Source organism: Humulus lupulus, chromosome X, assembly GCF_963169125.1.
Source record: "Humulus lupulus chromosome X, drHumLupu1.1, whole genome shotgun sequence".
In the NCBI taxonomy this organism is placed as follows: Eukaryota; Viridiplantae; Streptophyta; class Magnoliopsida; order Rosales; family Cannabaceae; genus Humulus; species Humulus lupulus.
Window position 1 is genome coordinate 56,963,102 of NC_084802.1, and position 72,089 is coordinate 57,035,190.

The window sequence follows — 72,089 nt, forward strand, 5'->3', positions numbered from 1 at the left end:
TTAAAATTTATTAGCGACGGATAATGACCTGTATTACAAGCGGACTATCCGCTGCTAGTAGTATTAGTGGCGGGTAATCACCTTTATTAGAGGCGGGCTACCCGCTGCTAATAATATTATTGGCGGCGGGAGAAACTAATAGCGGTGGGTCCCGCCGCTAATGCTTATGCATAGGTTACAAATTGGCACCGCACCTTTCCTCTTCGCGTCTGTTCTCCTTTCTTCTTCATGTCTTCTCCGTCTTCTCTTCGACTGGTAGACGATTACACAGCAAAATTCCACATGTTTGTTTTGGAATTTTGATTTCTTATTTTCTGAGTCTGGTAGACGATTACAAAAATGCTTTGTGGCCTACACTTCCTTTTATTTTTGTAACTGTGCTATTCCCTTTGCTACAGAGAGTAGATTCTAAAATCGTTTCTGAGAATGTCTTGTTCAATGTGTATAAACATGGTTTTTGAGTTTTTTTAATTTCATTGTTTCACGACATACTCTTTTGGATGATTTGGTTTGCTTGCTTTATTTGTTGAAATACTCTCACTAAGAAGAGGTCCCGCTGTGTATTCTGTGTAATACTGTTATGATGATCAATAGTCAACAGAGGTAGTAACTGTGGGAATGGAATTACTACGACATGGATGGATATATGGTTAACCCTATTTCACTGTTAAATGAGTCATGTTCACACAGATGTATCCACTTTGGTGTAAAGAATGAATTAAATCTTGTTATACTCCCTAGAAAGTCTTGGTGAATGGCAAAATCATACAAACAGTAATAAATGAATGGAAAATTCTGATTTCTTATTTTCTTCAAAGATGTCTAGTTTTCTATTGCTTGCCGAGTATATATTATTATTATTATTATTATTATTATTATTATTATTATATATTTAATTCTATTTATTAAGGTAGTGAAAACTGAAAACTAGTAGGCAATTATAATTCTTCATGCATTATAAATATATTGTGCTTATACTGAAATAAGAAATCAGTGACATATATAACTTTGGTTTTGGCAGTGACTCTTTTGTGATTGGTCTTGGTGGCTGTCATTTTCGGATTACATTTGGTGGCTTTAGGAATTTCAGACTATTGGCTTGGTGGCTCAGAGGTATTTTTTTATGATTTATGTTAATATCAATAGTTCGGACTACTGTCATTGATTGTTGATGTATTTTGATTTTAGATTTTATATTTGGTACTTTGTTGCTGAATTGTTGTTACTTGTTAGTATTTTTTAATGATGAATCTGTCATTCTTACACTATGTGGACAATTCTCTGTTTTAGCTTTGTGTTCCTAGTCTATGTTTATTTGGAATAGTTTTTTTAATGCTGATAATGCTCTCTATTTGTTTGGATTTATTGAAAATTTAGAAGGCTTCTTTACATAAACAATGTCACATATTTCTAAAACATTGTCTTTTTAAAATTTGGTATTTTATTTACCACATTTTAAAATCGAAAAAAAAAATTATATCACATTTCTTGTGGTTAATGTTTAAAGTCCATCATCATTTAAAAAAAAAACTTTTCGCTTTTGAAATAAAAACTTTAGCAAAAAGACTAATATTTGAGAGGATTGACACAAAGATTTTAGATTTTGTCCCCACTCCCTAAAAAAAAAACTCTTGCATTGAACATATTTCACAAAAATAGAACAATAATTAATTTGTAAAATTATTATAATTATAATTTGTAAAAATAGAACAAAAAAATTAATTAGTAGTTATTTAGAAGTTAATTTATTTTCTCTGTCCCAGTATGCTTATGATTGATGGTTGTTGACTACAATCATTAATTACAGGGATATCGGCATAGAAATTATAAGTTTAAAATATTATTAATAAAATAATGAATGATAAAGATTAATAAAAGTTATCTAATTATTTTAAAAAATAATTTAGTCTAAAAGTCAAATAATAATTCATTTGTAAAATTATTATTATTATTATTATTACAAATTAAAAAATTATGAATAAATAATTAAATAATAAAAGTTTGATATAATATTATCTAATTAAATAATTTAATTTAATTTGTTTATTGAATAACATTATTTAATATTAAATAGTTATAAATTACATGAATATAGAAATTGTTAATTATATTTAATAAAAGTTTAAAAAACTAAGAATAAATAATAAATTAGTTTAGGAAAAAATATTAATTTGTTTATAAATAACATTATCTAATAAAACATCATAAAATAGCATAAGATATTATAATATTGCATAAGATTTCAAAAATGATAACAAATTTCCTTTGTTATCCATTCCTATTCACATTACTAAAACTCACACTCTTATAACACTTTAGATGGCGATTGACAAGACTTGGACAACATTGAGAAATCGTGGTTGTCAAGAATATTGGAATGGCCTGCAAGCTTTTTTGAGGATGGCGTCGGAACATAAAGATTCTGATGGAAGAATTAGGTGCCCGTGTGTGAGATGCAATAATAATAGATTTGAATCTTTGGATGTAGTTCGGGCACACGTATTCAATAAGGGTTTTCATCAAGCTTATGATAAGTGGATTTTTCATGGTGAGGTGGAAGAAATTGTTACTGATGAGGTGGTTGATGAGAATGAAGACGATGAGATGATTCACGTTGTGGAAGACTTCCTTTTACCGACAACCGAGGAAGTAGAAAGGGATCCCGGTGGGAGTCAGTATTATAACGAGTTATTTGAGGAGATTGAAGTGGAGTTGTATCCTGGATGTGATTGGATTTCATCCCTAAACTTTTTAGCAAAGTTATTGCATCTAAAAGTTAGAGGGAAGGTGTCTAACAACATATTTGATGAATTGTTGAAGTTGTTAAAGGTTGCATTTCCTAAGGAAAACAAAATCCCTGGATCGTACTACGAGGCGAAAAAGAGATTGAAAAAATTAGGGTTGGGATACGAGTCCATTCATGTGTGTCAGTATGATTGCTGCTTATTTTACAATGAGCATGCATCTAAAGAGACATGCCCAATATGCGGAAGTAGTAGATGGATTACTTCCGAAATGACGAAAGGAAAAAAAGTGCCACACAAGGTGATGCGTTACTTTCCTTTGACACCTTGGTTGAAAAGATTATACAGTTCAAGGATTACAGTGAAACACATGATATGGCATCACGCCGGGAAATCAAAAGATGAAGGGGTGATGCGACACCCGGTGGACGGCTTTGCATGGAAGGACTTTGATGCCAAGCATCCTGATTTTTCAAGGGATCCCAGAAATGTTCGTCTGGGCTTAGCTGCTGATGAATTTAATCCATTTGGCAACATGAACCTTGCATACAGCATGTGGCCTGTGGTGTTGGCAAACTATAATCTTCCACCTTGGTTGTGTATGAAAGACAATTATTTCATGTTGACCCGCCTTATTCCTGGGCTAAAATCACCAGGTAAGGACATGGATGTATTTCTGAGACCATTGGTGGATGAGTTGAAGGATCTGTGGGTTAATGTAGTTAATACAAGAGATAGTACGACCAACAGGATGTTCAAGATGCGGGCAACCCTTTTGTGGACAGTGAACGATTTTCCAGCTCGCAGTAGTTTGTCTGGATAGAGTGGTAAGGGATACAAAGCTTGTCCTACGTGTAATGAAGACACAACTTCCATCCGAGTGATAGGTAAGACTTCTTATGTTGGTCACAGAAGATTCTTGCCAAGTACTCATCGAATGAGAAGAGACACTGAGTTCGATGGAGAAGTTGAGAGAAGACGTCCTCCGAGACTGTTTACTTGTGAAGATATACTAGAACAAGTTAATGCTCTTGCAGCGCAAGTTCCAGGAAACACATGTCCAGTTTGGGGGTGTGAAATGTAAAAGAGGTGTAAATGAAGGTAATTGGAGGAAAAAAAGTATCTTTTACAAGCTTGAGTATTGGTGTACAAATAAATTAAAACACAAAATAGATGTCATGCATGTTGAGAAAACTATGTGTGATAGTCTCCTTGGCACCATCTTAGACAATGATAAATCTAAGGACACCACTAATGCAAGACATGATTTGAAAAAGATGGGTGTGAGAGAATCATTGTGGATTTATGAATATGAGAACGGGAAGTTGATGAAGTCACACGCTCCTTATGTGTTAACTCTGGCGTAGAGGCAACAGTTTTGTCAATTTATAAAAGGAGTTAGATTTCCAGATGGCTTTTGTTCAAATTTAAAGAAGAAAGTGTCCGAGAATGATACAAATATTCTTGGGTTGAAGTCACACGATTGTCATGTGATAATACAATGATTACTTTCTCTCGGTGTTCGAAAGTTTCTTCCAAAATCTATATCGACCACTATTACAGAATTGTGCAATTTCTTCAGGCAAATATGTTCGAGGACTTTAAATGTCAAAGATATGGAGGAAGCAGAAAATGATCTTATTCAAATATTGTGCAAGATGGAGTTGATTTTTTCTCCAGCTTTTTTTGACATAATGATTCATTTGCCAGAAGAAGCTATATTGGGTGGCCCGGTATTTATGAGGTGGATGTATCATTTTGAAAGGTACATGAAAAAATTGAAGAATTCATGGGAAATAAAGCTCGCCCTAAAGGGTCGATCGCCAAAGGCTATGTTGTAGATGAGGCTTTGACCTTTTGTTCAATGTATTTCAAAGACATTGAAACAAGATTTAACCGTCTTGATCGAAATGAAGATGGAACTTATATCCCACGAAACCTTACAGTTTTCCAATCTCAATGTCGTCCACTCACAAAGGGAACTTTGAAGCCTCTCAATCATGACACTCGTGAAATAGCTGAGTGGTTCATATTTGAGAATTCTCTTGAAATTAAGCCTTATTTAGAGTAAGTTTATTTCCTTTTAAATTAGAACATGTGTGGTTATTATAAGTTTTTTGTTATCAAGAATCGTAACACTATTCTAATTAACAGCGAACACCTACAAGAGATTGGACAAAAATACCCAGATGGTGATCATGATCGTTTGCATAGGAAAAAAATTCGTTCATGGTTTCATAAGAAGGTAGCTTTGAACTTTGAACTTTCATTTTATTAATGATATATTTTGTGAATCTAATACCGTTTTATGTATTTAGATATATGACTTGCACAAGCTTGGGTCTTTGGAAAATGGTGATGAATTGCTAGCTTTAGCATCTGGGTCAGATCATTTGACAACCTATTACCAAGGTTGTATAGTCAATGGTGTTCGATTTGTTGCACACGACCGAGATAAAAAGTGCACCACACAGAATAGTGGAGTGTCTGTTGCCGGAACAGAAGGGTTTAATTATTACGGCACGCTTGAAGAAGTAGTGACACTATCTTTCACTGGTGCATATTTGTAATGCCCTGAATTCTCCGATGTGTTTAACGGCGTGAATAGTAGGTCGGGAGGGCCATACTTGCTTAATTATGTTATTAATTGATAAAATGAATGTATACATTGATTATATTATAATATGATGTGAAATGCATGCATGTGAGTCCATATTTCTAATTACAGGGATGTGATGGTAATTTGGCCCGTTGAGGGTAAATTGTTTATTTGGATGCATGTTGGTGATATATTTTGAGACCACATTATGATGTGGGTTTGTTCGAGCCATTCGGCATGAGACGATCATGGTATGTTAATTATCGGTTTGGTCATAACAGGCTTAAGCTCAGGGCTCGGAGTGAGTCTCAGGGTGTTTTAATGATTAGAGTGTTACCGGGGATTATAGGGTAATGAGATTGGAATTATTGGTGTTTGAGGATATTGAGATTAGCGGGAATTGGGAAGCGTTAATTATGATTAACGGGATAAGTGGAAAGTACCAATTCTACCCTTGAAATGACTTTAGAGGCTTTAAATGACTTAGGGGTATTTTAGTCATTTGGTTGGATATATATGACATAGGAGGGCTGTAGAAAGAACAGAGCAAAATAGGGACATTCTTCTTCCTTCCCGTACATCACCCTTCTCCATTTCCTTCATTGGGGTTTTGAGTTCTAAGCGGGGTTTCAAGCTAGGGAATTCAAGGGCTGAGGTTGTGGACTTGGTTCAACCATTGAGGAAGGTTCAAATCTGATTTTGAGGTGAGTTTTAGTCTTGAGTTTCTGGTTATACCCTGTTTTCGTTTTGAGTTTTCAGCTTTTGATTTCTTGATGAAAGTGTGGATTTGAAGAGGTTTTGATTGAAGATAAGTTTGGGTTTTGATGAGGGTGAGTTATGGGTGGTGTTTAGAGATTAAAATGGGTGTTTGGAGGAGGTTTTGAGTTGGTTTGAAGGGCTAGTTTGAGAGGAAAAACACAGGGGAGAATTTCTGGTGCGTGCAGCCCTTATGGCTGGTCTGGGCGCCGCACCGCGCCGCGGCTATGGTGCGCCGCGGCCCTTGGCATCTGGAAGGGAAGGCCCTCTCTGTCTAGAGGGTGCGGCGCGGTGCAGCAGGGGAGGGCCGCGACCCTTAAGGTCATTTTGGTTAGATTAGTGTTTTTAGCTTGGGGATTCAAGCCTAAGGCCTCGAGGTTGAACCTACTACCCGGTTGAGTAGTGTTTGATGTCTCGGAGGTTAGGTTTTGGTTTGGGAACCTTTTATTATTCATTTTATTGATGGAATCCCATAATTGGTTATGACCAGGTAACCGCTAAAAGACCAAAAGGTTGATCGTTCTCAGGGGTCGTTCTTTTATTCACTCTAGCTCGAACCAGAGGTAAGAAAACTGCACCCCAAGTGTGACATGCATGGATATTCATGAGGCATGCTGGTTGTGTAAATATGGACTTGGATTGGATATAGAATGCTTAGCATATATTGCTCACTTGTGCATGGTACTGACTCATTAGTCAGATTTGGCAAAGGTGCTAGTATTAACTGTGAAGCTGTGACTTATTAGTCAGGTTCGGCAGTGGTACTGGGCATTGGTCACGTTGCGCTGACTCATTAGTCAGGACGGCCTTAGCGTGTTAACGCGAGCCAACAAAGATTAGATCTAATCGACTATCAGCATTGAATGACTCAAAGAACGTTAATGCCAGACTGACCTTGAGGGTCGATGAATGAAATAAGCGCTTGGAGGCTAGTGGCTTACCTAGCAGCCACTCTCCCACTTGAAACAGTGACATGTTTGTCAGTCACTCAGTATGGTTTACCAGAACCTGTTGAAGGCTAGTGGCTTACCTAGCAGCCACTCTTCCATTTGAGTTAGTGACTTGTTTGTCAGTCACTCAATATGGTTTACCAGAACCTGTTGAAGGCTAGTGGCTTACCTAGCAGCCACTCTTCCATTTGAGTTAGTGACTTGCTTGTCAGTCACTCAGTATGGTTTATCAGGACTTCATGTGATGTTCACTCATTTGTTTGAAAGCTTTATGCTCAGTGTGATTATAATAATGATCATTTGATGATGCTTATGTACAGTGTTATGTTTTCTTGCTGGGCTTCGGCTCATGGGTGCTATGTGGTGCAGGTAAAGGAAAAGAAAAGCTCACCTAGCCTTGAGTGGAGAGCTTAGGTGGTGATGTGTACATACGCGGCCGTTTGACCACCACGGCCAAGGAGTTCTCAGAGGAACTAGGGGGTTTACCCTACTTTTGCCGCTTAGGTCGACGGGATTGTAAATTTAAAACAGTAATGACCATTTTGTACTGAGAACAACTTGTAAACGTTTTGATTAGCTCTGCAAAGCAGTTTGTAATGAAAACATCCATTTCCCTTTTTATTGGTTTTATACCTTAACCTGTTAATTACACCTAGATCACGTTTTTGACCAAAGGACTCGGGTAGCGAGTCAAATTTCCGGTCCACCGTTCACCGTAACTGTTCTGGGGTAACCAGGGCGTTACAATATTCAGTGGCATTATTTCGGTGCAAATGGTTTAATACAAATCCAAGAAGGAAGAAAACAATCATTGAAAATAATATCACCAGTATAAACGTCAATGGTGAATGGTACAAAGATGAGCCGTATATACTTGCTAGTCAAACTAAGCAAGTTTTCTGTCTTGATGATCTACTTAGAGGTCGTGATTGGAAAGTTGTAGAAGATGTGAATCATCGACAATTTTGGGACATTAAGGACTATTCTGATGAGGTTAATGATGTTATTGATGTTGTACATGAAACAAGTTCATCAAATTTTGTGTTGACTGTGGACCTTGGAGAGTTGATTATGCAATCTGATCAACCTGCTGCATATGTTGGGGCTGATGAAGAGGGTGACGACGAAGTTGATATGTCAGAACATGAGGAAGTTGCAGATGCAGATGATGAATTGTTAGTTGACCTTTGTGAAGATGAAAATGTGTCTCCGATTACTGATGGAAATGATAGTGATTACTCTATTTAGTTTTTCAATTTGTGTAATAGAACTATATATTGAAATATAATAAAGTTTTTTTGTAATTATTATTAATATGAATTGAACGTGATATACTTCTAATTTAATTTAATGCTAATTACAAACTAATAAAAATTTAAATGAAGTATAATGTCAGCTAATATAGCAACCTATCATGGTGGAGATGGTGGGGGTCGAGACCCGCCAGATCCTTCTAGGGTACCATCATCTTATGAGTCAGGTTAAATATTTCATATCAAAATTATTTTTAGAAATTATATTGTTAGAGAAATATAACAACAATACTAATATTGGTTATTGTTAATAAATTTTAAAGCCCCACCGACGAGAAGAAAAGGTCGTTGCCTTGCTAGTAATAATGTTCTTGAAGAATGAAGGAAAAAAGTCAAGAAACCATTGGATCTAGAGCTTGATCCTATGACGAACAAAGTGGTTGGGCAAGAGGGTTAAGCTTTTATTCGCATGTTGGGCACTCTAGTTACCATTTTGTGTCTGAGACATTACTTGGATTTTGTTGATTTACCTCAACAGTTTAAGGATCAAGTGCTTGATCGTATGAGGGTCAAAAAATTACAAATCTTGTACTTTTCATTATTTACAAAGTCATCTAATTTTTGTTTCTTAATGCAGTATTACTATAATATAGACGATCATCCATAACGTGATTCTGTTCTGGCAACTGTCTATAAGGAGATGGGTGAAAGATATCGTGAGAGAAAGAACAATAGACATAAACACTTCAAAAATCATTATGCTGGACCAGAAGATTGGGAGAATATCCTCTCTAATCCACCTGACCATTGCACTAAGGAGACTTGGAAGAATATTTGTGAATTGTTTTTTAACGAAAGATTTTTGGCTCGTTCTGCTAAAAATCAAGCAAATAGAAAAAAATGAAGTATGTAACAACACAAGGCACAAATTCGTTGGCAGCTAAGCGTCACGAATATGTAAGTGAAGACGTTAATTTAATTTTATAAAATAACACATTCTAAAACATTTTGTTTACATTTGTATAGGAGAACCCAGATGCGCATGTTGTTGATACTTGGAGGGATGCTCATATGAAAAAATCGACAAAATCTTTTGTCAATGAGACAGCTCAACAAGATTATGTAAGTGAATAGTATTGTTTTTTTTTGTTTATAATATTTCTAATGTTTCTATTTTTTTTTTTATAATGTTATCTTTATACAGGAAAAAATGGCGGCAGAGGTTCAGAGGCCACAGCTTGAGAGGCAGAGTCAACAACAGAGTGAGGGATCTCTTAATGTATCTGGCGTTGATTCCTCCCCAGTCGATCAATACGAGATACTAAGTAAAGTACTCGGGGAAAGATCTGACTACCAAAGAGGAGTGGGTTATAGGGTGAAAGGGAAGGCAAGAAAGACAACCTCCAGCTCTACAGATCAAAGTCAGTCCCAAGCAAATACTGCTGCTACGCCTAATGAAGATATGATTACTATGGCTCTGATGATGAAGGCAATGCGTGAGACGATTCAGAAGGTGGTACCTGAGCAACCCAGTAATCTGTATGACCCACAGTTTGACAGTTTTCTGCAGAGGTATTTGCCACCAGAATCTGAAGGTGGTTCGTCTTCTCAAAGTAACACCGCCCATCCTGACCTTCATACACCGCCACAGAAGCAGTACCAGCCTCCTCCACCGTATCCGCCACGTGTGTCATCGCAACAACCTCCTCAATATCAAAACCAATACATTTTTGGACGCTCTTCCCAGTCTCCTCCACTATATTTTAGCTTTACCGATTTTCAAGGAGGATCGATGCAGTATCCACTACCTAATGTTAGGTATGGGAAGGTTGGAGGTTCGTCGCAGCAACCATATGTTAGATATGGTGAGTTTGGGGGCGGGTCCCACCCACAGCCTCGAGATCAGTTTGGGGACCTCACGCTCAGGTGATCTTCACAGTAGTCTTATATTCCTTCATCGCCACAGCCGTCGCCCTCACCGCCACCGCCACAGCCCTCACAGCCACACCAAAATGTTGAAGATGAGGATAATTTCAATATTAATCTTAATGATTTTATTTAGTTATTAGTTTATGTATTTTGATTAAATTAATACTGTATTTATTTTTAATGACAATAGTGATATTAGCTAGTTTGATAAATATTAAAACTATTCACATTAATTTTAATGTTAGTTATGTTTAAATTAATTAAATGGTTATTTTGTTAAATTTTATTATGAATTATTTTTAAAAATAATTAAATTTAATAAATATTAATTTATTTCAAATTATTTTTAATTTATATTATAAAAACATTATTAGCGGCGGACCTTGCGACTAATAATAATGCATCTGACACATGTATTAGCAGCGGGCTCCGCCGCTAATATCTGCCGCTAACAATATGCTATCAGCGGCGGGTGTGTCAGTCCGCCGCTAATAATCATTAATAGCGACAACTAATTTGAGGCGGGTAATACGTATTAGCGGCGAATATCACACTTATTAGCGGCGGAGGACCCCGCCGCTAATGGCCTTAATTAATTCTTGTAGTGAAAGTCCAACTAGTAGCGTAAGAGCTTCTATTTTATTTGAAGGCCGATAAGACATCTGTATCACAAACCAAAAAAGATAAATAACTTCTTAAAAATTAAAGTTAACAAAGAAAATATTTTGGAATAAGGAGTATCCAACCAAAGGGCTTCTATTTTGGTTTGAGTAATTTTGAAACTTCAATATTTTGTGATCTTTTAATAGTATTTGTTTAAGCTTTATAATACATAATTAGGTTATGTTAGATTATATATAGTTATATGAATGTTATTCATAAGACTAATAAGTGAATTCAGATGTTAAATTTAATGTATTTGACGTAATTATATATTAATAGAAATTTTATTTTTATTTAATACATTTATTATTATTATTATTATTATTAAAATTAATAATTTTTTAAAAAAAATAAATGCCTATAGCAACAATATTGTCATCATATTAGGTGACGTATATTGCTGCAACCCGCAATAAGTTCAAGGTGTTGAGACGACAACAATGTTATCGTAATAGCCATCGCTACCGTGACAATCATATTGCTACAACGTTTTGGCCTCTTGCGTCATCACAAACCCTCTTTTTTGTAGTAAAAATTAACAAAAAAATAGATATTTTCATCTTAATTAATTTTTAATTTAAAATCATGAAACTAATTAAATTAATTCTATGTTATTTACCCAACTTAAAAAGTATATACTATTACACTACTTAGTCATAATCAATATCTAGCTAGCTTCAATCGTGAGTTTAATTATCTTAGTTAACAATTATAAGCTATAACTTGGCTCTGATACCACGTTGCAGAATGAATAAAGTTGTAAGCTTTTGGAGAAAAATAAAAATATATTAATTGTGAATGAGTAACTGTACAAGCAAACTAAGGCCCTTATATAGGCATTAGTGGAGGAATATAATGCTCAAGAAGTGCAGCAGAGGATGTAATAACGAACATAATAACCAAGACCTAATCTACCTAATATCTAACACCCTGACAGAAAAACAGAAAAACAAAAAAGCACTATACAAGGCTGGGCAAATCTGTACAAAGCAGGGAAAATGAAAAATAATTAAAGCCTAAGCCTAAATTCTTAATTCTTAATATAATTATCTCAGTTAACAACTAGGATTGATCAACTATCACTTAATTATTATTTTGTTATAAGAATGTATCATGTAAGGTATAATTTAGTATTTAAACACTATACGTGTGTTTATATTTACATTATAGTAGTAATAGTATTCGAAAAAAATTGTACCTATATAACTCCCCTAATGTAACCCTATTTGTACTATCCTATTTGTGTATTGATGTCTGTGATTGGGTCCTATATTTTGGAAATAATTTAAAACTAAATGCGCCCAAGGGTTACAAATACTTAATTAATACAAACTAGACGGAATAATGACGAACATAATATTATAATTAAGACGTAAGGTTGTGTGCATAAAAATTAAAATAGACATAACTTTCTAACCATTGAATAATATACTACAACTAAAGATAGAATGAGCCTTTCCCAACACGTCTTGATCTTTTTGAGCCTTTTCTTAATAATATCCTTATCATATTAGTGTATATATACACACAAAAAGAGAACATTAAATAATAATAACCTTTAAAAATATATGTACTAAACTATTATAAATGTTGTTACTATCAATATATGTATATATTTATTTATATATAACACTGAATATGATATGAGACACTCTCTGCAAATTGCTGAACGCACTAAACATTGCGTAACCATAGAAAGAGATCGAAGGTACTTATAAACAAAACGACACTAGAGGGGGGGGGTCTGGTGGGAGTCATCTGGATTTAAGTTTTCTTTTTTGATGAGGAAAACATAGGAGAGGTACACCAATGATTACCTATTAGACAAAGACAGCTTGGGTTTGTCTGACGTGGCATGCACGTGTCAGAAGCTTACAGGATCCAAATGGCAAAGGGCGGCGCACCAACCAGACAATAGGGAGCTGGATTGTGGGAAGAGCTATAGAGAGTTGGAGTTAATATTGTGATGTTTTCAGTAATAAGCCACATATATATATATATTATTATTATTTTATAAACTTTATCTGATAAGGTTTTTTGTTTTTAATGTAAAAAAAAGGGTCACATTTGATATAAAAATAAAAATAAAATAAAAATTGAAATGAAATGTAATTTTTGTGATGGATCTAGTTAGGAAGGAGTGGAAAAATGTAAATTAGGACACAAAATATATAGAATAGATAGAGCAGTGGAGAGAGATGAAGGGGGGTGGCGTGAAAACTTGTTGTCACGCCGTCCAAACAAACCTTTGAACCCAATCTGCCACCCCACGCGCAATCACTAAGTACAACTCTCTCATTCACTTTCTCTCTCTTCTTTTCTACTTGATTTGTACATATATAAATACATTTATGAAACCTTCTTCTCTTAAGTCTTAGACAACAATACATCAACAAAACACGACAAACCAGTTCCTTTCTCTATAGCTAATATACCTCCATCCATTTCTCTCCTTATTTTTCGTTTTTGTTAAAACCTCTCTCTCTCTCTCTCTCTCTCTCTCTAATATTCCCTTGATCTAGCTACTACTTTGATCTCACTTATAATAACCTAGCTATATCCCTGTATATTGAGATCACCGCGATCGTTTAATTTGGTCACCACTTGATCGAGAAACTGATCATCGGATCTCTGAAGACTGAATTATTCCTGTGAGTATTTTCGATCGACACCTCGGTGATGAAGCAATAATATCTCATCTTCTTCATCATCATTATTGTTGTTCTCTTGCATGATTTTGTATATACACAAATACTCGTTTAAGTCTTGTTATTTTTATTTTCAAAATGAAATATTGAATCTTGAAGATGTTTTTCCAAGATTTATTATTTGATATAAAATCTCCATGATTTTTTATTTATTTATTAAAAAGTAGTTCTGTTGGGATATTTATATATATATATATTGATAATAATCCAGTAATATTCTTCCAAATGCATGTTTTGTTTTTGTCTTTCTATGTCGTTGACAGTTATATCAGCAACTAGAGCACCCGTGTGTGTATATGTACGGCACAAAAACTTTTTTTGTTTTTTGTTTTTTGTTTTAATTGTTCTAGTTTAGTAGTATGAATGTGTTTTCATGTCTGACTCTGTCTTTAATAGAATAATTTCGGATAATATAATTATAATATGTGAAATAATTAAAGTCTTATTTCACCATTTATTTTTTAAATAATAAATAAGAAAAAGAATTATATATATATTTATATTTATAATTGTCTAGCGTGGTGGGCGTGAAAATTCTGTTCTCCACCAACACATGAGAACTGGGGAGGAGTAGGACAGAGTGCACTGCACTCAAAGAAATGTAGTAGTGAACATGCTTTTGCCAGCAAAGTCAAGCTTTTCGGCCAAAATAATTCTCTCTTAATAAGTTGGTACATGCAACTAAACCCAAACAATATATCACACTACTACTCTCTCTACTACTACCTCTACTAGCTAATTTTTGTTTGGTGGGTTCCATTACTAATGGTCTGCCATAATTTTTTCTTTGTTTTTCTTTTTTCCTTTTTCGTGGGTGAGATTATACACTCATAATGAGTCTCTCAAGCTCAAAATATTATAAACGTGATGCAGGGACCGTTGTTATATATATATGTATAGGACGGTCCCAGTACTGAATATGATGGAAATCATCATGATCATTATCTTCATCTCAGTATATTGAGTACCCTATATATTCATGTATATACTCATTGAGCTTTTGAATTATAGTTAGGTTTCGGAATAAGTAGTCATATAGCTATAATCGCTTGTAGGCCAGCATGCATGCGTGTGGATAAATATTACTTCCGGATTTTTTCTTCTTCTTTCTCTTTTCCTTTTATGCAAATGAAAAATATTAATTTATACACATTTTGCAATGTATATTATTATAATAATCACCCCTCTAGCTTTTGCTTCACTAAAATTAAGTTAGTTTGTATGAAATTATTATGTGAAAATGCCAATAAACAATGATCATTAATGTGGATTTCTAATACATGTCGATCTCTCTCTCTTTGACTTGTCTTTATCGCAGAGGAGAATATAATCTTTAAAGCTATATATGGAAATGGAATCTTGTGTCCCACCAGGTTTTAGGTTTCATCCCACAGAAGAAGAACTTGTCGGTTACTACCTCAAAAGAAAGATTAACGCGCTCAAAATTGATCTTGATGTCATTATTGACATTGATCTCTACAAAATTGAGCCATGGGATATCCAAGGTATACTGTACTAGTCAAACAAAGTTTATATTGGACTTTTAAAATTAAAATTAATGGCGCAATTATTTCAATGCTTATAAACCGAATTAGAAATTAAATCTCTGATTTTCTTCAGTATGAGCATGACAACTACTTTTACATGTGATGATGCTACATGCCTATATATGCGTAGTTAAGCTCTAGACATAGCTAGGATTTGACTTTTCTGAAGCTAGAAAAGCAGAAAAGAAAAACAAAAAAAAGGCACTTTTTCACTAGGAAGAAACTGAAAACGCAAACATAAACATCACTCCTTTATATTTAGTCAACATTTGTCTAATAAATGGGTAGTTTTTATTTAAAAAAATAAAAATAAAAATAAATAATCGAACATGTTAGTGTACTTATATAATTTATTCAATCAATGAATTAAACAGTAACATTATATATATGTATGTATGTATATATGGTGCCCTGGTTTTCATATATATAACTAACAAAACAAACAAGAGAATTACTGTTATAAGAACAAAAATAAAGATATACAGAGATAAGATAATGAGAGAAAGACATATATATATATATGGTATGTATATAGCTAGGTTTTGTGATGATACGTACGTAGCCTAATATTAATTAATGGATTTACGTACAGCGAGATGCAATCTAGGGTACGATGAACAAAATGAATGGTACTTCTTTAGTCACAAAGACAAGAAGTACCCTACTGGAACGAGGACTAACAGAGCAACGGCAGCTGGGTTTTGGAAGGCAACAGGAAGAGACAAAGCTGTGTTTTCAAAGAACAGAATGATTGGGATGAGGAAGACCCTTGTCTTCTACAAGGGACGCGCTCCCAATGGCCGCAAATCTGACTGGATCATGCATGAATATCGCCTCCAAACATCTGAGCATGCACCACCCCAGGCAAGTTTATTTATTATATCCATATATATATATATATCTATATCTAATCAATTAATATTAAAGTTTTGCTATTTGGCACGCACATGAGCTAACATTGGTCGGGATATCCCATTATACTTATTAAATTTAAATAATTGAGACCCATTATTAAATTACACCAATAATAATATATAACATATTTGTGATATTTACACTAGTGCCTTAGCAATTCTCTTAATATTAATTCAAGGCTTTTAATTAGTCACAAAAAAACAAACAAAAAAATTATTTAATTAATTACATGAAATTATTATAAGGTTATATATTTAATTAGTCGTTGATTAATTTTCGTTATTGTTCCACTTCAAAATGTTTTATATTAGTGACTAATTAATATACATAATAATTATTTCTTTTGGAAACCAATGACTAAACTGTTTAAATGTTGAAAAGTTTTCTCAGCTAATGATAGCAAGTGCGCGGGCTAGCTAAAGAGCATGTATATGTATAGTCCATGCATAACATCAATGTAATTTTCATTTATTAAAGTTTAGTGATATCCCTAATTAATTGGTAAATCTTGAAAAGACTAGCTAATTAAACAAACTAAAAAACTACTGGCTATCATTATTACATGTGTTTACAAGGAAACTTTGACTTAATAATTATATTTATATTTTTCCAAAGTCGAATTAGCGTATATATATTTATATATTAAAGTTTGACTAATTAATGGATGGGTTGTCTCTGCATGCGTAATTTTCATTTCTAAAATTTTTGTTCCAATTAAGTTCTCACCATAATAAAGATATGACAAAATAAATTTAACGATCAAATATTTGTCATCTGCCAACACTTTTTATTATTGATTATTAATTATGTTTTATATATATTTTTTAAACCAAGCTAGCTAGCTATATAAATGTAACTAACTATGACTGTGAAGAGAAAATTAATTTAATATTTTATTGTTGCATGTGATATATATATATATAATGCAGGAAGAAGGATGGGTTGTATGTCGAGCATTCAGGAAGCCAAGTCCTAGTCATCATCAAAGGCAAGGTTGTGAAATGTGGAACCATGCTAATTACTACGTAAGAGAAAATAGCAACAACATGAGGCAGCTTCCTTATTGTTCTTCTGCGGATTTTGTGGAAGAAAAACATAATAACATGCAGGCTAATCATCCAAATCTAGCCGCAACTGCTTTCCACAACTGCTTTCCTCCTTCAGCACATGAAGAACTCGTAGTCTCCACTACTAATCATAGCCTTGTAGACCATATCCAACTCACTCATGAGCTCCTCCCTCAGCTCGATAGCCCCTCCATCTCGGCAAATTTGGCCACCAATGATCAGAGTTTCCAGCATAACAGCACTACTAATATTCTCAACGATCATGACAACTATGACAATAACGAAATAAGGAGCAACATTAGTAGCACTAGTACTGGTACTAGTGCTAGTCAATATATTGACTGGAAAAACTTGGACAGTTTTCTTTCATCCCAACTGAGTACTGATCCAATTACATCCTTTGTGGCTTCTGATAATTTGCCTCCTTTGGTCCCCCAAAATTATAGGCAAGAAAATCTGAACCACCATTATTTTGGGTGTTTCCCTGATCAGTTGTGACAAACTAATATACATTGATCAAGTATATATATATACATATATACGTATTGATCAAGTATATATATATATGTGTACGTACGTATTATGTCGACCATTTATGGTCACATTTTGTTTGTGCATGGGATTAGAAGAAGGTGGACGAAGAAGAAAAAGAAAAAGAAAGATATATATATATATATATCTATAGCATGCATGCTGACAATTATATCGAATTTATTACAATAAATAACACAGTCCATGCCTAAAGACTAGTAGGAACAGGATATTAAGCTATGCTTTAGATTTGTTTTCTCCTTTACTTAATCAAACATTTATAATAATATATATAATGTATATCACTGCTTCGCATGCGCATTCTTAATTAGAGAAAAAGAATGATTGTATTTGGAAAAAAAAAAGGCTCCTTAAAAAGTGAGTGAGTCACGTTTGAGAGTGCAATTTAGAGAAAGTTTTTAATTCAGTCTTTTACATTCTTTATATACTTTTTTATTTTCAATGTAAATGTAATGTTGTGCTTCAGTACTACATGCATATATGCAGCTTGGATTTTCGTTTTCAATAATAATAGTCAAGATTATTACAGCACTCTACAATCCCCTAATTAGCGGTAACTTTCTATTAATTTAAAAATTCATAGAATGAGAGAAGTACACTGAATCCAGCCACTTGATGATTAGGAATTTTGCTTGTATAATTTATTATCAAATTAATTGTACGTATTTAGCGTACGAAGGACTTTAGTAGTTAAGCGTAGAATTGTGAGTTTTAAATTCATGATGATTATTAAAAAAAACTTTAAAATGATCTAAGCCAATAAAATTTTATTTCAGTTTATAACCAAAAAATAAAATAAAAAATAGTATAAAAAAATGGAATCAGACAAATAAAATTTAACGTATATGAAATTACTATGGTTTAAAATAATTTGTCACTTCCCAAAATTTACAGGTCAAAATAATATAAATTGATTTATGTCATCCATGGATATAACAATTTCATGAATCAAACAATACTTTGTAAAGTAATGCTTCTTCATTTATGTGAGCTGTGTTCGTAATTGTTTTTTTTTTCATAAATATATAGAAAAATTATTGGGCAGTGATTATTTTTAATAACTATTTATAGATGCTTTAAGTATTTTTTTGGTATAGGAATAAGTTGGAACTCTATTTTTTTATATATATACTACAAAACAAAAAGCGATATTTGCAGCGCAAGAATTTGCCGCAAATAGTCTTTTGCTGTGAAAATTCATCACAAATAAGGCGTTGCAATAACATCATCATTAATTTTCACTAAAAAAAGTTTCGTCGCAAATATATTTGAAGCAAAATCATCGCTGCAAATTTTCACTAACCCGTCGCAAATTAAAAATTTGTACTAATGGTGGTTTTTTATCCTCATTTGGGGCGGATTTTTAAATAAATCACCGCAAATAGTGCATTATAAATAAAAAATAATTAATTAAAAATTAATATATAATAAAATTCAAAATGCATAATAGTCTCAATTGATTACATAATAGTTGTTAAAATATAAAATTAGTAACTGTCTTCATTAATTGATTACATAGTAGTTTATTAAAATCCAAACTTAATTAGACAACCCTAATCTATCCTAACTAGGTATCATCATCATCATCATCATCACACTACTACAAAATACACTTTATAGGTTACCATTTTAGAACACACATTTAAATGTAAGTTCTTAAAAATGTCTGTAGATTTATTGAGGCACTCATTGAAAGACCTTAAAATATACATTTTAAGATGCGAAATGAGTGTCCAAATTATTCCTGCGGGTCCTAAAACAATTGAGGAAATTACGTGAAATATGAGATTTTTTTTAAAACTTTGATAAATATGGCATTTTTTCCCTTAAGTTTTGTATGGCATAATTTATTTATTTACATTTTTATGGGATTTTTTTCCCATATTTTTGTAATTTTATTAAAATATACCATATAATTTCAATATTGATTTTTTTTAATTACGGGATATTTTTATTACTATATTTTTTAATCATATTTAAGTTAATAATATATATACACATATATATATACAATTAATCGTATACATAAAATCATATAATTTTTTTCCATTATATATATACATATATTATTGCTATTATTATTTTTATATGTATATACATATATATAAGATTATAAAACAGTACACATTTATATATATATGGATGTATTATTATAGTTATCATATTAATTTTATATATACATTCAAATATGAGGTGATGAGAATGACTTCACTAATTGTGATGATGATGATGTCTGGGTTATGTCATTATACATATGTATGTTTTGGATTATTGTTGGAGATGTATATATGTCATTTAATTTCATTTTAAATAATAACTGATTACCATTGTAAAAATAAATTTAGATTTTTTAGTAATGTGACAGTAACCGGTTACTACTATCAATTTTAACTGTCATGGCAAGTACTTGAGTAAATTGTAACTGGTTACTAACAGATTTGGAAGAAAAAAAAAACAGATCAGAATACACCTAGTAAAGAAGAAGAAGAAGGTAATCGGTTACCCCTATTAAAATAACTGATTGATAACTAGTTATCGAGCCAAACCTAGAAAATAAAACTTAGAAAATAAAAAATTAATCTGAGAAGTAGTAGTAGAAGAAGAAGAAGGTGGTAACTGGTTACCCATATCAAAATAACAATTAATTAGTAATTAGTTACTTAGCCAAATCTTTAAAAAAAAAAAAACTACATCTGAAAAATAAAATCAGATATGAAAATAACTAAGAAGAAGAAGATCGAAGAATGTAACTGGTTACTTAGGTAGTTTTATAAAGAAAACCAAATCTGAAAAATAAAATCAGATTTAAAAATAACACATGAAGAAGGAGATAAATAAGGTAATGGTTACAACTAGGTCCACAAAAAAACTCAGATCTGAAAAATAAAATAAAATTGTGACAGTAACTGGTTACTTAGGTGGTTTTATAAAGAAAACCAGATCTAAAATACAAAATCAGATTTAAAAACAACCATGAAGAAGGAAATTAAATAAGGTAACTGGTTACAGCTAAGTCTACAAAAAACTCAGATCTGAAAACAAAACAGAATCATGACAGTAACTGGTTACTTAGACAGATTTAGAAAAAAAAAATCAGATTTGTAAAAGAAAACCAATTCTGAAAAGAAAAGAAAAACAGATCTGAAACAATAAACAAGACGCAGAAGAACGTAAAAAAGAAGAAGAAGAAGAAGAACGTGAAAACGAAGACGAAGAAGAAGAAGAAGAAGAATACGAATCGGAGATGGCGTCGGCAGTGACCGGAGATATATCGTCCATTTGCTGGTGTGAGAGAGCTCTTATTGTTGTAAGAGAAAATGGTTGGCTGCCATTGTTGTGAGAAAATGGAGAGAGCAAGTGAAGAATACGTGAGAGATGGAGAGAAAGAGGAAAGTAAGAAAGAGAGTGTGTGTATTTTTTTTATGGTATTTTGTGGGATTCCCATATTTTAAACATTTTTTTCTAGAATTACCATATTTTGTGGCATAACTTTAATGCCCATAAATATAGAAAGTGATTTATTTTTTCCCATATTTTTGTAAAGTTCTCAAAACAATTAGAGGCCAGCCCAATTTGTTTTCTTAAAAAAAATAAAAAAGCCCAGTCATATCTAATATTAAGAGCACTTCCAATGGATGAGCTAAAATGTGTTATTCTTTGTAATATAGAGAAAAAACAGTTAAGTAGTCTTCTAATGGGTGATGTAAAGTTATATTTTTTTACCTAAATGAATAGTATTTCTCTATATGTAGTAAAATACTATTCATCAAGCTATAAATATTTTATTATTTTTTTTATAAACTTTTGTATATATATATATATATATGAGTATGATACTATTATATTTAATTATTTTATTTCTTAAAATGAATAAAATATTTTTAAAAATATAATATATAAATGATGTAGAGAAAAAATAGAGAAGCAGATGTATGGTATAATGTAAAAGTTTGAAGTAAATTATAAAAATGTATGTTTTGGTGATATATTTTGTAATGCACTTTCTCTATAATATTTAGCTAAAACTCATAAAAACATATTCCATCAGCTCATTTATACATATATTTATTATAGCTATACACAAACTCTAATTAATCCATATCTACATTTACATAACATTTACATATCCATTGTATAACATTTTAATATTATTATTTTTCTTTATAAGCTATCTCTTCATTAGTATATATTTATTATTTCCTTTTTATTTTTCAATTATTTTATTTTACTTTAAGTAATATAATAGAGCACGTGGTCTAACCCTATCTGCACACATCTCTAACTCTCTCCCTCTTTTTCCACGTTCAGTCGGCAACCCCCTTTCCTCACAAGGTTTTGAGCTAAATAACCTTAAAAAGTTTTTACCTTAGCTATGTAACCTTCATTTTTCAAAATTTAGTTACACTAACCTCCTCCTTTAATGAAACTTTTATATTCCAATAATGTCCTTTTATTTTTATATTTTTTTTTAATTAAAATAATAAAAAATCAGATTTGAAAAAAAAAATTAAAAAACAAAAACATATTCAACCCCCCATCATTCCTCCATCCACCATTTTTTCTTCATAATCTCTTCAAATCCTATCAAATCTCTCCAAATGTATAGAAAGATTATTTTGTGACACACTTACATACTGATTTCAGTGACATTGTTGGAAAAAAGTGATTACATTAAGGTAAGTAAATGAGAAACCCTAATTTTTTAATTTTTGATTTGAATGTAAAAACAAAGAAAGTTGTATTTTGTTTGCTTAGATGTTTATTTTTTCATATATATGTGGTAAACATAACAATAAAAGTACCTTGTTAGCCATATTATAACCATTTTGTGGTTTTTGAGTTGAAAATGGCGTTTTTCGAAATGAAACTCGTGAAGAAGATGAAACGCAGATCTCGACTGTGTACAGTTGAGCTCGACTGTGTTCAGTCGAGAAGATAGTTATAGTAGAGCTCGACCAAACATGGTTGAGATAATAGTAGAGCTCAACTGTTGCTCAATTATTGCTGGTTTAGATAGTAGTTGAGGTTAATTGGATTTGATCAAGATTAGTATTTTAAATTTTGAATCTTTCTTGATTTGAATGTTAGAACTAAATATTTGCATTTTGTTTGCTTACAAGTTTGTTTCTTCATAAATATGTAGTAAAAATAATAATTAAATTATAATGCTACTCATATCATTACCATTTTGTGGGTTTTGAGTTAAAAATAGTGATTTTGCAAAGTGAAACCCGTGAAAAAGATGATATTGCTTAGTTCTTGCCTTGGTACAATCGAGCTCAACTAGGTAGAGATGTTCGAGATAATGGTAGAGCTCAACTATTGTTTTACTGTAGCTAGTTGAGATACTAGTAGAGCTCAACTGATCTTGGTTGATATTTATATTTGTAATCTATAAAATTGTTTCATCAACATTTTTGTCAAAAAGAGAGATTACATTCTTTGTAAAAAAAATATTAAATTCAATCTATATGTTAATTCTAGTAGTAGAGCTCAACTGTTGCCCAATTATAGTTGGTTGAGATACTAGTAGACTCAACTATAATTGATTGAGTTATTAGTAGAGCTCAATTTTTGCTCAACTATAGTGGGTTGAGATACTAGTAGAGCCTAACTAGACTTGGTTGAGATTCGTATTTTTAATTTTAAACTTATTAATTATAATTTTAACATTAAATTTATTTTCTAATGTTAATAATATATTCTCGTTACAGGAATGACTCAAGTGGTAATTTATGCTCAATATGATGGGGAATGGAAGGAAGAGCAAGGGTTGTATAAATGGTCACCAAAGAATAAGGAAGTTATATCTATCATTGTTGACGACTCCAATATTACTTTTGAGGTGTTATTGGAGAAATTGTATAAGAAGATTGGGGTGAATCAAAATGATATCGAATTGAAAATAAGTTACTTACCTATCATTGCGGGAGAAAATATGCCACCACTCATTTTACGAGGGGATGAATGTCTTGCAGCTTATCTTTAGGATTGTGGAGAGAACAATCGTAGAGTTTCACTACGTGTGGAGCTCATTAAGAGAGAAGATATATGTGACATGGAAGTTGAACGCAACATGAAAGAAAATGAACAAAGTTTAGTAGATGATTACTTTGACCGTGAATTCTACTTTGAAAATAATATTTGTGATGCTGCTTCTGCACCAGTCGAAAGTGGTGTTAATCTAGGTTGTGAACCTGTGGACCTTCTTAACAAAAGGACAACATCATCATCTCCAACTCCAAATCACACTGACCCACTGAACTACTATGATTCGCTGGACCACCATGATGAACAAAATCAAGTCCCTAGTGAAGACACATTTAGTTTCCTAGATGGGTCAGATTTGGCAATTGGTCAAGAATTCAAGAACAAAGATGAGGTAAAAACTAAGTTGAATGATATTGCAATAAAGGCTTGCTTTGAGATGGAAATTAATAAATCTACCAAGTCATTATATGTGACAAAATGCATTGACAAGTCATGCAATTGGGCAGTGCGTGCAGCAAAAGTTACCAACTCAGAGCGTTTCTCAATACGAACTTATTGTAACACTCACACTTGTTCCCTTATTAGCCGGAAAAGAAAGCATCGTCAAGCAAGTGTTGCAGTAGTTGCTAATGTCGTGAGGTCAAGTTTCAATGGTCAAAAAGAGACACCGAAGCCAAAAGCAATAATGACGATTGTGCAGAACAATCACATGCCAATAACATATTGGAAAGCTTGGAAGGGGAAAAAACTTGCAAACAACCTTCTTAGAGGTTCACTTGAATTAAGTTTTCAAAATCTTCCAGCTTACTTATACATGGTTCGAAAGATGAATCCAGGTACGATCACACATTTGGAGGTGGATGAAGATTCTAAATTCAAATATGTTTTCCTAGCATATGGAGCATGCATCAAAGGATTTCGTTGCATGAGAAAGGTTATTGCGGTGGATGGGACTTGGTTGAAGACCAAGTACAAAGGTGTAATGCTCATTGCAACAGCACAAGATGGTAATTTTCATCAATATCCTATTGCTTGGGCTGTGGTTGATTCAGAGAATGATGCTTCATGGTCATGGTTCCTTACAAAGTTACAAGAACTTATACCAGATGATAATGATTTAGTCTTTATTTCAGATAGAAATCAAAGCATCATCAATGGGGTGTCAAATATTTATAGGAAGTCACAACATGGGCATTGTAGGTGGCATCTGTCTCAGAATATTAAAGCACGTGTCAGAGTTAAAGGTGTCATAAAATTATTCGAAGAAACTGCCAATGCCTATAAAGTTTCCGACTTCAACAAACTCTATGATGAATTGAAGAATAGATATCCCGTAGCAGTGAAGTATCTTGAAGAATCAATTCTCACACTTAGTAAATGGGCGAGAACTCACTTTACAGGCTGTCGGTACAATATTATGACTACGAATGGTGCAGAATCTATTAATGCAGCACTGAGGGAACCTAGAGAGTACCCTATCATTGCGTTGTTGGAGGCTATGCAGGCAAAAGTATCTGAGTGGTTCAACAATCGCCGCAATATTGTGGCATCTATCAATACAAAGTGTACACCTTTAACTCCAAAGGCAGAGAATATTATTCGAAAAAGATTCAAGAAAGCATCGGAAATGAATGTGAAACAACTTAATCGATTTGAGTATGAGGTTACAGGTAAAGAAAATGATGCCATAATTGATTTAGGTCAAAGACAATGCTCATGTCGTGTCTTTGACCTTGATCAACTTCCATGTGTGCATGCATTAGCATCATATGAGCAAGTTAGAATAGAAGTGTATGATTTGTGCTCTAATTATTATAAGTTGGAAACTTGGGCGTTGGCTTATGTTGATACCATTTATCCAGTCCCTCAACAAGAAGATTGGGATATCAATGAAGTTGAAGTACTGCCGAAGGTATTGCCTCCAAATGTCCCAATCAAGCGTGGTAGAGCAAAATTGAAAAGAATCCCATCAGTTGGTGAGGGAAAAAAATGGATAAAAAGGTGTGGTTTATGCGGGCAGCCTGGTCACTCCAAAAAAACGTGCCCCTTACGAGCCACAACTTCTAAATTGTAATTGTTGATGCATATGCTTGTTTTGAATTACTATGGGTAATTTATATCATTGTATTTGAATTAATTTAAATTTTCTTGTGTTTACTTGATATGAACCTCGACTTCCATGAGTAGAGCTCGACCATGGATGGTCGAGCTTTGCAAAGATTGATAAATATTCCAGTATAGAACGCCTGACATTAGTAGAGCTCGACCATCAATGGTCGAACTTTGTAAAGATAGATAAATATTCCAACATAGAGCTCAACTAACATGAGTAGAGCTCGACCATGGATGGTCGACCTTTGTAAAGAAAGATAAATATTCGAGCATAGAGCTCAACTGACGTGAGTAGAGCTCGACCATGGATGGTTGAGCTTTGTAAAGATAGATAAATATTCCAGCATAGAGCTCGACTGACATGAGTAGAGCTCAACTATCAACAGTCGAGATTTAGAAAAACTAATAATAATTTCATCATAAAGCTCAACTGTCGTGAGTAGAGCTCGACTGTGTTAATATGTTTAATAAGAATAATTGAATATTAATAGATGTGATATTTAGTCTAGGAAAATTATGAAAATACAAATATTTTTATACAATAAATTTTTTAAGTATATTGATGATTTTATTTATTAGTAAAAAAAATGGCATTAACATTATTGCATTTATTAGATGCGGTACTTTATCTATAATAAATAAGAGACGAGTCAATATGTTTAATAAGAATAATCGAATATTAATAAATGTGACATTTAGTCTAGGAAAATTATGAAAATACAAATATTTTTATACAAGAAATTGATACATGTAACATTTAGTCTAGGAAAATTATGAAAATACAAATATTTTTATACAAGAAATTGATAAATGTAACATTTAGTCTAGGAAAATTATGAAAATACAAATATTTTTATACAATAAATTAATAAATGCGATATTTAGTCTAGGAAAATTATAAAAATACAAATATTTTTATATAATAAATTTTTAAGTATATTGATAATTTTAATTATTAGTAAAAAAATGGCATTAACGTTATTGCATTTATTAGATGCGGTACTTTATCTATAATAAATAGGAGACGTGTCAATATGTTTAACAAGAATAATTGAATATTAATAAATGTGACATTTAGTTTAACAAAATTATGAAAATACAAATATTTTTATACAAGAAATTGATAAATGTGACATTTAGTCTAGGAAAATTATGAAAATACAAATATTTTTATACGAGAAATTTTTTAAGTATATTGATAATTTTATTTATTAGTAAAAAAAGTGGCATTAACATGTGTATAGAGCTCGATTGTATTGAGTAGAGCTCGACTGTACGTGGTTGAGATTTTTAGAACCTTTACAAAATGACTCGACTGATATGAGTAGAGTTCGACTGTACGTGGTTGAGATTTTTAGAACCTTTACAAAATGGCTCGACTGATATGAGTACAGTTCGACTGTACATGGTTGAGACTTTTAGAACCTTTACAAAATGGCTTGAATGATATGAGTAGAGCTCGACTGTACATGGTTGATATTTTTAGAACCTATACAAAACGGCTCGACTGTACATGGTTGAGATTTTTAGAACCTTTACAAAATGGCTCGACTGATATGAGTAGAGTTCGACTGATATGAGTAGAGTTCGACTGTACATGGTTGAGACTTTTAGAACCTTTACAAAATAGCTCGACTGATATGAGTACAGTTCGACTGTACATGGTTGAGACTTTTAGAACCTTTACAAAATGGCTCGACTGATATGAGTAGAGCTCGACTGTACATGGTTGAGATTTTTAGAACCTATACAAAACGGCTCGACTGATATGAGTAGAGCTCGACTGTGTACATGGTTGAGATTTTTAGAACCTTTACAAAACGGCTTGACTGATATGAGTAGAGCTCGACTGTACATGGTTGAGATTTTTAGAACCTTTACAAAATGGCTCGACTGATATGAGTAGAGTTCGACTGTACATGGTTGAGACTTTTAGAACCTTTACAAAATAGCTCGACTGATATGAGTAGAGTTCGACTGTAAATGGTTGAGACTTTTAGAACCTTTACAAAATGGCTCGACTGATATGAGTAGAGCTCGACTGTACCTTGTTGAGTTTTATTACAAATATTTACAATATGACTCAATTGACATGAGTAAAACTCGACTATACATGGTCGAGATTTATCAAAATTGTAATTTTGTTTACTATAGAGCTCGACTGACATGAGTAGAGCTCGACTATATCCAGTTGAGATTTCCAAATACTAAATAAGCTTCAAATTTAGAGCTCAACTGACATTAGTATATGGTTGACAAATCTAGAGAAATTCATGATGATCTTCAACTACGTATAAAGTTTTTAAAACATTGTCATTCTTGAAACTATCCAAACATTTTAAAATATACAAATTACTAAAGATCCCAATCTTGACAAAAAATATCTACTGCCATCTTCATTCTGTAGAATGGTATCATGTCATCTGAAAGACGATCAAAAGTACAACCAGCCATGTCAAACTCAATGAACTTAATTGTGTACACTGCACAATCTCCCCTGTTATAAGAAAAGTTTAAAATCAATAATAGATTTAAGATTGCAATAAATATAGACTAAGTAAGCATGTATATATAGACTTAGATAAATACACTTACCTTGAATTTTGTGGAACACTAAGTAAGCGTGTATATGTCCTTGGTTTGTGAAGACATTGTGCTATGTCCTCAAATTGTGAAGATACACGAAGCATAGTCGGAATCATCGTTTGGAGTGGCAACATCAAAGCATCCATTTCTTTTGATGAGGTCGCTCCAATACTGCAGTCATAAACAATCAACTCTAATGCTTGTAAGTCTACTTTAACTGCAACCCAATGATGGTCCCTTATGTTTAAAGGCATATACAACTTTTTTGAGCCTTTCCATTTCTTGCCCCAAAAATGCGGATGATTCCCTGAAATATATTGACTTATTTCATCATCAATAATTTTAGGGTTACAGTTGAAGTTGATGGTCACCAATTGAGTAAATTTTTCATCCAAAATGATTGCATCTTGTGGAATCACATCTTGATACTCATGTTGTCGCTTTCTAATGCCAAACAAAGCATCATCAATGTGCTGTAAAAAATAATAATAACATTATACACATGAAAACAAAATTAAGTCTTAGATATAAGAGATCATAAAACCATATGTCATACCTCACTAAATAGCCATTCATGGTCTTTAATAATCCGCTAGAAATAGTCTATAGTTCGTAAACCAAGCCCACAATCAATACTTTTTTGACTTCTTAAATGTTCATCAAACATCTTTTGTTTTTCAGGATTAATCTCCCTTGAAGGATCAAACTGGATATGATCTTCTCGTCGCAATCTAGTCCGACGAAAAGGGTCAGTGTATGGTGATTTCATGTAGTGTGAACACTTTAGTGGCCTCTTTGGAGGGTGTTCTTCAACTTGGGGAAGGTGCTCTTCAAGTTGGGGAGGTTTCTCTTTATCAAGAAGATGTTGGTCATCAACCTGAGGACGTTGCTCTTCAACTTGGGGAGGTTGCTCTTTATCAAGAGGAGGTTGGTCATCAACCTGAGGAAGCTGCTCTTCAACATGAGGAAACTTTTCATGGTATGTTCTCATGTAATCATCACTAGTACAGTTGCCACCATGACCATCATCACATTGGGGCATTGATACGATATTCTGTTGTTGAAGTAAGGAAATTATCTTTGAAGGAAACAATGCAATTTCTGATCTTATCAATGCACATTGTTGATCTATGTAAGCCTTGAGAGCAAACCAATCAACTTTGTCACCTTGACTCTCTTCTGGTCCAACTTCTGTAGCTTGACCAGTGGCGTGGCCTTCATTTGTAACACCAACATTATCATAAGTCTCATGCCTATCAGTGTCATCTCTCGTGGCTTCATTCATAGATTGGACATGATTTCTGTTACCAACTTCAGTAGCTTGGCCTTCAATTGTAACACCAACATTGTCACAAGTCGCATGCCCATCAGTATCATCGGCCCAATTAATTGTACCTCCAAACTCTAACACAGCAGTCAATATATCAATCATGCGATTTGACTTTGGTTCAGGGATACGGATGAATCCTTGCATGTGTGGCATTCTCTTCTCTTGTTCAGTAGGTGAAATGATACTTTTTATATCCTGAATACAAAAAAATATTAATATAAATATATATGTATATTAAAAGGAAGACTAAATAACAAAAAATAAATTAGATGCTAACCTTGGAATCACCTAGAGCTTCTAGTACATCACTATAAGAGGGAGGTCTCTTATGCTTCCAAGTAGTCCTCCATTGACAAATTCTCGGCATTGATTCGTCAATATCATCTCGAAGCTCTACATACTTTCTTGCCACTGCCGGCACACATTCATACACTAATGTCTACACATGCAAATAAGAAAAATTGTAAGGATTTCTAAAATAATGGATGTTCTTCAACTTTACTTAGGGCAATTTTATTACCGCTAATGGAAGAACAAAGCCTGAATAGGTGAATGACGACATCGTCTTTGTTTTCTCATGCACTGATTTTGCTTTTCCTTTCAGTCCCTTCCGAAGTTGCTTTAATGCATACTCATAAGAATGAGTCCCCCAAGGGTATTGGTTGAACATGTCCAAATTTTCAACCAATCCCAATAATAATGAGTCGATGTTAGACGAACTTTTGTTCCTATGCATTAAGGCCGCAGAGACAAACAAGAGAGATGCCATCTTTAATATTTCCTTGTTACTTACATTTACATTCCTTCGAACTCTATTATTTTGGTTTTGGTTGGACATTTGTGTAAATTTGGCCTTTACGTCGTCAATGGTAACTATTTCTTTCCCACGAAAGTGTCTATCTTTAAATGCATTTGACTCAGCTTGAGTTTCCCAACCTTCTGGATATTCTGAGCATTTTAGCCCAGATACTAATGCATACTCCATCAATGAGAATCGGATCGGTACCCCATTAACAACAAACCATATCTCTGAATCTCTATCACAGTCTGCTTCCCGAATGAGTAATAACCACATCACTTGAATTGAATGTTCATAGTTCTTAAAAAGATCAAGAAAGTGGCCAAACGGAGATTCCTTGAACAATTGTAAGTTGGTCGGGTCATTCTTTAGTACATCATTAATAAGTTTTGTGACCTTATCTATCTGACTTTTTACACTTATCTTGCACTCAAAGTGTTCATTCTCCTCTAATATAGGCTTCAATCGAGGAATCTTTTCAATCTGCAATAAATTAAATATCATATTTCTCAATATTAAATAACATAAAAACTTAAATATTTTACAAAACAAAACTTACTGGAAGTGTTTTCTGTCGTGGCATAGAGGAAGACTCTGATTGTTCATCAACATGTGATTTTAATTGTTTTTCAGAACATGTCACTGACTCTTCTTCAATATATACCTATTAATTAAATATAAGAAAAATATAACTTTTTAATCAATAGAGTAAAAAACACGTTAGTCGAGCTCTACTCACTCTAGTTGAGCTTTACACTAAAATTTCATTTAGATTTTGGAAATCTCGACCATGTTTGGTAGAGCTCTACTAAAGCCTGGAAATCTCGACTATGTATGGTCGAGCTCTACTCACACCAGTCAAGCTCTATACTACAACTTCAATTAGACTTTGGAAATCTTTACTATGCATGATCGAGCTCTACTCACATCAGCCGAGCTTTACTCACTCCAGTTGAGCTCTACTCACAACAGTCAAGCTCTATGGCACAATTTCAATTAGGCTTTGGAAATATTGACTATGTATGGTGTTGCTCGACTCACACCAGTCGAGCTTCATACTACACTTTGGTCGAGCACTGCTCACACTTGTCGGGCTCTATGCTACAATTTTAATTAGACTTTGGAAATCTCAACTATGTATGGTCGAGCTCTACTCACCAGTCGAGCTCTATGCTATCAATTAGACTTTGGAAATCTCAACTCATGCTAATCGAGCCCTAAACTGAAAGTTCATTGCATTTTTAAAAATCTCGACCATAACCACTTGAGCTCTACTCGTTCTAGTTGAGTTCTACATTTTAAACTAATATTTTTCAAATCATACCTTTAGTGCTCTAAATTTATAGCCAATTGATTTCAATTAAATATATTATCTATTCTAAAAAAAAGTACAAGAATATAAAAAATGTATTTAACTTCATTTACCTCATTATCTAATTGAGTCGTTGTTGTGTCTGCGGGAGGTGTTGGTGGCACACTGGCATCCAACGATTTTGAGCACGACGACTCTGGACTAGATTCGTGAATAATCAACCGTCGTTGAATCGGTTGTTGTGGATCTCTAATGCTTGGTACTTTCGTTCGTGCCATGGAATCTAGGAAATAAAGTGTATAAGAGTTGAGCTTGGGTGATTGGACAATCGATCTACCTAAAAATGCTAATAGAAAGCAAATTTACATGAAAATATCATTATTCAAACATCATAATAAGATCTATTTAAATATATGGGTCTAAGAAAATTGACTTAAAGTGATTATGTACCGTAACTGAAATCATCAATAAAAACAAGGTTGTTAATATATCAATTATCAAACTAAGCTAAAATGTACACTCTACATCACATATCCAATATGCTTTTTTTAACAAAAAAAAAAAAAGATAATGAAGTAGTACAATTAATCAATACAATGTAAGTATTCATTTTAAATATCAAACCATAAGCAACAACACATATTGTATATTAGTTGAAAATCTCAATCTAATTTAATAAAGTTAGTTCATTAAGACATTTTTACAAATATATGATTTGCATTATTATTAAGATTGTAAAATAAAAAAAATTAATAAACAAAATAAATATTACAACAAAGTGTAATAGATTACACAAAAGTTTAATACAAAAAATTGGTACTCACTGTCATTTTAATTCAATAAATCAACTCATTTATATGTATATATATATAAAAGCTAAAAGAAAATAGGATAAAAAAACAAAAACAAAAAAAGTGAGAAATGTACTTGATGTGATAGTGGAAGTGAATATACTTTTGTTGTTATGCTTCTTTTGAATTATTTGATAATTGTGTTGTGATGTCAATATTGTATTAATAATATTGTAGTGAAGGAATTGAAGAAAAAGAGAGTGGGAGAATGGGAAAATGGGACCTGCGGCGAAAATGAGAGAGAAGATAATATATATATAGGGTTTTAAGTTAAAAGGTAATATTAGTAATTGTCTTCTTAAAATTGTAAAAAAAAATTAATAAAAAAAATAAATATCACTCAAATATAACAAGGTTATATTGTTAAAACCGGGTAATCACAAAGTTATATAACTCAATAACCCTCCTTCGGAATTAAGACTCATTCTTTTCCAAATAAGGTTAGAGACGAAGAAAATTATTTAAGTTATAGGCTTTTTTGGTCCATGTATTTTTAGCAGTTGTCTTTACCTACCCATCAATTGTAGATAATTCAAAGTTTCAAACCCATATCAGTCATGCTCGATTTGTAAAACCATTTTTTGAACATGTTCTAATGTCTAGCACAAGTTGCATTATCTACAACAAAGCCTTTAATATTCTCTTAAACTTTCTGTCTGCATTAAGGAAAACCTTCTTAGCCTCTTAGCTATCAATATATTTCACTAGAGACTTAAACTTTATTTAGAACTTTAATAGTAATAGTTATACTATTCTAGGCTACTAAATTCTATCTTCTTCAAACATCCATCGGTTGTTACCATTTCGTGTTCTTTTAGCATGTGCCCTTTCATGAACTAAGACTGTTTTAGTTGTTGTGACTATGAATTTTTTTTGGTTCAGTCATAAATTACTTTATTATCATAGTTATACTATTTGTTTGTGGGTTCAAACTGCCTCTGAACTTGCATTTTGCTTTGATTGAAGACAAATGGCGCTGAAATCCTTAAAGTTTTTCTATTGCCTTTTATTATTGCTTTAATAGGACATGTATAATCTAGTTGAGTGGATCATGGTGTTAGAGTTAGAGTTTTACGTGAGTGGAGGAGTGGGTTCAGTTATTGTTTTATGTTTTTTTTAATTTGACTAGTTATGCTCTATTATATAGATTTAATTTCTATTACATGTATAAGTATAATCCACAACTACTGGGAGTACCAATGGCCTTCATTTGTTTGATTTGTATCATCATGTGTTTCAATTTTGACTTGCTAATTTTATCTTAAGTCTATTAGAAGAGTCAATATTTCACTTCTACAACTATATATTACCATCATGAGCCATAAACAAAATTGAGATATGATTTTAGAAAACTCAAAAGGTAGTGATGAGGAAGAGAAGAATATTGCCATACTCTAATTTTGAGGAATAATAATATAGTGGCTATATCATTGCTCTTGGTACTATACCACTTATGACAATTAAGAAGTTCAACAAATTGAAAAATTAAAATGATTATACATTTTTTTCTTCTAATTATGTACTGGTTCTTTGTTTTATTTGCTAACTTGAAGAAGAAAATGGTTTTATGCTCATTTGTGGAAAACGTGATTCTACTTGCATTTAAACAGTAAGTTTTGATATATTTTTCTTTGAATTTGTAAAACTTTATGCAATCTTATATTCAACTAGAGAATAGTCAATGTATTTAGAGATAATAACGAAATGATACATGTAGACATTATGAAATCAAGTTTACAAGTCGATGTAATCATTTTAGTACTGTTCATTTCATGATAATACTGCAAGTCTTTGATTTTTTTTTTTGTCTTTCTTAACATATTGCTGCTGAATGGCTAGTTTTGGTCATAAATTTTGTGATTGGTTATAGAATAAAATGGCAGAAACAGAGCCATGATTTTTGGTTTGATTTGGTCTCGTTTACTCTTTCTTGATGTGTTAGCTCTGAGCAATAGGGTCGTGCTTTGTTTTGGCTAACAATCATTAAAGGTGTTTGTTGATTGTACCAAGGTATATTTATTAAAAAATGGTAGACAATGTAATTGATTTATTAAACAGGGTCATGACTTGGTTTTGCTTGATTAGTTTATCTTCTTTTCCTATTATTATCAATTTTTCTTAAGTCTGTTTTGAGTTTTACATTAATGATTAGAATATGTTTAGTGGTCTTTTTAAGAGCATGCTTGCTTGCTATATACAAACAGTTCTATGTCAAGTAGGATTTGTTAATGGCAAAATGATCCTATTTTCATATCATTATTGGATAACAGTAAATTCTCTGTAAACTTGTAGTATTTGGAGTAGTAAAAATCATATTTGTTTGTGAATTATTGTCTTTTCTCTTTGAACATTTTATTCATTATTAAATAGTGCAGATTTTTGCTTGGGTGGGGATGACAGTTCTGATGACAAGCAGGAATCACGTGGAAAATTTTTCGATGGAAATGATGGTACTACACCAAAGAGTTTCTCGGTGTTCAGATCCCAATCAAGTGACCAAAAAGTAGATACCTAGTTGTAATTTTTTTATAGTCAAGATGATTATGTTTACAGACAAGGATATATGATTTTTGAGTTAAGTAGTAGTGTTATATTCGTTCCAAAATTTATTTTATTAAATTTGTAACTATCTCATTGTATAAGTTTTGTTATTATAATCTATAAGTTTTCATATTGGTATATAAATGTTTTATTTAAATCATAATTTTAATTAAAAATAAATATAAATTAATTTTTTTTAAATTAAAAAAATAATATTTAAGGACACGCATTGCGAGTCCTAAAAAAGATTATTTTAGGGCATGCGAAAAGAGCCCTAAAAACTTTGTTTAAAGGTACTCAACGGGATCTTTTATGGCATCCATTGCATGTCCTAAAAATATTCTTTAGAGCTCGCAATGCGATCCCTAAAAACAGTCTTTTTGGGCTCGCAACGTGAGCCCTAAAAAATCTCATTTTTTAAGGCTCTCAAATAGAGGATTCACACCCCGCGAGCCCTGAAATCTTTTTAGGGCTCGCAATGCGAATCCTAAAAAAACCTTCTTTATAGTAGTGTCATCATCATCATCATCGAGAAAGTGAATGATAAGGGGCGGTGGAGATCTTGGCAGAGGTGCTGACGATGGCCCATATTCGAATACAGATTGCTGACTCGGTTGGGGACGAGTTTGCCACATATCTCCAGACATAGAGTCAGTACTGGGGGAGCTTGTGAAGGCACATCTACATAATATTCAAACATATATTGAGGCAATAGCAGAGCTTGTGAAGGTGCAGCTGCATAAATCTCCCACCATTTAGCCGATCTCATTGGGTTAGGTGGTGGATGGGCTTCGGGAGGAAGATATCGGGACATATACTCGATGTATGCTTTGTAACTCCCAAGAAGTTGGTTATTCCCCTTGCAAACATGTGTTGTTGATCATATCTTTCTGGCTAGGTGTATGCAGATGACTGAGTCTGTGTCCAAGTTTGAGATTGACTGCTAGAGGCCCATTTCCTCTTTAATTTGTGTCCAACTCCTCGTTCATAGCTAGGACGTTCACCCAATACTTTTTACATGATTGTCATTTCATTGACCACACTTCCTGCATCGAAAGAGGAAGCTGGGGAGTGCTGGCTTTGCGCTTCGAAATCGTTATGAATCATTTCTTGTTTTACAGACAATTTTAGTAATACAACCAAACCACAATGATTTGAAGGTCAAACAATCGGTTAATTATATTCTTACATAGTCTGTTCTCGCCTAGTCATTGACAAAGTCGTTTTTCTCCTTGTTCGTGTGAAACTCCTTCCAGGTTTCAATGAAACCTGATAACTGCCCAGTTTCCGAGTTCACCAGAAAAATAGAAATAAAATGCTAGATTAATAATAAATTAGTAAAATGAAATTATATTTATCCTCTTACTTAATCTATCGTAACAGGCAGCCACGAACGACTTCGATCCCTGGGTAGAAGGATACTTCATCAATCTCCAATTAGCCTGATTCTTTTCGACCCGTGTCGTTTTTCTCATCCATTCATAAGTCAACACACTTTTACCAATCATCAACGTTAATACCACTGCAAGGGTTACTAAAGGCCCGCTCATAGTTCTTATATTTTCCCAAAAAAAAGAAAGTTTTTTGAAGTGTACCTTCCATAATGGTACCTGATATGGATTCAGATAGAAACTTCCAAACACCTAATGCAAGTAATTATTGCATTATCACATGACAGACATAGGACTTCAACACAACAATTTTTGTATCATTATCAATTACTTTCTTCTTCAAATTAGATCAAAATCCATCTGGCAGCTTAACTCCTTATATAAATTTACAAAAGTCTCACCTCTGTTCAGAAGTCAAAACATACAGAGCATGCAACTTCAATAATTTTTTTTCTTCGCATCATCGTAAATCCACAACGATTACCTAACTCCCATCTTCTTCAGATCATGTCTTGCATTAGTAGTGCCCTTGGACTTATCATTATCCAACAGGGTTCTAAGGAGACTGTCGCATACATTCTTCTCAACATGCATCACATCTATATTGTGTTTTAGCTGGTTTGAACTCCAATATTCAAGTTCATATAAGATCATTTTTCCCTCAAATTACTTTCCTCTATACCTCGTTTGTGCTTCACAGCCCCAAATCTATTATGCTTACCAGAAACTTAAGGAGGGAGAGCATTGACTTGCTCTAAAAAATTTTGACAAGTAAACTGTCTTGGAGGACGTCTTCTCTTAACTTAGCTGTCAAATTCTATGTCATTTCTACACTTATGATTGATTTTCAAGAATTTTCTATGATCGACATATGATGTCTTACCAATCACCCGGATGGATGAAGTGTCTTCATTGCACATTGGACAAGCTTTGTATCCATGACCATTCCATCCAGAAAAACTGTGGTAAGTAGAAAAATAATTAATTGTCCACATAAGCGACACTCTCATCTTAAATATGGTGTTTTTTTTGCCATCTTTTACGTCTACACCGTTAATCCACAACTCTTTCAACTCGTCCACCAATTTCCTCAGAAATACATCCATGTCCTTACCTGGTGATTTTGGCCCAGGAATGAGGAAAGTAAACATGAAATACTCCTCCTTCATGCACATCCACGATGGTAGATTATAGTTTGTCAAAACCACTAGCCACATACTGTACGATAGACTCATGTTGCCAAATGGATTAAACTCATTGGCAACCAAGCCTAGATTGACATTTCTAGGATCTCCTACAAACTCTGGATGTCTAGCATTAAAGTCCTTCCATGCAGTTCCATCAACAAGATGATGCATCACCCCATCGTCTTTCGATCTCCTAGTATGATGTCATATCACGTTCTTCGCTATATGCCTTGAACTGTACATTTGTTTCAACATAGGAGTCAACAGAAAGTATCACATCTCCTTATGCAGAATTTTTTTCCCTTCGTTTTATCATTAATCCATCAATTACTCCCACATACCAGACATAATTCTTAAATGCATGCTCGTTGTAAAATAAGCATCAATCGTATTTACACACATGGATCGATTTGTATCCCAATCCTAATTTGTTCAGTTTCTTTTTGGCATCATAGTGTGTTGGAGGAATATTGTTTTATGTAAACTTCAATAATTTGTCGAACGTGTTGTTCAACCACTTCCCCCTCACTTTCAAATGCATCAACTTCACTAAGAAGTTGAGGGATGAAATCCATTCACAACCCGAATACAACTTAGCTTCAATCTCTTCAAACAATTTTTCGTAATATTTACTCATTCGACTGCCCTCCACACCATTTGCATTTGGCGGTAAGATGAAATCATCAATGACGTCAATCATTTCATCTACATCTTCATTCTCCTCGACTACCTCACCAGCAACAACTTCATCCACTTCCCCAAAGAAAATCCACTGTTGATAACTCTGTTGAAAATGCCATCAAAACTTCGTGTTGAGGCATTTGACACACGAACATCTAATATTCTCATCATATTCTTTGTGTTCCTTTGCCATATTCAAAACGACTTGGTAATGGTTCCAATACTCATCATATCGATTGGCATCTATGGTACATAAATAAATCACAATTAAATCTTGTTAAACTACGTGTGTGTGCACCCAAACCCTCATTTTCACTCCATTTCTATAAGGATAAAGTACCTATCTAATTCAGGTTTACTGTATACATATAGTTTAATCTACACTCTTAATATTATTTCATTTATGCATAAATGTTGCCAAAACCTCCCCAAAGTTCTCATAACTGGACAAAATAAAATTAACTCTGCTTACTAGCAAAAACAACTAAGGAGACACATATCGAAAGTTCTACTAATGAAACAATAAAATGAGTTATAGAACAAACTATAGGTATACAATAAACCCAAACTATCCATGTAGACAAAAAAATCTTGGATAATTCGAAGAGGCATATTTAAGAGTCATTACTGACCCAGCCTCTCTGAACGGGTCTAATGCTTTTAATGATTACAAATATCACTATGTGATAATGACCATTCTATCCTATCTTTGGAAATGATAAAGTCTTTTCACCAAAGAATAAAAGTAAATAAAATGAAATATTGTCTTATGTCGTTTTATGAGGTCCATTGACTTACTTTTTCACCAACAACTAAAATAAAGAAAAGCTTAAAGAAGATGAAAATGGAATACTGGATTTACGTGATTCAGGCTATTCATTAACCCTAGTCCATGAGTCACTTGTATTAGGATGATGAAGAACTTGCACAACTCATGCTCTCTTGGTTTTTAGGCAGTGTTTTTGCTCACTCTGAAAATAAGAATTGAATCCCTTACAATGTGTGCCCTAGCCCTATTTATAGGGAGCTGGGACAATTAAGCTCATTAATTAGAGCTGATTACAATTATCCTCTCTTAATGGAGGTGTGTTATTTCATAAATAACTACATTGAATATTTAATAAGCTAGTGGGCTCCAGCGTATCTCAGTTGGCCCAATCCGAGGAAGTTCAACACACTATTTTGTTGGGAAAAATGCCCCTAACGTTGTCAGGGTGGTACCTGCACGTTTTCCCATATCAATCAGTGTCGTGGGACATCCTTTTTGCCTCTTGTACGAGATTGACACAACGACCTCTATGCGGTAGGTGTCAGAAGGTTGTTTGTGCTCTAGGGTGTCTCTTTGCTTAACACCTGACAACTTCCTCCTAGTCCCGATAAGGGTTCTCTTACACTTGGAGGAAGTGATCATGGAGGGAGAGTTCTCGTTGCGAGACCTGGAGCCCTTCTCTTTAACAAGGCTCTCAGGAGGTAATCACCTTGGAAGGTGTACTCCTCTGGTGGTGGTAAACGATGATAAGGATTGGGCTCAGTTCCCATGGAGGCTTAAACAACTTATGTGGTGCCTTAAACGACTTTCGTGGAGTCTCAATCACTCTTTATTATGCCACGTGTCAATTGGTGAAAGCACAGAAAACATTTGACCCCTAAGTATTCACTTGTCTTTGGAGACAATAGAGACTTTATAAAAAAGAAATCATTCCCTTGGGAATTTGTCATCAGGTCATTATCGCTGGGTGTCCTCGAGAATTGACATTTCCAAAAAAAAGGTGCCACGTGTTGGCTCCCCATTGCTAGGTCCATCAATCGATGTCATTTAATGAGGGGTCGTTTCCGTACCTGAGACGTCCTTTCACCTGTTGAGTACGATCTTCACCTGGATTTTTGTGATCGTTGGATCATGCTTGAGTACCTACTCCCTAGGTAATCAACGGCTGCAGATTGAGTTGTTTTTTACCCACATTTTGAATTTAAATGTTGGGTCTTCACAAATTCCTTCAACCTTTTCATTTGTACCCAAAACTTTTCGACTTCCAGAGAGCTAAGGGTCTGATTGATTCGCAATTAGAAAACTGTATTTTCAAAAAGTGTGATTCTGAAATGAAAATCTAAAATATATTTCTGAAAATGTGATTGGTTCACTATTTATAAAATGTTTTTGAGTTTTAAAAAATAGAATATGTGATTGGTAGAAAATTTGAAAATATAACAGAAAAAAATATGTGATTGGTAGAGTAGAATCTAAAATCTATTTTGTATGATATATCAGCAACATGAAACAAATTGTGTATGCTATTATGTTTTAATTTTCCAATAAATTTAGTTAAATTAAATTTAAAATTAGTGCATTGATTAAATTTATAATAATTGTTCATTCTCATAAAATTACATTTTTTTTTATCAAAGTTATAATATTGTTAATTAATTAAGCTTTTTTATTATAGCTAAGCCATACAATGTCATCTCCAACATTTTTCATCTTAGTGGTATAAGTTTTGATTGAAATTAATATATGGTGTCTTATAAATTTCACCTTGATATCCACCTTGTTGAAACATGCTGTCATTAATAGATCAGTGCATGCTAAAACATCAAACAACAAAGTATAGCAACATAGCAAAGAATGCTTACAAAGATTGTAACGACCCAAATTCGCTAATAAGGCTTAAGGGCCTTGATTAGTGTGCCTGGAGGGCATAATGGGAATTATGTGTGTTTTTAATGAGTAAGATGCATGATTATGATTTAAAGCATGTTATATGACTATTTGAATATTGGAGATGCATGACTATGTGTATTAGTATGCATGTAGGCCCTGATTATGTTAGAAGGGAATAATCGTAATTTTTGCCATTATGGGCATAACTGTATTGATATATGTGATAATTGTCGAGACCACATTATTATGTGGATATATCTGTGATCTATGACTCGAGACGATCCTAGTGAGCAAAGTAGCAAAAAAGTCATGGCGGGGATTTATACCCGGCTCGGAGTGAGCTCAGGGGTATGAATGGGAATTTAGTGAATATACTGGAGTCTATCTTGACATTGAGGAATATTATTGGTGATTAGTTAGGTATCGGGAGTTAAGCGGGAAATATTAGAGACACTCGGGGAGTTAGCGGGAATTGGGTAAAATGACTAGAATGCCCTTAAGTGGACTAAAGGATTAGAAATAAAGGGGAGGGCATTAGGGTCATTTGGCTTTCTAAGGATGGGAATTACTGAGACTTTATGTTAGTGGAAAGTCTAGAGAAGTGTAGAAGTCTGAAAGAGAGAAAAGAAGGAAAAGGAAGGAAAAAGAAAGGGTGAAAAACAGAGAGAGTTTTCTAAGGTCGGTTTAAGCTTCCTTCATCAATTTCTTGAGGATTTCTGGAGCAAAGCTCAGAGGAGAGCTGGGATAGACTGAGCATCAAGGATCCTAAGCTAGGTTTGAGGAATTGGTAGAGGTTTAGCAAGAGGTCATCAACACTTGAGGTAAAATTCTGTAAGTTCCTTCAGTTCTGGTTTTGGTATTTAGCAAAGATATCTAAGTTATGTTGATGGGGAATTCTAGGGAAGTTGGAGCCAAGGGTTGAGGAGAAGCAAGTCAAGGAGGTCTAGAGACAACTTGGGGTCAAAGTTCCATCAAAGGTATAAATTCTAAGCTCTAACTTTGGTGTTCAACTGGTTTCTGTTGAGTTTTATTGTCTAGAAGTGGCTATGGTGAATTTTGAGTTTGGGGATGCATGTGCTTGAGTTCTAGGTATTTGGGGTGCTTGGGATGAGTGGAGTATGGTCATAAGGTTGTTTTTGAGGTTGGGAAAGATTTGGAAGAGCTTTGGTTGAGGTTGGTTCGAGGAAATTGCAGGAGGGGAAAACTGATGCTGGTCTGTCTGTGACTAGCGCTATAGCGCTAGCCTTTGGGCGCTGTAGTGCTAGGCCATGAATGCTGAGGGGATTTTGCTTCTGTTTGTAGCACTGTAGTGCCCTCCCATGAGCGCTGTAGCGCTACCCTGCCTTCTGAAGGGGATTTTAGGGTTATTTGCAAGGGTTTTTGACCAAGGGTTTGGGGTTTGTTTCCACCACCTTGCTTGATGGAACTAGGACTTCCCGGGGGGCTCGGGATTAGCCCCGAGGCTAGGTTTTGGACTTGAGGTTTGATGATGACTTTGGCCTATGATTGTGTCTAGGTGAGCGCTAGGGCTCGGGAAGGATCGTGCTCAAGGAGTCGAGTGATCAAAGCTAGCGAATTGAAAGGTAAGAAAACTGCACCCGATTATATGTTTGTGATGGGACTAAGTGCTCCCGATATTTGTATCGTGTCAATGATGGTATTATGTCATGGGACATGTGAAAGCGGCCTAAGAGTGCCATACATAATATTTGTGCACAGGGCGTGGCTTGGCCACTGGTAGCCGAGGACAGCTTAATATTCATTGAGCTCGGTTTAAGCGGGTCGGAGTCAGTGGGATAATAGAGGGAGCAGCATGAGAGCGCTAGCCCTAGTTATCACTTGTGATCTGATATATGATATGGATTGATATGTTTAGTATGTTGGCTACTTGATTATACTGAATGATTATATGGTTGAGATTATGTGATGTAGTATGAGATGTTGACTTGTCTGTTGATTGCTTATGCTCTGTTGTGGTGTTTTCTTGCTGGGCCTTGGCTCATGGGTGCTACGTGGTGCAGGTAAAGGCAAGGGCAAGTTGGACCAATCCTGAGGTGGAGAGCTGCGGGGTTGAATGTACATAGATGACTGTTCGATCACCATGGTCGAGGAGTGGATCAGGACAGGGATTGCCTAACTGTTGGTTTTGCCTTAGTATGGGTTGTTATTGTATCTAAACCCTATGACTTTTGTAAACGGTCTTTAAACTTATATTTTCGAGATCCCGTGTAAACAGATAATGTTACTTAATGAAAATGCGACTATTGAGACCAAAACATTTTAACCGTAGTTCCTCTATAGTTTCGATAACACGCTTTTAATTAAATGACTTGATTAGCAAGTCTAGCACTTTATAAACACACAGTGTAGCGGTCTTGGCTATCCAGGGTGTTACAAAGATTTTACTGGCCACTCTTCTCAGTCTCCTCATACAATAGAATGGTACTACAAAGTCCACTCTCTTCCCATACATCACTCTCTCACTCTCACCTCTTTCTCTTTCTAAAATGATAAATGTATGTTCAGTAATAAGAGTTTACTCTCTCTCCTATTTCTTCTCTCTCTTCACACACATAATTCTCTTTCTCCTCACGCACATACTTTGTTTTATGATGATATAAATCATCACCATCTTTTCCAATGTTCCTCTTTTCATTTCATCCTTCATAGTTGTTTTATGGTCCAATTTTTTCATAGTTTCTGGCTTTATCTCCTCCTCAGATATATTTTTCGTTGGTACAACTTTATACACTGTATGTATATAAATATATTTCTCTTCTATAATCTCTCTGTCTAACTACCCAACCAAACATACCCACCATCTTACTCATTAATCAATATTATCATCTCATCATTTCTTGTTGTTATATGATGGATTGAAAGTCAGTATATGTCCAAATAACATTGTGTAGCTATATATATTTATATACATTATGCTATCCCTTTCAAATAACAGTCTCCTTCAACACTCCTGTATAAATTAATTTAAGAGAAGCTACTGCAAAATTCTAGATTTAACACACACACACACACACACACACATATATATATATACACGCACACAGAAACCTAGATTTAACATATATATTCATAGTAGATTTTATTTCACAAAGATTAAAAATAAAAATCTTACAACATATATATACATAAAACATAGTAGATTTTAGTGATACTTTAGGTGGATAATGGCAGAAGAGAGGTAGGGGGGAGGAGAGCATAGAGGGAGAGAATAAATGGATTTAGTTTTTAGGGTTTTTGAGAAGAACTTTCACAAAATGGAGAAAACAATATTTTCTCGTTTTCATTTTGAAGTGTAAAATTCGGATATTGATTTGGATTTGATTTTAAAAAATAACTTACCAATCACTTATTTTTATGGGACCCACAAACTTTAAGTTTTCAAAACTATACAATTGGACCCAAATTAGATACCAAAGATATTTTTGGGCTAATCAACGATGATACATTCACGTGTGTACTCGTCTCCATACATATCGAGTAAGTGTTCTTTACCAACTCCTCCATTTCTGTTTTTTGTTCTTGATTTTCTGAGTATTTGTTCTGGGTTTTTGGTTCTGTTTTGGGATGATGAGCTTGTTAGGAATATGTTGTTTATCTCTTAATTGCATTGTTTCAGGCCCATTTTGGTGTTAAAACCAACTATAAGTGGTCCTTTTTTATGTGTTTCCCAGAAATGCGATTTTTGGAAATTTTCCATATTTTGGCCACGATTTGGCCGTGTTCTTGATCTACTGGTGGTGTTTCCGATGACATCTTGATGCACCAAGAACACTCCTACAAAAAATTTCCTTTGTTTGTTCTATCCCCGAGCAATAGCTTTAGGGTATTTTCATGTTCTGACCATTTATTTTGGTCAGGATACTAACTGGTTGGTTTTATTTAAGATGTTTGAGGAGCTTAGAGAACTTCACCAACACAGTTTCTATGGGTTTGACAATGAAATTCAGAACATGGCCTGAGAACAAGGGAAAGATTCGAGGAGGCCCGAGCAGTAGATCACCTAGCTATAATAGAGGCGGCTCCAGCGGCAAAGAGACCAGTAGCAGTTGTGTGCACATTGACTGAGGCAGAGGTCAACATGGGTCCAGTCCCCAATGAGTCAACCCGTTACAAGGCCTCGGGATTTGAAGCAGAGTATATCCCGACCAAGTTGAAGAACTTGGATGCCTTGGCCAACACAAAATCCCATTATGGGATTCGAAATGACGAGTACCTCGTCCGTCTTTGTCGGGAATCAGAGAGGTCCCACCAGAGCATCCATGGATTTGGATCCTGGATCCAGTCGCACCTTAAGGTGGGAGCAACTCTTTTGCTCCACCAGTTTAGTGAACTTTTTGAAGATCGTGGGTGTTGACTGGTTTTTTGGTCAACTAACATGGAGTTAAAATAATTAATTAGAGAGCTTTCATTCAGACAATCAATAAACCATAAATAAGCCAATAACTTAATAACTATGAGCAATGACTGATAAAAGACACAAGAAATTATAGAGCTTCGGCCCCAAGATACGGTAATAACCTACTTCCTCTTAGATTTGTATTGATCTTTAAGATTTACCTAAGATGACCAATGAAAACAAGTATGATTCTAAGTGTAAAAACAATGTAGAGTGGCATAAATCACTGCTGAGTGGTCCTAACAGGTTGGTCGGTAGGCTAAAAATCTGAACCCCTTCCACAGTGGTGGAAGACTTGCATTTATACTGCCCCTAACGCCCAGGCAGTTGCGCCTGCACCGCAACTGCTGCAAAATATCCCTTCCTTTTCGCGAGTAGTTGCAGTCCTAAACCCATTGGCTGAGAAGGAGGAGGGTCCTCTCTATGTGGCTCCTGCTAGTACTATTTCCCTTAGACAAATACAGAACGTGATGGAGCATTTTAAGCTGGAGGATGTATCCATTTTTAAGCCTACTGACTATCAAACTACCAATTACCCCGAGGCCCAATTTTGTGCCTGGAGCCGATTCCATATGGTTGTTGGAGCCACTCTCCCTCTCTAGCCATACTTTTGGAGTGTGGCTGATTATATTGGGATTTGCCCAATCCAAATCAGTCCCAAAGGCATAAGATTTCTCTATGCCCTTTATGTCTTGTACAAATCTTTAAATTGGTTAGTACCCTCTGCCCATGAAATTAATTACCTTTTTTTACCTCAAATCTAGTCCCCGACAAGGCCGCTCGGGGTATTTCTATTTCAGCCATAGAGATTCTAAATATTTACCTGGCCAATACTGACAACATCTCCAAAGTTGGGGATTATGCCAGAGACTACTTTCTTACTGAAAATATTGCTGCCAATCACCTATCCTTTCAACGCAATGGTCCTTTTAGCTGTCCGGCTCCTACCCGAGAGATGGATGAATGGGCTCGTACACTAGCTGCAATGGGCCTTGACCTTAAAGATATGGTGGTCCTAACCACCGCAGAGCAGTTAAACCATGATGGGATTTACCCCAATCTAGAGGTGCAAGTCAAGGGTGCTACCCCTACTAGAAAATCGCCTAGGAAGCACTCACCCAGTACTAAGTCGCCCAAGTCTCCGTTATCTAAAAAAACCAGGCCATCTGTACCTTCATCCAGACCTTGCATGGCCCACCAAACAAGAAGCTCGGCAGGGCTTGTCATCCGAGAGCCCATGGAGCATAGTGCTCCATAAACAGCCATTGCCCCTAGGTTGGAAAGGGGAAACAGATTGAAGTGGAGCACTCAAACTCTAACTCCTCAGATAGTGATGAGGATGTAATGCTCGGGGCAACCGGCTACTCGAGGGGAGACAAAGAGGGTGCTTTCACTCTCTTTATATAACTTTCTTTGTGTTCTTTTATAATTATAATTTTTTGCTTGTTCCAAAGCTGCTCAGAATCGTACTAACCTTTTACCTTGGTTTGCATATATGTCGTCTGTGCTCTTTAAGAGATTTGCTCAGAAGCACGCCACCAGTCCAAGCAGTGAGGTACCTTCCGCTAAACGTCAGAGGACATATTCTCTTGCTGAACCTGCCGAATAGGTTGCTGGAACCCCCGAACAGACTCCTTCTTGGAAAAGGCCACAGTTGCAGACTTTAAGTTGTAAATCTGACAAAGGCAAGGGACCTCAGACCAACGAGGTTATTCACTCGTCCCCTGCGCAAAGGTCTGACCCCTCGAGCAGAGTCCCAGAGGGTGCTGAGGACCCTGCGAGGAGTTTCATGGACCTTTAAAGAAGGCCCTACCCATTCATCAAGGCCACACAAAAAGGGTGTTTTCTACCTAATCTGACCTAATGACTAATCTAAGTTCCAAATCTTTGGAGTATATTACCAGTACTGGCCTCCAGGATGTTGTTAGGGTAAGTATTTGGCATTTTTGGAACCAATTAACTTTTCTTTGTCTATCACTTGTTCCTAGTTTTTTTTTTCATTTCATACTGTAGGGTATGCTAGTCGTTAGCTATGCTCATCATCATACCAAAGGTGTGAGCAAGCAGGTGGTTGGGTTGGTGAAGGAGTTTGAAGAAAAAACTTCCCAAATTAACGAGTTGTCTGAACAAATTCAGAATCTTCAACAGACCTCCGAGTAGGTTATTAAGGAAAACGAGAATCTTAAAAATGTGGCTGAGCAAAGGGACCTTGATATTAATCAGTTGGAGAGGAGGATCGAAGAGTTGAAGGAAAAAGTCGCTGCTATTGAGAAAGCCGTCTAGGAAACAGAGGACAAACTGGCCAAGGCCCTCGAGCAAGAAAAGTCTGATCAGGCTACTGATGCTAAAGCTTTGGAGGATTTCAGCCTGAGCACTTTCTTCGATTTTTGGGTTCGTAACAAAACAGTAGACTTCAATTATCTGGGAGAAGCTTATGATGAGCTCATGCAGTACTGTACCGAGCGGGAGAAGATCGAGGCTTCGACCGTGCTTACCGAGCAACTGCCAGTCTTCGAGCCACCCACCGAGCCAGTCGTCATAGCTTTTTCATAGGATGTCCTGCCATCCAACCCAAGCCCTTCAATTGAGGTTCCAACTCCTGTGGACCAATCCAACACTCTCCCAGCCAAAACTCCTGTTGTTGACCTCGAGCCACATTCTTAAATCTTGGAAAAATATTCCTGTTTTCTTTTTTATAGTTTATGCCTAAACAAAAGTGACTGAGCCGAGCAGTCTTTATTCTCATGCATTTATTTTCCTTTTGTTGAAACATCAGCTGAGCCAAGCAACTTTTAATCTCGAGCACCCTTTGACACATGTCTATACGATATTTTTATTTGGTTATGCATCTACTCGTACTTTATCTTTCATTACTGCTCGGTGTATGCTGTTTGTTTTTTGTTTGGAGCAGTTATCCCCATTTCTTGCTGGGGCTTTGGGCCTTCGCCCTGGCCCGCGGTCAGAGGACTAGCTCGGCACATGGGCCCGGCCCAAGTCCCTTGGTGTGAATATTGCCCAAGGGGACTGGTACGGACCAAGGACTCTAGACTGGGCCCATTGGAGGGGTCCGGGACGTCCCTCCGGGTTCGTCCTCAGCAAGAACGGTCCGGGCGATGTCCAGAGCGCCCGAACCGTCGCAGCCTACGCGTTCCTGTCCCGGACCCTGGTATGGTCCGGGCCTATGGTAAATGGAGCGGGCCAAAGGTAAACGGACCTGGATCACCTCCTCCCCGATCGAAGGGCCGAGCGTCCAGGATCCTGAAGCCGCCTCATTTCGCGTGGGCATTGTCCCCCACTTTTCGCCTGCAGAAAAGGGTCGCCTCGGGATTGCACACTGATGTGTCAGGACTGCGCAGTCAAGTACCCGGACCGGTCTTGTCTCCTGAATCAGCCTCGTGACTCGAAGTGGTCAGAGCCAAAGCGCCGTTTTGTCGGGCGAGGCTTGTTTCTCAGGTCAACCAATTGGGCCTTAGCTGGTTTGAATTTCGTGTATTTTATACCTTTTTGTATTGGGCCTCCACTAGAAAGGCCCCTTGTACCCCTTTTCCCTGATGGGCCTGGGTCGGATCCGGCCCAGACCCGGTATTCCCCTCAGCTTAGAAATATAAGCTGTAGAACAATGTAAAGGGGTTTCAGAGGGAAAAAAAAGGGCAGAAACTCTGTTAAAATATTACTAGAAAACTCCATTGTAAAAGCTTCTTCTAGCTCTAATATATAGACTCGTGGACTAAGGCTAGTTAACGCCCCAACCACGTAAAAACCCCGTGTCGATCTTCTACTTTCATTATTATTACCAGCAAATATTATTCATTAATAGAGTTGCCGAAAATCTCGGTTAACAGTTTGGTGCTTTCATTGAGAGCTGAAGGAAGCTAGCGCCAACGTCAAGCCTTTACTACGATGGTGAACACACGACACACCACCTTTGACCCTACCAATCCAAAGTAGAGCAACGGGTCCCGCTGCCTTCTCAGAACATTCCTCTGAACCCTCCCGAGGACGTGCCTCAGGCATCCCACCAAGACGAGTCGCAAAACTACGAGGGTGGGGCAGAGTACGAAGTAGAAAACGAAGAAGATTACTACGAGGAGGAAAACGAGGGGGAGTATCACGATGAAGCCGCGGATCCTGGAGTCCCCGCGACGATCAGCAGGCTTCGGAGGTGACTAGACTAAGGCAGCAAATCCTGGATCAGGAAGCCAGAATGGCTGAGCAGGCGGAGGCACACCGCCGGGTGCAAGAGTCTCTACGAGCCCTACAGGCGCTGATGGACACACAGGGCCCAGCAGCCAACCCCACAGCTGTCCCACTTCCAAAAATGCAACAAACCGCTCCCCAAGAGCAAGCCGGGGGCCCCAGGGGTGCTAGTCCAGTCCGTCCCCCGGAGCCTTTACCCGACACGGCTTCGAGAGTTCCGGACAAAGAGCGATGGAAGACCCGGGAGAAGACCACCCCCGTCGAGAAAGCCGGGGCACATTCACGGCCATTGCCTAGGAAAGAAAAGGTGCGCCCCGTCCCAGGACGAGGCCACCCAATCGATTCGCAGGGAGCGCAGCCACGGAACGAGCAGCCCCGGAACGCCCCAGGGCCGAACGGGCGGGAAAGGTCTCTGCACCCAAGTTCCTCGGTCAACAAGAACCGTCGGGAATGGTCTCGCCGCGAGGATCGTTGCGCTCTCAGTTCGGGGGACGACACTTCCCAGGTAGATTTACGCGATGGACTGAACGCTCGGAAGGAGCGGGCCCGCAAGGAAAAAATCCTCCCTCGAGATGGCGACCTCAGGAACGACATCAATGACAGGAGGAACGAGAGAATCCCCCTGGAGCATAGCACGGCCAAGCTGCTCATGGAGCAGGTGGTCGCTCTAAAAAAGGTCACTGATCGCCTAGTCCGCAAGCAGGAAGGCGCGGACACTGACTCCGACGAAGAGGATAAAGAGCCGTGCGCGAGGCACATCCTGGACGCCGTATTGCCCAAGGGGTTCAAGATGCCGAGCCTCACTGCCTATATTGGAAATTCAGATCTTAGGGATCATCTGTCCCGGTACAACCGACTAATGACCGTGGCTCACGTCAGCGACGACGGCAAATGCCTCTGCTTCTCCATCACGTTGGGCGGTCCCACCGAGGAGTGGTGGAAAAGGCTTAAGCCGGGGTCCATCCAATCATTGTCCGGGCTACAGTTGGCATTTCGGAAGCAGTTCGTGGCCGCCATGAGGATGGACATGCAAATCAGCACCCTCGCCAATATTAAGCAACTACCCGCGGAGACATTGAGAGCCTACATCCAGCGCTTTACTGAAGAAGCCTCCAAGACAAAGGTCGATGACGGACAGCGCCTGGTGGCACTGCAGTCTAGAATCCGGGCCGGGTTTCCACTTTGGGATGACATGCAGCGCAGTAAAGCCGCCACTTTGGAAGAATTCATCAGGAGGACCCAAGGATTCATCAACTAGGAGGAGGCTCAGATCCAGGCCTTCGGATGGCCCCCGGCTCCTCACCCTATCCCTCAGACGATTCCAGGAGGTGCGAGACAGTTCCCTGCGCAGCCCTACGCCACGCCCCATATAGTCCCGGGGACGGCCGTCACGCCCGGCATCAGTTACACCCCTACAGTATACGGCCCTGCTGCTTCGGGGTACACCCCGGCCCAATCAACGCACTTCTCCGGTTATGGCGTCACGCCGGCAGGCCACAGAATGACTCCCGTCGTAGCCCAGCAATCGCAGACGGGAGTAACCGAGGCAAGCGTGAATCCCTCCCAGGGGAAGCGATCGGGCAAAGGCCAGAACCGGCCTGAGCTGGCCAAAAAGGGGAAGAGGGGCTACGAGCCCCAATATTCATAATACACCAACTTGGTGGACACCCGGGAAAACATCTACCTGGCGACAGAGAGAGCGGTCCACTACCGGAAGCCTAGCCCCATGTTTAAGGGGGGAAGAAATCTGAGTGACACCAGCAAACGGTGCGCCTATCACAAAGACGTGGGCCACACCACCGACGAATGTCGGCAGCTCAAAGATGAGATTGAAAACCTAATCAAGCTAGGGCACCTCCATCAGTGGGTAAGAGTGTCCGTGGGTGTCCTGGGCATGTCAGCAAGCCCCGGGCAATCCACGGCGCCGGTGACGACTCGTACATACCCGCCCCAGGGAGGGTATGCACAGGGACCTCCAGCGCAGGCCCCTCAGGGGACCATCGCCGAGCCGGCTCCCGGTCCGGGAATGCCCTATTCTTCCGGGGCTGCACCCCCTCGAGTGGACGGACATGTGGCGACCATATCGGGCGGACCCCACCTGAGAGGACCTTCGAAAAATGACCAGAAGCGCTATCTGAGCGAGCTGGACCACGACCAAGAAGTTTGCACCCTTGTCCAGGCCCCGGCTCAGCGTCCTAAACTGATGAACCTCCCCATCACATTAATGGAGGACGACGCCCGCAACGTCCATTTCCCGCACCACGACCCGCTGGTCATAGATGCTCAAATTGCCAACAAGTTGGTATCCCGCATGTTGGTGGATGACGGAAGCTCCATCAACTTGTTGTTCAAGCCCACCTTTGCCGCCATTGGCCTGACGGAGGCGGATCTGTCCTGCCCAACCCAAATCTACAGCTTCAATGGAGATGTGCTTCTCCCCATGGGAAAGATCCAGCTGCTGGTGACGCTGGGGGATGAATTGCAGCACTCGTTCAAGTTCTACACCTTTGTTGTGGTGGATTGCCCAACCGCTTACAATGTCATCTTTGGCCGACCCGCACTGGTCGAGTTCGGGGCCATCACCTCCATCCGCCATCTTTGCATGAAGTTCCCGTGCGGCAACGGAGGAATAGGGACTGTCCGGGGAGACCAAAAAAGCGCTAGAAAGTGTTACCATGTCTCTGCCCGTCCCATATATATGGTCCGGGAGGAGCCCGTCAAGCCGGCCATCCTTCCGGCTGAGCAAGTAGTCCAAGAAGAGGATGATCTGGACCCACGAATAGGAGACGATCGCGTCCTGGAGCCAATGGACGAAATCGAAGAGGTATGCATCAGCGAAACTGACCCGACCAGAACCATCCAAGTAGGAAAGAGCCTGCCGGCTGACATTTGGGCTGCCATTCTTGCTCAAGTGCAGAAAAACCAGGACCTCCTGGCCTGGTCCCACTCCGACATGACCGGGATCGACTGCAATATCATTTTCCACGCGTTAAGCATCGACCCAAGCGCAACACCGGTCCGCCAGAAGCGCAGTTCTTTGGGGACGGAGAGAGCCGAGGCCCTCAAGCTGGAGGTGGAGAAGTTGTCTTCCATCAACTTCATCCGCGAAGCGGTATATCCCGTGTGGCTGGACAATTCGGTCTTGGTGCCGAAGCCTAACGGGACCTGGAGGACTTGCATTGACTTCACGGATCTCAACAAAGCGTGTCCGAAGGACTGTTTCCCACTCCCCCGAATCGACCAAATGGTGGATGCTACGTCTGGTTACGAGATCTTGAGTTTCATGGACGCTTACTCCGGCTACAACCAGATCTCCATGCACGTGGCGGATCAGGAGCATACCAGCTTCCAAACTGACAAAGGCATCTATTGCTATATAGTCATGCCTTTCGAACTCAAAAATGCCGGAGCAACTTACTAGAGGCTCGTCAATCGAATGTTTCGGGCCCAGCTAGGGCGAAACATGGAAGTATACATCGACGATATGTTGGTCAAGTCCAAGACGTCGCGGAACCATTCGAACGATTTGGCGGAGGCTTTCGCAGTTATCCGGAAGTACGGGATGAAGCTGAACCCTAAGAAGTGCACCTTCGGCGTGGCTTCCGGGAAGTTCCTGGGCTTCATAGTGAGCTTCCGAGGAATCGAAGCCAACCCAGAGAAGATCAAGGCACTGATCCACATGGCCTCTCCCCGGAAGCACAAGGACGTTCAAAGCCTGACGGGGCGAGTGGCCGCCCTGAGCCGTTTCGTTTCTAAGGCCACGGACAAGTGCGTCCCTTTTTTCAACGTCCTTCGGGGAAGCTAGCGCGAGTGGTCACCCGAATGCGAAGAGGCCTTCCAGAAGCTGAAAGAACACCTGGCCAAAGCCCCCATCCTAGCGAAGCCAGTCGAAGGGGAGCCTTTGTATCTATACCTAGCCGTGACCGAGCACGCCATTAGCGCCGCGTTGGTACGAGAAGAGGAAAGAACACAACTCCCGGTATACTACGTGAGCAAGCGGTTATTAGACGCCGAATCTCGATACACATTGATCGAAAAGCTGACTTTCTGCCTATTGATGGCTTCCCAGAAGCTTCGACCTTACTTCCAGGCTCACGCCATAAAGGTCTTAACCAACCATCCCCTGCGACAGGTGTTGCAGAAACCTGAGTCGTCGGGGAGACTCCTGAAGTGGGCAATGGAGCTGAGCCAATTTGATATATCTTACGTGCCCCGGGTGTCCATCAAGGGACAGGCCCTGGCCGATTTCATCGTCGAATGTTCCAGGATCCCCCCAGAAGAGAGTATCCCCGAAGCCCCTGCGGTGCCTGTTTGGAAAATCTTCGTGGATGGAGCCTCGAACGAGAATGGGGCCGGCGCCGGGATCATCTTGGTGTCACCGCAGGGGCACCAGCTACAAAATTCCCTCCGTTTCCAGTTCAAAGCAACGAACAACGAGGCGGAGCATGAAGCTGTCCTAGCCGGCATGCGTCTGGCCCGGGAGGTAGGGGCAGCGAACCTCGAAATTTATAGCGATTCTCAGCTAGTAGTCAGGCAAATCTCGGGGGAGTATCAGACCAAGGGAGAAAGAATGGCGGCATACGTGACTCAAACGAGGGAGATGCTCCAGACGTTCGCGACGCATTCCATCTGCCAGATTCCCCGGGAGAAGAATGTTTTCGCAGATACATTATTGAAGCTAGCAACCGACGCAGAGGGCGAACTGGTCGGACTGGTTCCCGTCAACCATCTCCCCGACCTGAGCATCAGGGCTCCCACCGTCCATGCCGTTGACCACTCCACTTCCTGGATGGGGCCGCTGATCCGATACCTGTCCACTGGGGAAGTTCCAAACGATCGAGCCGCGGCCAGGATGCTCCTGTACCAGGCCCACCGGTACGTCATGATGGATGGGAAACTCTATCGCCGGGGACTATCTATGCCTTACCTCAGGTGCGTGTCCGGGACTGAGCTGGACGCCATCATGCATGAGGTCCACGAAGGCTTTTGTGGAGATCACACGGCTGGGCCCAGTTTGTCCAAGAAGATAATGCGCCAAGGATACTTCTGGCCCACCATGAAGAAAGACTGCATAGACTACGTCCGCAAGTGCGAACAGTGCCAGAGGTACGCGAAGATCCCTCGGGCCCCCCCGACAGAGATAACCTTGATGAACAGTCCCTGGCCCTTCACAGTGTGGGGGATCGATCTTGTGGGATCTCTCCCGACCGGGAAGGGAGGGGTAAAGTATGCCATTGTGGCTGTAGACTATTTCACGAAATGGGTTAAGGCAGAGCCCATGAGCACGATCACATCCAAGAAGGCCTTAGATTTCGTCGTCATTAGCATAGTGTGTCGGTATGGCCTCCCCTACAAGATCGTGTCCGACAACGGGAAGCATTTTGACAGCCTCCACTTCACGGATTTTTGCGAAAGACACGGTATAGTGAAGAGTTTCTCGGCAGTCGCCAGACCACAGGCGAATGGGCAGGCCAAAGTCGTGAACAAAATCCTAAAAGGGACGCTGAAGAAAAAGCTTCAGGCCTGTAAGAGAAAATGGCCCGAGGAACTCCCCCGCGCATTGTGGGCCTACCGGACGACTGAAAGGACGTCAACCGGGCACACCCCCTACTCAATGGTTTATGGATGCGAAATCGTCATCCCAATTGAAATGACCGTCCCGTCCCATCGACGCGACACATATGATCCCACCCAGAACCATGCCTTACTCCAGGAATCGCTGGATCTTATCGAGGAGATCCGGGAAGAGTCGCAAGTGCAGTTGAAGATGTACCAGGGCAAGATCACGCGACTTTTCAACTCCAGAGTCAAGAGCCGTAAGTTTGAAACCGGCGATCTAGTCCTGTGGAGGGTTTTCCCTGCCACTCAGGATCCGGGCGTAGGGGTCCTGGGCCCTAATTGGGAAGGGCCGTATGAGATCTAGAACGAGGTCTGCCCTGGAACGTACCGCTTGAAGCCGCTCGATGGTTCCGAAGTTCCGCGAGCCTGGAACGCGGAGCATCTCCGTAAATACTACCAGTAGTCCTAGAACTCATCCCAGTTTAATGTTTACGTTGTAAGAAATGTACGCCTCAGAGCTAATTCCCTTTTGAACAATGAAAATGACGTGTGCAAAACGTCATAAAGGGCTATTGTCACCATGAAAATGTACGCCTCAGGGCGAATTCCTTTCGAATTTCTTTCTCAAGTGACCCCAGACCCGTCTCCGCTCACTTGCGGGGGGTGTCATCCCAGGCACAAGCGAAATATGAGGACCGAACCCAAGGCCGGCCCCGCCCCGGACGAACGATGTCGGGGGGTATAAAGTAAAGAGGACTGAGCCCGAGGCCGGTCCCGCCCCGGACGAAACGACGTCCGGGGATATTATAAAGAGGACTGCGCCCAAGGCCGGTCCTGCCCCGGACGAAACGACATCCGGGGATATTATAAAGAGGACCACGCCCAAGGCCGGTCCCGCCCGGATGAAACGACATCCGGGGATATTATAAAGAGGACCGAGCCCAAGGCCGGTCCCGCCCGGACGAACGATATCCGGGGGTATACAATAAAAGGGACCAAGCCCAAGGCCTGTCCCGCCCCGGAGGAAACGACGTCTGGGGATATTAAAAAAGAGGACCGAGCCCAAGGCCGGTCCCGCCCGGACGAACGATATCCGGGGGTATACAATAAAAGGGACCAAGCCCAAGGCCTGTCCCGCCCCGGAGGAAACGACGTCTGGGGATATTAAAAAAGAGGACCGAGCCCAAGGCCGGTCCCGCCCGGACGAACGATGTCCGGGGGTATACAATAAAAGGGACCAAGCCCAAGGCATGTCCGGCCCCGGATGAAACGACGTCCGGGGATATTATAAAGAGGACCGCGCCCAAGGCCGGTCCCGCCCGGACGAACGATGTCTGAGGGTATATAATAAAAGGGACCAAGCCCAAGGCCTGTCCCGCCCCAGACGAAACGACGTCCGGGGATATTATAAAGAGGCCACGCCTAAGGTTGGTCCCCCCCGGATGAACGATGTTCGGGGGTACAAAATGAAGAGGACCGAGCCCAAGGCCGGTCCCCGCCCCAGACGAGCGACGTCCCGGGGTATATAAAGGGGCCACGCCTAAGCTTGGTCCTGCCCGGACGTTGTCCGGGGATATAAAGATATCCGGTTTGCCCCAGGGTAAGGCCGGGGCCTTAAACTGAAAAGGAGGACGAAATGCCCAGTTGAGCCAAGGCTAGAGACTTGGAAAATTTAGTTGGGTCTAGTCCCGGCCGTTGGAACCAGAACTAAACCCCTGCAATCAGTTATTCGCGGTAACAAATCGAAATCTCTACTGAACAATGGAAGGAAGCTTTCTTAAAAACCAACGAAAGTAGCAAGGTTTTAAATTTAATTACAAGCCAAAAATGTTAACAAAAGTACAAGGCCGGGACTCGGGCCTACAGCGCATCCACCCGGAGGTCCGTGTCCTCCCTCTCCTTGGCCTTATACTCGGCACGCTTTGATTCAGGATCAGGGAAGACAAGGAGGTTCATGTTCTTATCCTTGCACCAGGCCATATAGATGGCCTCATTAAAGGTGACATCCAGTAAGTTATCGGCCTCCTCCTTCTCCTGATGGGTCGTCTCATGCGCCGCCTTCTCCTGAAGCAGGGAGTTGCCCAGTTCGCAGACTCGGGCTTTCAGGGCCAGGATCTCCTCCTTGTCCAGGGCGGACTGTGCCGCGACCGTCTCCAAGAGCGTCTACTTTTCGTCGGCAACTTTTGTCTTCCGGGACAACTCCTCTTCCAACCCAACCTTGGCGCGGCCAATCTCCTCGTGCTCCGCCTTCAGACGGGCCACTTCTTCCTGGAGGTGGGCCGTTTCCCGGCTAAGGGTCTCCTTGACGACCTCCCTCTAGTTCATGGCAGCCTCCAGCTCCAGCTTGGCCGTCTCCATCTCTATGGCAAGCTCGGTCACCAGATCGGCACTCCTCTGGGACAGTAAATCAACCTGGAGCAAAGAAAAGTTAGAAAATGAAACCACCACCAACAAATGATGGAAGGAATATGACTGAGGTGAAAATTACTGCGGTGGCCTGGTGGCAGAGAGCTTGAGAGATGAACAGCAAGTCCGGGTTGGCTATCGTGGCGTACCTCTTAAGATGAAGGTTGGACATAGTGCTCCCAACTTGATCCAGCAGATCAGCAGCCATGGGGGCGATGTCCTGGCCCAGCTTGGGGCGGAAGCCTGCGTTGGCAGCTAGCTGGTCCACGATCGGCTGGGGAACGCTGAACTCGGCAGGACGGTCTGAGAACTCGACCTGACGATGGATTGTCAGGGCCTTATAAGCGTCGTCCCTCCAGCACCGGCCGTTTTCCCAGGTCCGGTTGATCAGCTGGGACTGCTCGTCCCGCAGGGCGGACTCCCCCTCCTCGAGAAGAGTTGGGTGGAGGGGAAGGACAGGCGGAGCAGGGATTTCCTTCATGGTTAGCCGACTCTCCCTGTGCAACTCCTCAGTTGTTTCCGCCCGCGTTGTCTAGGGCCTCTTCCCGAGGTTGCCTTCCCCAGCGTCGACTTCCGGGCCCCTCTTCCCTGAGCTCCGGCTGACGGCTTCGCCCGCTTCCAAATCAATCACGGGGGGCTGGTCAAAAGAGACGTCTGCGGCAGGCTCGACGGCCTGGAAGGGAACCATGGCCAGAGCTTCGTCTGGACAGGGCACTGTCCCGGGTGTTTCACTAGTGGGGAGGGGCTCCGTGCCCGTCACATCATTTGCCCTCCTGGACGCCTTCTTGGCCGCCCGTTCCTTGATGAGTCTCCTCATCTTGCTGGCCGGATTAGACATGCCGGAATCCTCTGCAAAAGTACAAGAAAGTGGAGTTAGGACGATAAGCCAAACGGCAGAAAATACGCAGCAGTAAAAAACAGCCCGGGACGAACCCTCATCTAAGCCCTGGGCGAAACTCAATTCCCTTAAAGCGAATGAATGTATCCGATCTCCTACGTCGTCCGGGGTCAGAAACCCCTCGTACTGGAGGAACCCGGATAGGAACATTAGGACCTCTGATCTTACAAGGACGGGAGATGAAGGCCTCATCTCCCCATCAGCCCCAAACGCGGGGCCCGGCGGCTCTAGCCTATCCCTAGCTGAGCCCCTGACCTAGGGAGCATAAGTTAAGATTAATGGGGAGTTACCTCGCCCCGATACACTAGCCCCGGGTGTCCCGGCGTTTGGTAGGGCGTCTTCGAAAAGCTCCTCCAGCTCTTCCGAGGTGGCCGCTTCTGGCGGAAGCTGGTTCTTCTTAAGTTGGGCTTCGTCGGCCCGCGCCGCTCTCACCACCTTGGCGATGTGGTCGAGGGCCAACTGTTCCCGGACGTCAGCGTCCTTCTCGTAGGGGATGCCCCGAAGGCTCGGGATAACAATGGTCTGGGTGGCCGCAAGCAACCCAACTAGCCGGAGGTTGTCATCCGTGACGTAGCCCACAACGTCCAGCTCCTCCGCAGTCAGCTTGGCGTAGAATCTCCTCCTTTCTGGGAGGAACTCTGTTAGGGGGGTTTGAATGAAGGGCCCTGCGACCCGGAAGACACAATAAGAGACGGGAGCAAAAAATGAATAAAAGAGAAGGGTCCGGAGGAATACTTACCCACTCGCTGGAAGTCCAGCAGCAATGTGGGGTTCTTGTCAATAAGGAACCCGGATGTCATGAACCACTAATGCCTGACATCCGGGGGTGCCTCCAGGTGTTGGTAGGAGCAGGGTAGCCGCTCCGCAGCTGCAGCCTGTAAAAGCCGTCCAGGCTCTTGTTTTTAACGTTGACCTGCGACACCAACTTGTAGAAGTGCAAGACTTCCGCAAGGGTAGGCTCCGTGATCTCCTTCGCGACACAGAACACCTTCCACCCACCAAGCAGGCAGTACGCTTGCGGCAATAGTTGGAACGGCGCGATCCCCACATACATTAGGAACCGTACGAAATAGTCATGAAGCGGGAGCGTAGCTCCGGCACTGATATGACCGGCGCTCCAGGCCCCGAACCCATCCACGGACGTATGCGCCCGTTCCTCAAGCCTGGCCATGCGATTGTGGAAGAGGCCCGGAGTTGATTCGATGCCCAGTCACGTCTCCAGGAGCAGCATCATCCGGTAGTTTTGGAATGAGTTGGCCGTTACGTCCATTTTCCATCTGTTCCCTGTGGGCGTCTTGGATCCGGGAACGACTACAGGGGCCCTATTGACCTCTTCTTCAGGGTGGAGTGTAACGCCCATGGCCATGACTGACGATCTGGGAACAAAGAAAGAAAGACCAAGCAGTCAGTACCTAAACCCAAAAAAGTCGGTCAAGGTACAGGGAGTCTCCTAAGGACTGCTTGGAGTCCCATCGGATTAGGCCCGGGACCCCGAAAAGCCCCGAGACCCTGATCGGGGAGAAGGCTACTAAGGTCCACCTCTTATCCAGGAAGCATCCGAGTACGGTGCAACCCAAACCAGGTAGCCTTCCTAGCAAATTCTAAAGCACAGAGCCTAGACGCGCATGCATCTAGAGAACATAAGTTCACAAAGTTGGTAACAGAGTTAAAAAAGACTTATTGTGTGGTGTCGACCGTTGAGGATGGTGGTTGTCCGACCGTAAGGATGGCAGAACCTCGTTCTTGAAGTGGCACAGCCGGTGCAGTAGTTCGTCGACAGGACAAACCCGAGAAGCGCCGTCAGGTTGAAGAGCGAAGATTGGTGCTCTGGGAAACATGCGGCGGCGCAGAACCAGCAGGCGGCGGAGTATTTCGTTGGTGAGGTCGGACATGCAAAGCTCAAACAACGTTCGGGTTTTCTTAAGCTGGTTCGAAGATGGAAAAGTGCCGAATGTTGTTCTCTGGGGTTATTTATACCAGCCCCCAAACTCTGGCCCACGATCCAACGGTCAGGTGCCTCTTCATCTGACGATCAAGAATCGCGCAGGGGGCATTTATGAGTTCTTTTGGTCTGGATCCTCGACATCTCAAATCCGACGGCCCAGGAGTGGCGGATGCCAAAAGACGCCCCATCCTACGGTCCACCTCGCTCCAGGGACATTAATGATGACCCCCCCGTGCGGATGTGACGCATCGTGACGTGCACTGACACCCTAGTCTAGGCCTAGTGGCCCTTGGGAGGCCTAGGCGACTCTTCAAGGCCCTTGCAGCAATCACACGTGTGTCGTTTTCATAAAGTAGGCCAAAGTTAAACGTCCCCGGATCACGGTAAATGATCCGGGCTAAGCAACCTGCCAATGCCACGGCCTTCTGGCCGAGCCTCCTAGCTCGGGCAGGAACTGGGGAGGCAACCTAGCGAGCACTGCGAGGATGATGCAACCCTCCTCCCGGCAAGCCCGGGTGGAGGCTTGGGGGGTAAATGTTATCCCCATTTCCTGCAGGGGCTTTGGGCCTTCGCCCTGGCCCGCGGTCAGAGGACCAGCTCGGCACATGGGCCCGGCCCAAGGTCCCTTGGTGTGAATATTTCCCAAGGGGACTGGTACGGACCAAGGACTCTAGACTGGGCCCATTGGAGGGGTCCGGGACGTCCCTCTGGGTTCGTCCTCAGCAAGAACGGTCCGGGCGATGTCCAGAGCGCCCGAACCGTCGCGGCCTACGCGTTCCTGTCCCGGACCCTGGTATGGTCCGGGCCTATGGTAAATGGAGCAGGCCAAAGGTAAACGAACCTGGATCACCTCCTCCCCGATCGAAGGGCCGAGCGTCCAGGATCCTGAAGCCGCCTCATTTCGCGTGGGCATTGTCCCCCACTTTTCCCCTGCAGAAAAGGGTCGCCTCGGGATTGCACACTGATGTGTCAGGACTGCGCAGCCAAGTACCCGGACCGGTCTTGTCTCCTGAATCAGCCTCGTGACTCGAAGTGGTCAGAGCCAAAGCGTCGTTTTTTCGGGCGAGGCTTGTTTCTCAGGTCAACCAATTGGGCCTTAGCTGGTTTGAATTTCGTGTATTTTATACCATTTTGTATTGGGCCTCCACTAGAAAGGCCCCTTGTACCCCTTTTCCCTGATGGGCCCGGGTCGGATCCGGCCCAGACCCGGTATTCCCCTCAGCTTATAAATATAAGCTATAGAACAATGTAAAGGGGTTTCAGAGGGAAAAAAAAAGGCAGAAACTCTGTTAAGATATTACTAGAAAACTCCATTGTAAAAGCTTCTTCTAGCTCTAATATATAGACTCGTGGAGTAAGTCTAGTTAACGCCCCAACCACGTAAAAACCCCGTGTCGATCTTCTACTTTCATTATTATTACCAGCAAATATTATTCATTAATAGAGTTGCCGAAAATCTCGGTTAACAGGAGCTATGCGGCTCTGTTTGTTGATCAGAGCTAACCAATTTTTTTTAAACGAGTTGTAAACAATACTGTTCAACCCTATCTATAGAAATTGTTTTATGGATCTTTTTGTTGCTTGGTATACTGAGCAACATGCAACCACTTTAACATTAATAAAAATTAACGCTTCTAAGCCTTTTTAGTTAAGCATTTTTTTTCTCTTCTTGTCCATGTATGATTATGGTGCCCCCAAGTGACCGAGCAGGATTCATAACTCTTGGGTTATCCTCTTGGTCACTTGCTAATTGACCAGAGTTGTTCATAATAACCTGTTCGGGCCCACTTGGGTTTGCCAAAACCTACAAGGGTTTCATACACTGTCGACAATCCGTGATGTAATTCACTTGTTAGCAAAATAATCATTGTAAAAATAAAGTCTTGCAAGAATGGAAAAAACATGTCTTATTGATTAAAGATTAACCATACAAGTTGCGTCGCTACACAATAGCTTACATTCATAAACATTAATTATTAAAATAAATAGGCAAATTGTGATTGTACATAATTAATGAAACTAAATTTGGTTGGTCGGTGGTAAGGGTAATCGTGCCTGTATCGGCCAATCAACGATCACTTAAAAGCAATCTTATTGGTAGTACTTCCTTAGGTGTTCCCTATTCCAATAACGGGGGACATGTACTAGTTGGAGATCTTGGTTATACCACGCTAGCTTGTATGTGTTGGGTGGTACTATCTCCATAACCTAGTAAGGACCTTCCCAGCTAGGGCCTAGTACTCCTGCTGTAGCATCTCGAGTTTTTGGGAATATTCTTCGTAAGACTAGGTCTCCTACGTCAAATTTTCGTTCCTTAACTCTAGAATCGAAGTATCGGGCAACTTTCTCCTGATGGGTGGCCAGGCGTATGTTGGAATTTTTGCGTCTTTCTTCAATTAGGTCCAAGGATTTAGCTAACAGCTGGTGATTATCATTCTATTCGTATGTCATGCGCCTGTGAGACGGTGGAGTCACCTCTACGGGCAGCATCTCTTCATACACGTATGTAAGTGCAAAAGGGGTATCTCTAGTAGCTATTTGCTCGGTAGTCCTATAGGACCACTATAACAACCTGGATAACCAAGACCATTACACTGTATGTTTGAAATAGTGCCAGACTTGCTAATCAAGTCATTTAAATAAAAACATGAATCTAAAGAGGTAAACATGTTAGGTTTAAAAGATTTTGGTTATAAACGAATAATTTTCATTAAAATAAATGTTTGGTATAGAGGATCCCAAATCAGGGTTTAAATGACATAATTACAGAATTTCCAAATGTTATAAACAATCAAGCCACTCTAATGGAAAAATACATATTTTAGGTCTCCGTCCATGTACAAACCCTCGACCGTGGTGGCCGAGCAGCTGACAATATACACCTCGCTCCCAAAGCTCTCCAACGCATGGTCGAACCATCTTACCGTTGCCTTTACCTGCACCACGTAGCACCCGTGAGCAGAGGCCCAGTAAGAAAACATAATATCATAGCACATTCAATATCAATAACCAAGCAGTCCACCGAGCACAATCAAATGATTTACAAGACATCAGTCAATACCCAACAAGCCATAACATTCATTTAATCCAGAATAACAATCAATAACCAATGATCTAGTTTCCATATATTCACCATATCATATACATCAATTTAACAATAGTCTACAGATTAAGTGACAACTAGGGTTGACGCCTGTAGGCCGCACCCTCTATTTAATCCACTGTCTTTGGCTCGCTTAGGCCAAGCCCAGTGTTCACCCCACTGACTCTAGCCCGCTTAAAATCAGCTCAGTGATTATTAAGCTGTCCTTAGCTACTAGTGGCTGAGCCGCGCCCTGTGCGCAAGTATTGATTCCGGCACTCTTAGGTCATTCATCACATGTCCCCATGGCGTAATACCACCAGTGACATTCATACAGTTATAGGGAGCACTTAGTCCCAACATATTCACATGGTTTATCACAATCATATAACAGTGCATTCAAATATAGGGAACACTTAGTCCCATCCTATCCACATAAACGGGTGCAGTTTTCTTACCTTTAATTTCAAGTGCTTTGATTGAGAAAGACGATCCCCGAGCACGATCCTGTCCCGAGCCCAAGCGTACACCTAGTCACAACCATGATAAAGGATTCCATCAATAATTGTAAAGGGTTTTCAATTAAAGTTCTAGCTTCCGGGACACCCAATTCCACCAAACACGGTAGTAGAATCGATCCCGAGCATCCTAGACTAGGTCCCCGCACTTAAAACCTCCAAAAGGCCAAAAGTTCCCTTAAGGGCTGCGGCCCTTAAGACCCATGCCGCGGCCCTTAAGACCCATGCCGCGGCCCGCCCCCCAAAATAGAGGCTAGCCCTCCCTGAACACAGACATGTGCTGCAGCCTTGACCCTGTGGCGCTGCGGCGCTCCCTTACCTCAAAGCCTTCCTGGCCCTTCCTTGCTCCGTAGGGTTGCGGCACTCTAGAACAGAGTCGCGGCCCAGCCCCTCGAACCCTTAAAAACCTCTATTTTTAACATTCAAACCTCACTGAAAACCACCCAAAACCATCCCAATGACACAATGCAATTATCACAACTCTCTAACATGCTTCCAGCAGCAAAACCCAGCAAAAATCTAGTCTAGAAACTCATCAAAACAACATTTCAATCTTTGAACCCACAAGCTCAAGAACACTCAAACCAGTCAAAGAAAACATAGAATTTAATGACCAAGAATGTAATTCGAAGCTTACCTAAACTCCTGGTTGATTCCTTTAGCTATCACTGAGCTAACCCCAAATTCTTAGCCTCAAATTGATCTTCAATATCAAGACCCAAAAATCCTTAGAACCCAGCAAAGACTACAAAATTTAGTCAACTAAACCACAATTAAATGCTTACCTAAATTCCCTTTTGAACCTCCAGATTACCACTGAGATATCCCCCAAGATTCCAACTCAATAATTCATCCTTGATCTCAGAGTAATCTTGAGAAAAGGAAAGTCTAGAGGGAGCTGAAGTGAGAGAGAGAAAAGAGTCGGTTTACTCAAGTTCTATTGTTTTCCTTAGTTTGTTTTATCCACTCTTAGTTAATTAAGTCAATCCCAAATCTCAGAGTCCAAAAACGTCCCCGAGGGAAAAATGATAAAATCCCCCAGTATTCCCTCCTAAGCTTCCTAACCTCAAATATATCTCCAATTATTTATTTTCATAACTCAATAACCCAGATAAATATCTATTACCCAAAATATCCCTTGACTCGCCCTGAGTCGGGTATTGGGTCCTGTTGTGACTTTCCCACTACTTGCTCCCTAGGATCGCCTCGTGTCGAATACTGCAAATATATAAATATATCCACATAATAATGTGGTCTCAATAGTTTATCACATTTATGCCCTAACGGGCCAAAATTACAATTATTCCCTTACAAGCTAAACATGGCCCTCATGCTTATCTAGTACTCATAAACATGCATTTCACATATCCATATAATCATAGGATCATGCATATATCATGCATTTCTACCATTAATTCACATATCTTCCAATTATGCCCTCTCGGCACACTAATCAAGGCCCTTAAGCCTTATTAGTAATTTTGGGTCGTTACAACCACAGTACTTCAGGTAGTCTCTCAGGACAGTTTTGCTTAGCCTCTTCTAAATGCTTCTTCAGAGTGTCTTTGAGAGTCTTGTTAACTGCTACCTGTCCATTTTCCTGGGGGTGCGAGACTGCTAAGAAGCTTTTTGTGATGTCGTGTCTAGCGCAGAAATCAATAAATAACTGGCTGTCAAATTGTGAGCCATTGTCAGACACTATTTTGTGGGGTAGACCCAACCCAAAAATTATATTCTTTACCACAAAGTCTTATACTTTCTTCGAAGTGATTGTTGCTAGCGGCTCGGCCTCCATCCATTTGGTAAAGTAATCCACTGTACTCCCCCCTGTCCTTTTGGCAACCGACCAATAAGGTGAATCCCCCAAATGGCAAAGGGCCGTGGACTTTGCATCTGTGTTAGTTCGTTTGGGGCTATTCGGGGGATTTTCGGAAATCTGTGACACTTGTCACATTTTTGAACATGCGATATGGAGTCCTCATTCATAGTTGGCTAGAAGTAACCTTGCCTTAGAATTTTCTTAGAAAGACTCTGCCCTCAGCATGATTCCCACAAAAACCCTCATGTACCTCTTCAAGAATCCGTCTAGATTCTGTTTGGTTGACACACCTTAGCAAGCATGGAACTCCCTCTTCTGTACATGACCCTATCCAGAATAAGGTACCGAGCAGCTTTCCTTATAAATTTTTTAGACTCGTTACGACTGTTGGGCAGGATTCCGTGCTCTAGATAAGCTGCAATCGGGGTCATCCAGGATTGGGTGTTTTCTATTAGAAGGACTGGTTCGGGCAGGTTGATACAAAGTTGGTCCAGATACTCAATGGGGACTAAATTGGCTTTGTCCATCACGACACTACTGCTCAGCCTAGCCAGTGCATCTGCCATGGCATTTTGTTCTCTAGCTATCTGTTGAATGGTGTATCTCTTAATATGAGCAAGCAAATATTTGATTTTACTGAGAAAGGCCACAATTTTCTCCCCCCGCGCAACATATTCTCCGAGGACGTGGTTGACAACAAGCTGGGAATCGTTATATATCTCAAAGTAATCAACTTTTACTTCTTTAACTAATCTTCGGCCCACAATTTGTGCTTCGTATTCTGCTTCGTTATTGGATGCCCGAAGTGCACAATGGATGCATTGCCCTTCAAGGGTGATTAGAGTGAGACCGGCTCCAGACAACTGGTCGATTGACGAGCTGTCTACGTGTTGTTTCCAGGTCTGTTGTTCTTTTTCAGAATTAATAGTGCTAGATTCTTGGTGTCCGACACTTTGCACAACGTTCGTGCTGTGCGGCAGTTCAGACTTGGATGACTGCTCGAGTATGACTCCGTACAGTTCTGGTAGTCCGGTACACTCAGGTACAAAGTCTGCAAGAGCCTGACCTTTAATTGTTTTTCGAGGCTGGTAGGTAATCTCATATTGCTTGAGCTCTATAGACCATTTGAGCAATCAACTAGAGGTGTCTGGATTTTTGCAAGAATTGATGCAGTGGTTGGTCAGTAAGAACCTTGATTGGATGAGCTTGGAAATATGGGCGAAGTTTTCTTGAAGACAAAAGCAAGCAGTAAGTTAATTTTTCAAGTAGAGGGTATTTGCTTTTGTCTTCAACCAGCCTTTTACTAACATAGTAGACAGGATGTTGTATCTTGTCTTCTTCCCTTATCAGGACTGCACTAACAGCGTGTTGAGTTACTGCTAGGTATATGTATAGTTCCTCACCCTCCAGAGGTTTTGAAAGTCGGGGGTTGTGCTAGCTGCTGCTTTAAAGCTTGGAAGGCTTGTAGGCTCTCTTCAATTCATTCAAATTTCTTTGTGCCTCTGAGGATATTAAAAGACAGAATACACTTATCAGTTGATTTAGACACAAATTTGTTGAGTGCTGCTATGCGTCATGTCAGGCTCTGCACGTCTTTGATCCTGGTTGGTGAGGGCATGTCCAGCAATGCTTTTATCTTTCCAGGGTTTGCCTCTATTCCCCTGGAGTTCACTATGAATCCCAAAAAATTTCCTGATCCTACACCAAAGGAGCACTTTAGGGGGTTTAACTTCATTCTATATTGCCTTAAGACACTGAAACATTCCTCCAAATCTTCAATATGCCCCTCAGCCTGTTTGGATTTTACCAACATATCATCCACGTAAACTTCCATGTTTCTCCTTATTTGGTCCTTGAACATACGGTTTACCAGCCGTTGATACGTCGCTCCAACATTTTTTAGGCCGAATGACATTACACTATAGCAGTATAACCCCACATCCGTGCGGAAACTTGTATGCACCTGGTCGGGTGGATGCATGCTTGTTTGGTTGTACCCTGAGTAGGCATCCATGAAAGTTAAAATTTCATGGCCGGCCGTAGCGTCCACCAGTTGGTCAATTCTTGGAAGTGGGAAGCAGTCTTTGGGGCATGCTTTGTTCAAATCTGTAAAATCTATACATACCCTCCACTTGTTATTAGGCTTCGGCACCAATACAGGATTGGACACCCATACTGGGTAGAATGCTTCCCTGATAAAGTTGTTATTTCGGAGCTTCTCCACTTCCTCCTTCAATGCCTTTGCTCTCGTCTGATCTAGTAACCTCCTTTTTTGTTGCACGGGCTTGAAGTCTTCTGTGTCAATGTTGAGGGCATGGCTTATAATGGTTGGGAAGATCCCCACCATATCATCATGTGACCAAGCAAATACATCCTGGTTGTCCCATAGGAACTGGATCAAAGTAGATCTTATTTTCCCAGACAGCCTTTTCCCTACCTTAACAACCCTGGTCGGGTTGTTCAGGTCAAGTGGGACCTCTTCTAATTCTTCAACTGGCCCCACCCATGTGTCAGTATCCCCAAAACGAGGGTCTATGTCATCTCCCCTGTTTGGGGCTGCATCCTATTTCTGGTAACTGATGAATTATAACATTCTCTGGGCACTAGTTGGTTCCCCTTAAGACATCCTACACATGCTCGGGTTGGGAATTTGAGTAATAAGTGAAAAACCGAGGTAACTTCCCGGAGGTCATACAGGGCCGGTCGGCCTATCATGGCGTTGTATGGATAGGAATGTCAATTACCACGAACAAAGCCATTATCGTGTTGCTCTTAGGTGTCGTCCCCACTGTTAAGGGCAACCTTATGCTTCCTGCGGGGGCCATACCATACCCAGTAAACCCATACAGCAGCTGCTCGCATGGTTCCAAGTCTCTAATGCTTAAATTCATCCTCTCTAGGGTATTCATGAATAGAATGTTAGCAAACGAGCCGTGATCAATCATCGTTCGGGCTACGATCATGTTAGCTATATGTACTTCTACCACCAAGGGATCGTTGTGCAGATGATGTACATGACTTGTGTCTTCCTCGCTGAACGTGATAGGCTCATACTCGTAGCAAGGATGTTTGGGAGTATGCTCTTGGACAGCCAGTAAATCTTCCTCCTACTCGTGCCTAAGGGAACGAGCATACCTTTCTCAGGTCTTACTGCTGTTACTGGCCAAATGCGGCTATCCACATATCATATCTAGCTGGCCAGAAACTGGTGGTGGTAGGTGTAATGCCCTACAATCCATGCCCTACAATCCAGGGACCGTTATACTCGCTAATTGAGTCATTGGGCCATAATTGTGTAACTAAGTATGATTAGCGGTTTAGGGTAAATTTTTTGGTTAAGATACAACGTTTCACTAAAATGTTTACTATATCCATTGGGATCCCAAAAATGTAATTTAAATGTTAATTACAATAAAATATTTACAACCAGCCGACCTAAGCGGAAAAATAGGGTTTAACCCTAGTTCCTCTTTAAACCCTCGGCCGTGGCGGTCAAGCAGCCGCATATGTACACATCGTCACCTAAGCTCTCCAAATCAAGGATGGTCCAGCTTTCTTTTGCCTTTACCTACACCACATAGCACCCGTTAGCCGAAGTTCGACAAGAAAACTCAATATGCTCATGACCAAGTAATAACATGTTACTAAATCATAATAGGCATGCCTAGTAGTAATAACCCTACTCATACATGCAAGCAGGTACAAATAAATGTTTGTGGAGTCCTGTGCTCTGAGTAGATGACTGATAAGTCACTTTGAGGTAGACGACTAATTAGTCTCTCTAAATAGTTGACTAATAAGTTACTCTCTAAATAGATGACTAATAAGTCTATCTCTGTGTAGATGACTAATAAGTCACTCTCTGAGATAGGTGACTAATGAGTCACACTCTGAATAGGTGACTAATGAGTCACACTCTGAATAGATGACTAATGAGCCATACTCTGTATAGGTGACTAATGAGTCACACATTGGATAGGTGACTAATGAGTCACATTCTGGATAGATGACTAATGAGCCACACTCTTTATAGGTGACTAATGAGCCACACTCTGTATAGGTGACTAATGAGTCACACTTTGGGCCATACATCCTAATCAGATAAGTGACTAATGAATGAGTCGCGAACTTGGGCTCAGCACCCACAGCCATGTGACGTTGCAGTCACCTGAGCCTTTTGGCCCTGGCTCTTAGTAACTTGCCTTTAGACTAGACAAGCACTTTTGTTTTCGTCAAACTTAAGGTTTGTCAAGCATCTCATGCTTATGATGATAATGCTTATGTTGATTAGATCTAATCTTTTCGGCTTGCGTTAAACATGCTAATACCATTCTTGAATCATAAGCCAATACCATACGACCAGTGCTCATTACTATTGCCGAACTTAACTAATGAGTCAAAACTTCACAATCAATACTAACACCATTTTCGTTCCCTGAATAAGTCAGTGCTTCCTCAATGAGGTAATGCAAACAGACATGTATCATATGTCAAATATTTAGATATAAGGCATTTAGCATGCTTAATCAATAATCATAAGCATAATTATAATCATGCATAATTACAGACTCAAGCACTGATTAATCTCATATTCAACATTCATGCCATGCCCTAATCTCACGTATCTTATGCATCACATACTGTGTATAGTTTTATTACCATTGGTCCAAGCGCAGGTTACCAATGAACAACTCTCGAGCGCGATCCTGTTTCCAATCCCCTAGCGATAACCTAGTCACAACCATAAATGGTGTTTCAATGAATTCAAGTTTGAAAACCCAAATCCCGGGACCAATCCCGTACTCTCGGGACCTCTAATCCCACCAAACAAGGTGGTGAAATCATCCCCCGAGCCCTCGAGTCAAGACCCCAAAAAGTACCAAAAAACTCCATTTTGAAGACTGTGTAGTGCTACAGCGCTATAGGCAGAACCTCAATCCCCCAAACAGAGCACCTAGCGTTGTAGCACTACCAACCTAGCGCTACAGCCCCCAAACCAGATTTCTGGGTTCTAACTTCGTGTTCTTCGAGCTTCAAAGCTCCAAATCTGACCCCAACCTATCCAAATATCAAAGTTAAAGTTCCCAAACATCCTAATCTCCCAAAGCCAATAAAACCCAAGCTTCAATTCATCCAAAAACTCATCAAAACATAAAATCCAATCAAAGCTTAAAAACTTTAAAAATTAAGAACTTAAAACTTGGCTTACATCCGATTGAGACGTTTCCCAACTAAATCCGCCAACTAATAAGCTTCTAATCTTTCCTAGAATCACTATGCCTTGATCCTCACTTGAATCTGAGTCCTCGAACTTAAGTTTCCTTCGAAAATGTGATCGGGTGACGAAAAGGGAACGAGAGGAAGAGAGAACGTTCTAAAGTTCTTTTTATGTTTCTGACTGGTTACTTCAAGCTTAAGTAGCCTCAAGCAAATCCTAATGCTCGGGGTCCCGAAAACGCCCCCCCTGAGGTAAAATAGTCAAGATTCCCAGAATTTCCCCCGGGTCTCACTAACTCCCAATTTATCATCAAATACTTATTCCCATTACCCAATATCCCGGTCATGTGCTAAATACCCAAAATACCCCTTGACTCACTCCGAGTCAAGTATGAATCTCGTTGTGACTTTCCCACTAGCTTGCGTCCTAGGATCGTCTCGTGCTGACTAACCCTAGCATAACCAAATAATAATGAAGCACCACACACATGCCACATATATGCCAAATATACCCAAAACATGCCAAATTATGAAAATCACCCAATTAATCAGAAATGGGTTCACATGCATATTTAAAACACCTAAACATGCATATTATCATTTAATTGCATAATAAGTCAATTATGGCCCTCCCGGCCTCCTAATCAAGGCCATAAGCCTTATTAGGAAATTTGGGTCATTACAACTATCCCCTCCTTACAGAAATTTCGTTCTTAAAATTTATCCGAATAGCCCGAAATATAAATTCTGCATATCTAATTCCAGTTCCCAAGTCGCTCCCTCGACCTCACTGTTTCTGTATCATACCTTAACCTAAGGTATAGCTTTGTTCCTCAAAACCTTGTTCCTTTTGTCAAAATCTGAACTGGCTATTCCTCACAGGTTACCTTAGCCTCAATCTCCAGATT

At 39.5% G+C, this 72,089-nt stretch overlaps 3 protein-coding genes across 3 annotated transcripts; 2 read left to right on the top strand and 1 right to left on the bottom strand.

The window, feature by feature from the left end:
- Positions 1-13,020: 13,020 nt before the first annotated feature.
- On the top strand, positions 13,021-18,156 carry LOC133804993 (NAC domain-containing protein 30-like). Its single transcript, XM_062243093.1, has 4 exons — positions 13,021-13,545; positions 14,921-15,107; positions 15,742-16,017; positions 16,998-18,156. The coding sequence occupies exons 2-4, from the start codon at positions 14,948-14,950 to the stop codon at positions 17,627-17,629; spliced, it is 1,068 nt and encodes a 355-aa protein (XP_062099077.1). The 5' UTR covers positions 13,021-13,545; positions 14,921-14,947; the 3' UTR covers positions 17,630-18,156.
- A 2,771-nt stretch (positions 18,157-20,927) lies between these two features.
- On the top strand, positions 20,928-25,748 carry LOC133805849 (uncharacterized). The gene is made up of 3 exons (XM_062244000.1): positions 20,928-21,003; positions 23,398-23,561; positions 23,673-25,748. The coding sequence occupies exons 1-3, from the start codon at positions 20,928-20,930 to the stop codon at positions 25,746-25,748; spliced, it is 2,316 nt and encodes a 771-aa protein (XP_062099984.1).
- Positions 25,749-28,071: 2,323 nt separating this feature from the next.
- LOC133807345 (uncharacterized) lies at positions 28,072-28,659 on the bottom strand. Its single transcript, XM_062245606.1, has 2 exons — positions 28,382-28,659; positions 28,072-28,283 (listed from the first exon to the last, which is right to left on the bottom strand). Exons 1-2 carry the CDS (start codon positions 28,624-28,626, stop codon positions 28,142-28,144), a joined length of 387 nt encoding a protein of 128 aa, XP_062101590.1. The 5' UTR covers positions 28,627-28,659; the 3' UTR covers positions 28,072-28,141.
- Positions 28,660-72,089: the final 43,430 nt, after the last annotated feature.

What these genes read in the sequence shown, in the direction of transcription:
- LOC133805849 (XM_062244000.1), top strand. Translation starts at nt 20,928, where the DNA reads ATGGCGTCGGCAGTGACCGGAGATATATCGTCCATTTGCTGGTGTGAG. An exon ending in TATTGTTGTAAGAGAAAATG is followed by an intron (nt 21,004 to 23,397) that starts GTTGGCTGCCAT and finishes TTCTCGTTACAG; the next exon opens with GAATGACTCAAGTGGTAATT. An exon ending in AATTGTATAAGAAGATTGGG is followed by an intron (nt 23,562 to 23,672) that starts GTGAATCAAAAT and finishes GCTTATCTTTAG; the next exon opens with GATTGTGGAGAGAACAATCG.
- LOC133807345 (XM_062245606.1), bottom strand. Translation starts at nt 28,626, where the DNA reads ATGCCTTTAAACATAAGGGACCATCATTGGGTTGCAGTTAAAGTAGAC. An exon ending in AGTGTTCCACAAAATTCAAG is followed by an intron (nt 28,284 to 28,381) that starts GTAAGTGTATTT and finishes TTCTTATAACAG; the next exon opens with GGGAGATTGTGCAGTGTACA.
- LOC133804993 (XM_062243093.1), top strand. Translation starts at nt 14,948, where the DNA reads ATGGAAATGGAATCTTGTGTCCCACCAGGTTTTAGGTTTCATCCCACA. An exon ending in TGAGCCATGGGATATCCAAG is followed by an intron (nt 15,108 to 15,741) that starts GTATACTGTACT and finishes ATTTACGTACAG; the next exon opens with CGAGATGCAATCTAGGGTAC. An exon ending in GCATGCACCACCCCAGGCAA is followed by an intron (nt 16,018 to 16,997) that starts GTTTATTTATTA and finishes TAATGCAGGAAG; the next exon opens with AAGGATGGGTTGTATGTCGA.